The sequence below is a fragment of the Delphinus delphis genome, chromosome 3, assembly GCF_949987515.2.
Source record: "Delphinus delphis chromosome 3, mDelDel1.2, whole genome shotgun sequence".
NCBI classification, from domain to species: Eukaryota; Metazoa; Chordata; class Mammalia; order Artiodactyla; family Delphinidae; genus Delphinus; species Delphinus delphis.
In genome coordinates, this window is record NC_082685.1 from 130,022,912 (window position 1) to 130,095,000 (window position 72,089).

The window sequence follows — 72,089 nt, forward strand, 5'->3', positions numbered from 1 at the left end:
ATGAAACAAGGTTCTGCACTAAGAATAAATGTTGGGATAGAGTTGCTAGTTCAAGAAAAAGGGAAATAGTTAGGAAATAACATTGAGAAGGTAAACATGGCTGAAGGTCAAGGGAATTAAAGACACTAGTGAGAGTGCAGCTAAAATGGTTGATAAAAGGGTTCTCAGAGTTTAGGAAGATAAAAGAAGGTGTGGGAAAAAACTGATAAACTAGGAGAACAAAGATTGGAGGTCACACTGAGGACAAACTACAGACTCAGTGGGAGTAAGTAAGAGAGGTAGAGGGTAGGTGGCTGTGGGTAGAGAGGGAAACTCACAAGCCAAAATTTTGCAGATGGAGTAATTTCATCTGATGACTGGCTTCAAGGTGTGGCTACATCTGTGGGTTCCTGATATGAGTGAAGCTGAAGATGACTGAAAAAGAGAAGGATGAGAAATTGCGAGGTCAGCGTGCTGAGTTGTTATCATGGATGCTGAAATCATTAGGTTAATGCAGGACAGGAGGATAATTCAAGGCTGACACAGAGTTTCAGAAACACAACTGAGCACAGGCAAGGAAGTCAATGGCCATCCTGGTCAGGGTCAGATTTATGCAAATAGCAAGGCAGGCAGAGTTTGTCTTCAACATTTATCACCTTTGTTCTATAGCATTTTCCCCTAGCTTTGTTCATTTACACTTGAGTAACCTCAGTGTCCTCTTTTTGCCCTCTCACTGTACAGGTTCCCCCTCTGCTGCTGACACATCTAAAATCCCAAATAAGTCCCAAAGCACAAATGGAAAGTTCTCAATTGATATGTCACTTTTCCCCACTTATCTTTGCATTTTGATAGGGCGTGCTAATGACAAATCCTTATCCTGAAAGTGGTTGTTTCAGGACCAGTATCCTACAGAGGTATCTGGAGAGTCATCTAATTCCAGCCAAGGAGAGATGGGCTCTTGCTATCCTGAAAAATCTTTCTCCAATATTGATTCATTGGTTTTTTTATTTATTTTTGGCTGCGTTGGGTCTTCGTTGCTGCGTGCAGCCTTTCTCTAGTTGCAGTGAGCAGGGGCTACTCTTCATTGTGGTGCGCGGACTTCTCACTGGGTGGCTTCTCTTGTTGCAGAGCACAGGCTCTAGGTGCGCAGGCTTCAGTAGTTGTGGCAGGTATGCTCAGTAGTTGTGGCTTGTAGGCTCTAGAGCACAGGCTCAGTAGTTGTGGCGCACAGGCTTTGTTGTTCCACGGCATGTGGGATCTTCCCGGACCAGGGCTCGAACTCATGTCCCCTGCACTGGCAGGCAGATTCTTAACCACTGCACCACCAGCGAAGCCCTTGTTTCTTTGTTTTAACCTAGGACTTTAACCATTCTCCACAAAATGTGAGTTTCTTATGGGTTAGTGTTAGCCAATGCAAAGATATCCACAAAAGAACTAACTCAGTCCTTTGCTTTCCTGACCAGTGCATAAGGCAGGCTAGTGTGCTGTGTGATATTGTTCCCCTCTATCTTCTCCCTATGCCAGAGAAGAATCATCATTTTCAATATACACTGCAATACGAAAAGGTCGAGAAAGCACATTCAATAATGGTAACAGCTGACATTTATTGAGCACCTACTATGTGCCAAGCACTTCATGTATTTTAATTCATTTAACCCTCGAAGCAATCCTTTTAGGTTGGTACCATTATTCTCATTTGGTTGATGAAAAATCTGAGAAGACCTGCCCAAGATCATAGACATGGAAAGTAGCAGTACCAGGATTCAAACCCAGGCACTTTGGAAACAGAAGGTACATTTAACCTCTACACATTGTCCCTAAATAAATGTCCAATAGATCTAAATAAAACTTTTAATTTAACAACTTTATTTTTATTTTTCAAAGTATAGTTGATTTACAATATTGTGTTAGTTTCAGGTGTACAGCAAAGTGATTCAGCTATATGTATTTCAGATATTTTCATTTATAGGTTATTACAAAATACTGAGTATAGTTCCCTGTGCTATACAGTATGTCTTTGTTGGTTATCTATTGTATATACAGGTAGTAGTGTGTATATGTTAATCCCAAACTCCTAATTTATCTCCTCCCCAATTTAACTTTTTTTTTTTTTTGCGGTACGCGGGCCTCTCCCGTTGTGGAGCACAGGCTCCGGACGCGCAGGCTCAGCGGCCATGGCTCACGGGCCCAGCCGCTCCGCGGCATGTGGGATCTTCCCGGACCGGGGCACGAACCCGTGTCCCCTGCATCGGCAGGAGGACTCTCAACCACAAGGGACTCTCAACCACAAGGGGCCACAAGGGAAGCCCCAATTTAACATTTTATAAGTTTGTTTTAAACACCTCCATAAATGGCAGAGCTACAATACAATCCAGTCACTCTCTACAGGTTAGATAACAGGATGACAGGGAGCAGCAAGAGTGGAACACAGTGGAGCTTTGTCTCTCCTGCAGCGCCAACCCCAAGTTTGCCTGGGACTCCCTTAGCACTAGGCACGTAGCAGGCCCACTTTTCTGTGCCTTTTAAAAATTATCTGATCAACTAAGAGATGATAATTTGGTCTGTGCTTTACTCTATCTGAATCCCAAATATAATGAAGAACCTTAAAATTGTTAACTTATGGCTATAATTTGTTCAGGTCCATTACATTCTTCCACAAAAGGTTCTGGCCTTGGGCGTGCTTCTACACACACACACACACACACACACACACACACACACGCTTATCTTCTAAGCTTCTCATCTTGCTTCGGAAAAAAACTGAATCAAAGTGAGCCTGAAGGTCCATTTTCCGGACCACGAGCGGGGAAGAAGGGGTTTTAACGAAATTGGTTTTTACTCCGTATTTTTGTCACAGATTGGGAGGTACAAACCGCAAGAAAAACTAGTTTCTTGGCATGTCACCAACTCTGGGGTTCATTGATCAATCACACCCAAACTCATTTACTAACTTAAATATATATATCGTGGCAAGGTTCGTTTACATAAAACTTGGACCGAAGCCGCCACAATCTGCGGTAATCTCGTGTGGAGTCATGGCCACCGAGCCCTTCACTTTCCCTCAGGAGCTCCCACGCCTCCCCGGTCCCCAAGGACACCCGGCTGTCCCTCGCGGCTCTGAGTACCCTGGGGAAGGCCTCGAAGGGAGGCCGAAGAGGCCACGTTAAGAAGGGAGGACGGCAGGCGCGGGCAGCACCCGGACTTCAGTTCACGACCCCGTTATTCCACGGAAAAATGGAACATTCTGCTCCTTCCGCCAGCAGAGGGGAGGTGGGGAGAATCCTTCGATCTCATCTGGTAGAGACGACGCGGACGCAGCAACCCGAATCCGGGACGCCGGGAACCGCGTTACGGGAATCGCAGCCGCTCGGAGGGCCTCCCCGTCGCCTTCGGGCAGCCGCTGAGCCAATGCCGGCGCGCGTCGGGTCTCGCGGGCGCCAATCAGCTTACAGATCCCAAGTCCGGGGGCGGGGCGTTACGGAGCGCCGCGGGGCGGGGTCAGGGGGCGCGTCGCCCCGCCGCGGGAGGAGGGCCGCGTGCCGCGTCTGCGGGAAGGAGCCGGGAGTGACCCGAGGACGGGGCGAGGAGCCTACGGGCCCGCGGAGCCCCGTTGGGAACGCACGGACGCAGCTGAGCTGGGGCCCGCGGCTGCCGGCCGAAGGGCCCGGCCCAGCCTGGCGCCGAGGGGGACGTGCACTGTGGACACGCGGAGAAGCGAGTCACCGCGGCCTTTAGGTGAGGAGGGGCCGTGGTCGAGTTGAAGGGCCGTGTAGCGGGAGGGGGAGGGCTGCGTCGGGGCGGCCAGGGGACCTGGCACTCGAGGGGGCCACCCTTCTCCGGGAGAGGGGCGCCCCGACAGCGCGCGCCCCAAACTTCTTGTTATCCCAGCCTGGAAATTCCCACATTCCTTCCTCTCCCTGTTCCCACACCTCCGAATTTGATCTCCACAACTTTATCACGGAGATTTAAGTACAAGCCTCACTTCCAACACCACACACACACACACACACACACACACACACACGCACGCCCTTCTGAACCATACCCCTTTTTGGTTACCAAATTCCCACTTTTTCCCCAGTCCTCTTTCCATCTCCCCTTAAATTCCACTAGTCCCGCACTTGACCCTTCATTTTCAACTCGGAGGTGAATTTTCTTTCCCCAAAGCCATCTTTTCATACTTAAATGGTAACGTTTCAACGTTGCTGAAAGTTACACCATACTTATATAATTTCCAAGCTAATGTCTCTTTTCTTCTTTTGATCGCTTACATGGCCTGGCCCTAATGAACCCCGCATACCACTGTATCGTAAAGGCGCCGAATTCTGTCTTTTTAAATTCTCTCACCCGCTCCCCCAAGTTTAAAGATGATTCCAAGTAGCAAGGTTCTGTTTTTCAGTATTTTTTCAAACTGAAAAAAATATCACAGCTTAAAAATAAGACCTGCCACTTTTGTTCTTTTCTTTTTTTCTTCAGAAGGAAACCCATTTCGGTTTAATTTGTGTAGTATTGGGCATTTCAGCGATTATACTGCTTTAAAATAATTATTTGTTAGAATGCCAGGATGAATATTCTAAAAGATTGTAGTGTTTGGTTTAGTCAGTGCTGTAAACAAACCCTTTAGACTGTGTGACTGCCAGCTTCAAGTTGGAACAACTCTTAATTTGAAATTACTCAGATCATCGTATGAGCTATTCGCCATTATCATAATTTCTTAAATTCATGTTAATTCCTATTTGGAAGTATTTTTTAACTGTAAGCTGGAATACTGCAATGTTAGAACCAACTTGCTATTAAGTTAAATAGTGCTTTCCAAATATTTCTCTTTGGGGACAATTTTGAACACTTGTTTTTAATCACAAGTGGAAGAAAAATTTACAGGATGGAGAAAGTGTCAGAAAGGGAGGATGAATTTTGTAGTACAACTTTTCTTTCATCCCAATTCCATATTATTGACAACACTTGTTTAATTTTCTCATAGGTAATTTAGAATATTATAAATACACAGCTAATTTAATACATTTTCTTAGGTAATGAAAAATGTGTTCAGTTATTTACGAATTGCCGTGTTTTCAGTTTATTTAAAATTTTTTCAAGGGAATTTGCATTTCAGTTAGCGTTAGGGTGGATGTCGATTATCATATACCTGTAGGTGTTACAATACCCACTTTATAGAGAAGGAAATTGAAGCTCAGGGTCCCTGTGAAACCTAGATCTATGTAATTGCAAATCCTGTGCTCGCAATCAGTCACTGTGTCATGTTAACACATTTCTCATAGAGGATCCACTGCTACAATTTGGTTTGGGAACTTAAGAACTCCCCAAAACTCTTCTGTAGGGAGGGTTTTTTTCTCCCAGAAGCTATTTCAGAACAGCTTATTTTAATGGGAGTCAGAATTCCCTGGCGCTAATACATTTGCAGCTTGGCTCTTAGAGAAGCATGGAATGTTCTCACAGTCTTCTCCATTTCTTTGATTGCAGAGACATTTTGATCAGAGTTGAAGTTTCTACTGAGCTTTATTATTTTACATAACAAATACTAAGCACTTAGTACTTGCTGTAGGAACGGACAAAGATGCATGAGTCGTCCTTAGGACCTTCAAAGAGTTTACAGAAATTGGGTAGACATTTTGTGAAAAATGACAAGGATGCAAGGCAGTTTTCATTATATGCAGAGTGATACAGAAGATGCTATAGGTATTTAAATTAGGGAGTAACCATTTAAGAGTTGAAAGGATGAAAGGATTTAACAGAGGTCAGCCTTGAAACCTGGGTAAGATTTGGATAAAGGGAAAAATGAAAGGAGCCCATTCCAATAGAGGTATATGTGGAAAGGGTCATAAATAATCAAGGTATAGTAATTATAATAGTCAATATATGTATAATGCTTATTTTCTGTCAGTCACTGTTTTGAACACTCTGCTTATATTAATTCATTTAATCTTCATAACCTTATGAAGTAGATCTTACTATTCTCCTTTTATAAAGAAGGAAACCCAGGCATAGAGAGCTTAATTAACTCTCCCAGTGCCACACGGCTATTAAGTGGTAGATCCAGAATTTATACCTAGACAGCCTGGCTTCAGAATCTGAGCTCCTAAGGATGGTAAATATACTACCTCTTCATATAGTATACTTGAGTGACAGTTAACTAGAATAATATGGCCATTCCAGAAAGTCTTTTAAAACCCACTCTTAATTGTCCACTATGTGCTTCAGAGTATGTTAGATTCTCAGGATATCAAAACATATAAACAAAAATTACAATACAGTGTTATGAATCCTGTTAGGGAACTGTATACAAGTGCATTGGGAGCAAAGATGTTTGTGGGAGTTAGGGGGAATTCCACAGAAGAGATGATGTTTCATCTGAGATATAGACAGTGCAGAACAGTTTGGAGAAAGACATTCTAGAGCCAAGGAATAGCATTTGTAGAAGCCCAAACTCTGAAATAGTAAAGTGTGTTAGAGAAAGTCTAGTGGTTTGCTGTGACTTGAGCTTAAAGTCTGTAGGGGTAGCTGGTAGGGCATGATAAAAGGTAAGACCAAATTGTGTATGGCATGGTGAAGTCAAGTAAAATGAAGAGCTTAAATATTTGCTTTGCATTTGGGAAACTACAAAAATAATTTCAGCATGATCTGAGTAGAAACCAGATTGCTCGCTGTTTTCTCTAGAGCTTGAGGGCAAAATCTGAGTAGAGGGTTTTGGTTTTTTTTAGAATAGACTTAAATATTGAAGAAGATAGATTGGGCAGGCACACTGAAACCAAATTTTTAGGTTCTTAAATAGCTGAAATATTTGGCATTATTATTCACCCTTTTTAAAAAGCTTTTGAGGAAAAGAGTGACAAGTTTAAAGTATGCTTAGAGAGATTTCATCCATCAATAATAATGTTCAGAATGATTTGGAGGGAAAAAAGAGACTAGAAGCAGTTATAAGTATTGAGGTGAGCAGTGCCTAAATTAGGTTGGTCATGGTGGAGGGTAGAAAAGAAAAAACAAGTGGGAAGGATCATGAAGGAAGACTGAATAAGATTTGTAACTGAGAAAAGCTAGAATGTAATGGATAGGCAAGAGACAATGATGGACCCCATCGTGGTAGGAAATTCAAGAAGGGTGAGTGTTTTTAGATGGGGGGAAAAAAAGCACTGTGATTTTTTTTTTTTAAGTGCATGCATTTATGTATTTATGTGGGCATGAGTATGTGTATGTATATGTGTACGTTGTTTTTAGACCTGTTAAACTTATTTGAGTCAGAGACAGAATATCCAAGATGATGATACATAACTGAAATTAGAAGAAAGATCTCAGTCAGAATATTTGAAATTATTTTGTGTGAAGGTAATAGTTGAAGTCATACATGTTTGAAGAAGTTGGTATTTTAAAAGAATAGTAGACGCCACATACTTTTGGGTACATTCATAGCCAGAAGATAAAACCTAGCAGAGAATTCAGTAAAGTAAATAAAGGAAAGAATATAACCACATGATATGGTTACATAGAAACCAAGAGATATGAGAAATTCAGAAAGCAGAGGTGGTCAACAATGTGAAATGCTTCAGAAATGCTTGTGATATTGTCACAATGGCTACAATCTCTTTTTTATTCTATCTAGTATATCTTAGTGAGATTTAATGAGAAGTGTTAGCCAATTGACATGAGTAAGAAAGCTACATCTCTTGAAACGTGGCTATAGTATAGATTATTGTTTTAAAGCTGAATGTATACGTATCCATAGCAAGAGCTTCATTCCTTTCAGCACAATAAATCTGTTGCCCTGTTAAAATTTGAATATTCAGCCTCCAAATTTTCATTTGCTCTTGATCCAAATTAATCAGTTTCACCCTTTGCTCTAAGGTAGATTAGTTTTATCATTACTTCTGAATAATGCATTTCATTACTGGTCTTCTGCACAATCTGTTTTTGTTTGGATGTTCTGTTGTATGTGTTCCCCTACGCACTCCCCCTAACACAAAGTGTTTCAGACAGCACAGCTCTGGTTTGTAGACTGGCATGCTCTGAGATTTTGCCATTGGTAATCTACAGTTATAAAGTCAAAGATGGTGTATAGTTCACGTGTATGCTACTCTCTCTGTCCAGAAAACCTTTACTCTTATTTCATGATGGGCTGTCCTGGACCCTGTCTGAATTGGGTATTCTTTTTACTCCTGTAGCACCCTGTACATATTCCACCTCTCTAAACTGAACTTCTTAAGGGCAAGAACTGTTTATTTGGCTTAAACTTTATTTGTAATGTTTTATTTCTTAAGCTATGGTGAGAACATGGATGGTCATCCAAGTACTCTTTAAACCTTTTCATAGATCTCAGACAGTCAAAGATAATTTGTAAAAGACCTGCTCTAACTATAAGGTCATAAGCATACTCTGTATTTTCTTCTAGTAGTCCTACAATTGTACTTTTACATTTATGTCCTTAATCAGTCTGGAGTGTATGTATCTGTGATGAAGTAGGGCTCTTTATTTTTTTGCTTGTGAAGACAGTTGTCGCAATACTATTTATTAAATAGTCCTTTATTTCCCCAGTGATACCAGTAGCTTTTTTTTCCATAAGATATTAAATTCTTATATATACTTGGGTCTGTTTCTGCACTTTTTGTTTTGTACTTGATTTAATTTTCTATTCCTATGCCAATGCCATGTTTTAATTACTATAACTTGATAGTATATCTTAATAGATGGTACACCAAGTATTCTGTTTTTTCTTTTTGAAAATTGGCTTTGGGCCATTTTCTAATATTTTATGTGAAATTTTAAATTGGTTTGTAAAGTAAACCACTTTGCAATTTAGATTAAAATTGTATTGCATTGATATATAAATTTGTGAAGAACTGATATCTCTCCCTCTCTCTCCCTCTCTCCCTCTCTCCCTCTCTCTCTCCCTCTCTCTCTCTCTCTCTCTCTCTCTCTCTCTATATATATATATATATATTTGTTCCATGATATTTAAGTCTTACTAATGAACTTTTTAGTAAAGTTTTATAGTTTTCTCCATAAACTATTTGCATTGTTCTGATTTAATTGTTTTTCCTATATATAGTTTAGTTTTTGATGCTATTGTCAATAGGATTTTTTTCTATTACATTTTCTAACTGGTTATTGCCGAGAGAGGGGTTTTTTGGTGATCTTTTGTTCAGCTGTTATGTTAAACTCTCAGTGGTTCTAATAGTTTGTTATTTGATTCTTTTTGTTTTCATATCATCTACAAGTTTTTCTTTTTCCATTTTTGTATCTTGTTTTTTGTTTATTATATTTTTGTTTAAGCCTTCTAGAACAATGTTGAATAAGTGATGACATCAAGCATCTTGTTTGAATCCTGACCTTAATAGGAATGCCTCTAATTTTTATCTTTAAATATGATGTTTACTATAGGTTTCTGATAAAGTACTGTGGCAGCAACACCAAGAGCTGCACTGATAACAGCTGTTAGCATTTACTGAGTATGTAGTATGCAGCAGATGTATACTACACTGCACTAGGTGTATACTGACTTATTTAATCTTTTTTTTTTAACATCTTTGTTGGAGTATAATTGCTTTACAATGGTGTGTTAGTTTCTGCTTTATAACAAAGTGAATCAGCTATACATATACATATATCCCCATATCTCCTCCCTCTTGTGTCTCCCTCCCACCCTCCCTATCCCACCCCTCTAGGTGGTCACAAAGCACCGAGCTGATCTCCCTATGCTATGTGGCTGCTTCCCACTAGCTATCTGTTTTACATTTGGTAGTGTATATATGTCCATGCCACTCTCTCGCTTTGTCCCAGCTTACCCTCTCCCCTCCCCTGACTTTTTTTTTTTTGCGGTGCACGGGCTTCTCACTGTTGTGGCCTCTCCCGTGGCGGAGCACAGGCTCCAGATGTGCAGGCTCAGTGGCCATGGCTCACGGGCCCAGCCACTCCGCGGCATGTGGGATCTTCCCAGACTGGGGCTCGAACCCGTGTCCCGTGCATCGGCAGGCGGACTCTCAACCACTGCGCCACCAGGGAAGCCCCCCTCTGCCTTATTTAATCTTGACAGAAGTCCTACAAAAGTAGGTCGTGGGGTTATCCTTATTTTACAGATAAGGAAAATGAAAATTAGGGATATTAAATAACTTGCCTAAGATGTTTTACAAAAAATAGAGGAGCTGGGATTGAATACAGGCAGTCTGATTACAGAGTCCATCCTCTTATCTACTTCATGAATATAAAGATGGTCTCTTTCAGTCTAGTTTTCTAATACTTTGTTGTTATTTAAAAATTGTAGCTGAACAGTTGTTGAATATTATCAGATGCTTTTCAAGCATCTAGTGGAATGATTGTGTTATTTTTGTCTTTAATCTATTAGAAAATATAGTGGATAACATTGGTATCTTTTCTCATGTTGAACCATACTTCTATTTTTAGGCAAAATACTTGTTAGTATTTATGGCTTTTTTTTTCTTTTAAATACATTGCTAGAACAAATTTGCAAATGCTTTATTTAGGTTTTTTCACACCAATTCATAATAGTTTGACAATAGTTTTCTTGTGTAATCCTTGTTTGATTTGTTATCCAAATGACTCTGCAACTTCTGGCCGAAACGGGGAAACAAGGATAAGGTTTACCCTCATGTCTGAAACAACCATAAAACAGAAAAAATACATAAAACAGTGATAATCAAGACACTGGACACTGGATGATGAAAGGCAATGATCTTGTGAGATGGGAAACAAATGAGGTAGATCCTATGATTGAACTAGCGTACTACCTTGAGAGAGTTTCCAAACCATGTCAGAGGTTGGGGAAATCTAGGCTAAGCTCAGTGGATACTCTTTGAAGAGTACTGGAGAATACTGGAGAGAATACTGGAGAATCTTGAAACTCTTGAAACAACAGAATTCTTGAAAGCTTCAGAGTCCCCTTCAGTTATTTAGCTGAGTGCATGCATATAAAGAAACTACCGAGACTTCCCTGGCAGTCTAGTGATTGAGACTCCACACTTCCACTGCATCAGGTGTGGGTTCGATCCCTGTTCAGGGAACTAAGATCCCACATGCTATGAGGCGCAGCCAAAACAAAGCAAACAAAAAAACAACAACAAAAAAGAAACTGCTGAGAAAGAAGCTCATGAAAGGATTAGAGGTAACAGTGCTTAATGATTCCACAGGGTTAGTTAGGAATTGTGCCTGTCCTCACCAGCCAGATTGGAAACCATCTTGATTCATGAGACATTGGATAGAGTACACAGAAGGGTCTTGTGTCAGTAGTAGGGAATAATTAGTCCCAGAATAAGCACTGCTCCAATCCCACCCAACTTATCTTTAAAAGCAAGACCTGAAAGGATCAGATTGTTTTCAAGTAAGTTAACTTTGTCCTGGAACAGGACAGGATTCTGTGTTCAAGAATCTTTAATAGGAATACAGAAGTATCCAACACGCAACAAGGTAAAATTCACAGTGTCTGACATTTAATCAAAAATTACCAGGTATGCAAAGAAGCATGAAAATATATGTATTAGAGAAAATTCAGTTAATCAAAACTAACCGAAAGCTGACACATATTATAATTATCAAAGACACTAAAGCAGTTGCCATAACTGTGTTCTATATGTTCAAAAAGTAGAGTTATGGAAGATATGAAAAAGACCCAAATTAAACTGTGCTAGGTATGATTTTAGATACTAGAAATATAGCAAGGAGCAAAACATACAAAATTTCCTACTTCATCTGCTCACATTCTATTTTGGGGACACCAACAGTGTATTAGTTTCCTAGGGCTGCTATAACAGAGTACCACAAACTTAAAACAAATTTATTCTTTTAAGTTTCTGGAGACCAAAAGTCCTTCTGAGACTCTGGATAGAATCCTTTGCCTCTTCATAACTTCTGGTAGTAGCTGATAGTCCTTGACATACCTTGGCTTACAGCTGCATCATTCTAATCTCTGCCTCTGTTGTCACATGGCATTCTTGCTGTGTATTTCTGTCTCATAGCAGACACCAGTCATATAGTAGTAGGGCCCCACCCTACTCCAGTATGACATCTTTTTCTTTTTTTTTTTTAATAAATTTATTTATTTATTTATTTTTGGCTGCATTGGGTCTTTGTTGCTGTGCGCGGGCTTTCTCTAGTTGTTGTGAGCAGGGGTACTCTTCGTTGTGGTGCATGGGCTTCTCATTGGGGTGGCTTTTCTTGTTGTGGAGCATGGGCTCTACACGCGGGCTTCAGTAGTTGTGGCTTGTGGGCTCAGTAGTTGTGGAGCGCAGGCTCAGCAGTTGTGGCACACAGCCTTAGTTGCTCCACGGCATGTGGGATCTTCCCAGACCAGGGCTCAAACCCGTGTCCCCTGCATTGATAGGTGGATTCTTAACCACTGTGCCACCAGGGAAGCCCCCCAGTATGACATCTTAACATCTGATTACATCTGTAACAGATTTATTTCCAAACAGGATCACATTTTGAGGTACTGGGGGTTAGGACTTCAACATATCTTTTGCGGGGACACAACTCAACCCATAACAGACTATAAGCAAAATAAGTTAATTAAATAGTATTTTAGAACAGGGATTGGCAAACAATGGTCTGCAGACTAAATCCAGCATGCATTCCCTTTTTATAAATAAAGTTTTATTGGAACTCAGCCATGCCAGTTTGTTTACATACTGTCACTGACTGCTTTTGCACTCCAAAAACAGAGTTTACTAGTTAGTTGCCACAGAGACCTGAAGGCCCACAAAGCCTAAAATATTTATTATCTGGCCCTTTACAAGAAATGTTTGCCAGCCTATTTTAGAAGGTTAAGTGCTAGTGAGAAAAAACAGGAAAGGGAGGATATGCAATATAGGCTAGTCAGAAAAGACTTGTATGAGAAGGTGAATTTGAGCAAAGACTACAAGGAATTTATCTTTATGTACTGACTTAGAAAGATGTCCAATACGTAGTGTTAAGGGAAAAAAAGTTACAGAACATTTTTGTGATCCCATTTTTGTAGACTGATAAAGTATATATTTATACAATATAAAGTTATACACATAGAAACTTTTGTAAGATTATACACCAAATTGTTCACAGTTACCTTGATGGGATTATAGGGGATTTTCACGTGACATATTGTCAATTCCTGTTCATTTGAAAGTTTTAAAATAATTATGTATTTTCTTTGCATTTAAAAATATCCTTGTTATAGATTAAATTTCTTATATGTTATTAAATTATATCAAAGGTTTAACGTGTGTGAAACAATAGTGGGGGATTCAATTCCTTATCTGAGTTTGAAGTTATCTTGTTACATTTCAAAGAGGAATGACCTCTCCTTATGCTAGAATTTAACCTAATACTGAGCAGATTTTAAAGTGAATTTTTACGTCTGTGTGCATATAATAATTTGGCAGTTGAGGAGTCAGTAGCCTTAACTTACTGCTAGTGTAAGACAAAAGGTATGATTTTGTGTAAGATTTGCTTTAACTGCTTTTGTCAGATTCAACAAAATGTTCCTTTCACATGTCTGTGACATACATGGATATCAAGGAGGTTTGGATTAAGCATGAGGGAGCCAATAATGTTTCCAAGCACGTAGCAAAACTACACTAGGATACTTGAATACTCTTATACAAGTGTTTATGGGAGTGCTTTATACTGAAACTCAGAAGATATCTAAAATGAGATGCTTTCTCAAAACCTGAAAGACCAGTAGGTGGCAGGAATTTAAGTACACATATAAAATATATTGTCAAAACCGTCTTTCTAAACAAGACTCTCCTCTCTACAGTGAGACCCAATGAAAAGAGTAAGAGTATGATATTTAGAAGCAGAAGACTTAGTTTCAAATCCCTGCTCTAGTTTCAGATCCCTGCTCTTTCACTTACTAATTTTGTGATTTGGGTAAGTACCTTACCCTGTCTGAATTTTTGTTTTTTCTTTTGTAAAGTTCCAATAATTAATCCCTGCCTTTCCAAACCCAAGAATGTACAATTCCAAGAGTGAACCCTAAAGTAAGCTAGAGATTTTAGGTGACTATAGAGTGTCAATGTAGGTTCATCCTTGGTGAAATGTACCATTCTGGTGAGAAGTGATGTTAATAATGCAAGAGGCTATATATGTGTGGGGACAGAGGGTCTGTGGGAAATCTCCTTACCTTCCTTTCAATTTTGTTGTAAACTTAAAACTACTGTAAAAAAAAAAAAAAAAAAACCTTTAAAAAAATAATAAAATAATGATCCCTACCCTATCCACCTGCTTCTCTAGGATATTAGGAGAATCAAGTGAAATAATTTACATGAAAGCAGTTTGTGTAATGTGAAATAGTATACAAGTATTAGTTATTATGAAGTCATGATCAGTACTAATGGAATAGAACAGAGTTGGATAACTTTTTAAATAATTAATTTGATAATCAGTTAATGTAGGCATGACTGACTTTTTGCGAATTTATCCATAATAACACTACTGTGTATGACATGATGTAAAAGGTACCATATTGAAATTTCCCCATCCTGATCCCTGCTCAGCTTATTTATTCAACAAATATTACTTTGCCTTCTATTTGGCAGTCGTAATTCATCTACTATTCTATAGTTATAGTAGTACTGTTTCTATAGTAATAAAGTTTATACTGACAGTCTTCCTCACATGCAGTGTAAATCTAAATTTATTATTCTTTTTCATTCTATCCTAATTTTTTATCAAATTAAAAGGGAAAAAACTCAAAAATCACAATCCATAGGAATAAAAATAATTTATAAAGGGTTAAACTATTAAATATTTATCAATTAAACTCCACTACTTTTTCTCCCACTTAAAACATCCATGGAAATTAAAGTAAGAATGAACAGCTATAAGGATAGCTTTGGATTTGTTCTAATTTTTTAGCTAAATCATCCATAAACTTTGTTACTTTAACATTAATAGTAGTGAATTATTTATGATGCACCTTAGGCCTCCTTTCAACACATTACCATATTGAAACCACCATAGTTGAGGAATTGCTGTTGTAGAACAACTGCTCAGTTCTTGAAAAAATCCTTTCCTGTATCTGTGGTTAGTGGTCATGTTTTGGCTTCATAGAACCTTGCAAAATAACATGCAAATTTCAAGGAAAATCAGTATATACAGTATGTGCTTATAATATATGCATAGAATATTCTGCAAGAGATGAGGAGAAAGGATAGTGCTAATAATAGAATTTTAAATTGATTATTTGCTGTCAACAGAATGAAAGGGGAAAAATAAGCAGAGTACTATCAATTCAATCAATTTTAAAACAAGATAAGCCCCCAAATGAAGTGGACTGTATTGCATATAATATTTTAGATAGTATCAATACTATTGTGTCTCCATCTCTTAGGTTTGGACTATGATATCAAGTTCCTTAATAGATGTTCCTTTATCACATTTCAATGACAATCCTTTAAAAATTAGGAAACATTACTTTCTAACTGTTAAAATGCGAAACCTACCTTTGCCTGTTTTCCTTTTACTTGTGTTTCATGGCACTGCTCACATAAATCTAATTGCTTTGAAGTAATCATAAATACTTTCATGGGACTTCTTGTTTCAGAGTTTTGTTATAAGACTATAGTACATAAATAGAAAGATTGCCAGTTTTCAGAACTATAAAGAAACCTCTCTACAGTGTGAACAAGGTACTTGGTAAGGTAGGTGGTCAGGATGACATGACCACATACCACTCTACCAACATGCTCAGATATTTCTCTGTTCTGTTGTTTTGATGAACAGTTGAATGATGTGGTAGATTTTTCGACTCTGGGACTATTTAAAGTTGGGAAGTAAGGAATAAAATAGGTGGAGGAAAATGCATCCTGCACCTTAGTTCTTTTATAGCTTTACCTGAGACAGTCTAAGCAATTCATTATCAAATTATTTTGTTATAGAGTGACTGTTACCTGGTTAGGGAGTATAAAAGTATTTATATTTTGTAAAATAATACTATGTTTCACGTGTAGTACTATGAAGCCCTCATCAAGAAGTTAGTAGTTTTATCTTGGAGAGATACACATTAAGTACTTTTTATTTAAATTATATTTATTTTCTATTTTCTAAGTACTGAAGCCACAGGGTACAACATTGGAAAAGGTATAAAGAGCACACTGTAGAATCTCCCTCCCACTCTAGTGTCTCAAACAGCCAGTATTTGAATTTTTATCCTTCTAGAGATGTTTTATGCACATATAAGGAAATGAGTATATGTTTTGCCTTTTTTGTTGTGTTTTTGCCCATAAATAACAAATACACTGTTGTGTACCGTAGCAATGTATTTTAGATATGATTCTATATCTGTACATTTTTTTAATGACTACGTGTATACTGTGTTTGGATATGCCATAATTTACCTAGTCCCTTATTCATGAACATTTAGGTTGCTTCAGCCTTTTACTATTAAAAAGAATGCTGTAGGGCTTCCCTGGTGGCGCAGTGGTTGAGAGTCCGCCTGCCGATGCAGGGGACACGGGTTCGTGCCCCGGTCCGGGAAGATCCCACATGCCGCGGAGCGGCTGGGCCCGTGAGCCATGGCCGCTGAGCCTGCGCGTCCGGAGCCTGTGCTCCGCAACGGGAGAGGCCACAACAGTGAGAGGCCCACATACCGCAAAAGAAAAAAAAAAAAGAATGCTGTAGTGAATAACCTTGTACATGTGTTGTTTTGCTCATATTCATAGGATAACATACTAGAAGTAGAATCATTAGATTCAAACGTACATGTACTTTAATTTTGACTGATAGTGCAAAATTGGCCATACACCTTGTCTGGGTAGGGTTTTTGTTTTTAATTGAGGTCTCATTTACAAACAATAAAATTCATAGTTTTAGGTGTACAATTTGATGGGAAGGTTATGCCAGTTTATAACTGGCAGTGTATGAGAATGCCTTTATGTCATATTCTCATAACACTGTTGGTAACTTTTTAGTTTTTATATTTTTGCCAGTATTCAAGGTGAGAATGATATTGCAGTAGTTTTGTTTGTTTTATTATTTTTACTAACTACGACTTACATACAATAAAGTTCACAAATCATAAGTGTACGGCTCATGTTCAGTATCCCAGAATGCTCCCTTCTGTCCTCCCACCACCTTCCCTCCAAAAGAGAACCACTGTTCTGACCTATCCCCATAGATTAAGTTAGCCTGTTTTTGAACTTCATATAATTGTCAGTGTCAATGCTGAGGCTTATCATGTGCTTTTAACTTGGTAAAGAACTGCCACATTGTTTTCCAAAGTGTATCATCTTGCATTCCTATCTGGGTTGTTTTAATTTGTATCTCACTATGAGTGAGGTTGAAAGTATCATTTCATATGTTTGAGTTACTTGTATTTCCTTCTCTATAAACTGCCTGTTCAGCTCATCTTGCCTGTTTTCTTCTAAAAAGGCAAGATGAGGTGTTGGAATTTTTTTAGTGATTTGTAGGCATTCTTCATATGTCAGGAGATATTTTTGGTCAGGCTATGAATTACAAAAACTCTTTCCCCCATTTTGTCGATTATCTTTTGAAGTTGCTAATGCTGGGTTTTGCCATGTAGAATTTTGTCTCTCTGAAGCTCTCAGTCTCACAGAGTATTTACTAATAGTGCAAGACTTCATAATACGGAAACAGAATTGCTCTTTTAATTAACCTTAAAGTATAAATTGTTTCCCAGTAATATTTTATGTAGCCATAACTTTAGTGGGAATAAAGAAAAATATTCTGAAGACTTCAACTTGTTTTCTGCATTCTCATAAGAATTTTACCACTTTTTAGAAAACAGCTATACAGTGGAAACAAAAGAGCTTTAGAAATTGTGTCTGAATTTATTATGTGTAGTAAGAGTAAAAATATTTAAAATAATATTACATGTGTCTTTTACAGAAATATCTATGCAAGATGTTGACATTGCAAACTTGGATAGTGCAAGCCTTGTTTATTTTCCTCACCACTGAATCTGTAGGTAAGGTTCATGAAATATCCTACCTCCCAACCCCACAAATTAGGTTTGTGTATTTTTGTATAATTATATAACTAAGCTCATGTTGAATAATTAATTATGCTTATATATTTATTCTTTCTAGGATCATTATTGAGAGAATGATGTTGTCTTAAAAATGAATTTAAGAAGTAAAAAATACTCTTGATAAATTATAATTTGTATAATTTGAGTTGAAACACTCAATTACTCAGTAATCTTAAATCCTGTTTAGCTATACTAACAGTAACTTTAATGTAGAGAAGGAAAAAAAGGGTTTATTTTGTTTGTTTTTATAAATAAAGAAATAGGAAATTTGTTAACTTTTAGCACTTCACTCCAAAGGTGTCACTGAGCAGCAGTGTGATTGTGATAACAGAAAAAAGAGGTCACCTAGAGCAATACTGCTCATACTAGACCACAGCCTGTCTGAGAACTGGTTGTTTTTGGTTCACAATGAGATGAGTACAGAAATTAAGAATAAATGTTTAGAAACTCTTTTAACAATTTGCCATAGCCGTGACATCCAAGCATGTGATCAGTGGACTTGTCCCATTGAACATTAATATAAAACAAAAGTATAAGTTTGTGAAAGATTGGGAGAAGAAAACCTAAACTGATCCTTCACCACAGATAGTTTGAGAAGCACTGCTCTAAGTCAAACCCTCTTCAAGTTCAAGAATGCAGCCTCTTTTTAAACAGTTGAAATGATACAAACCTTATGTTGAAATTTTTCCTTATTTAAGTCTTTCCTTAGTCTTGAACCCAAATTTTCTTCCTTGTAACTTTTTCTCATTAATCCTAGAAATCCTTCTATAGTAGGCCCACATTCCTTTCCCATGTTCAACTCTTCAAGTATTGAAGGACTGCTTTCCTGTGTCTGTAACCCCTCTCTTCCCCAAACTAAATTTACCTAATTATTCTTCTATAGGACTTGGCTTCCAATCTATATGTGCTGATTACCCTCCTGACTCTTCTCTTAGTTTCCCATATCACATTTAAAATATAATACCATCCCACCTCTCCTACTTACCAACTATGAAACTTTAGCCATTCACTTAATCTGTGTCTCAGTTTCCTGATCTGTAAGATGGGGATAATAATGGTCCCTAACTCCTAGGGTTATTGTGAGAATTAAATGAGTTAATTAATACACAGAAGGCATTTGAGCAGTGCCTGGCCCACAGTAAGAATTATAAAAAGGATAGTAATAATGTATTATTATTTTATATATTTATTATTTTATTATTATTATTGAATAAAATGCACTTAAGAAAAAAATAAATGTATCAGAATTAGACATGGTCTGAATATAGTGATTTTATTACTTACTTTGATCTGAACATCATTTTTATTAAAGCAACATAGTTTTTTGCCCACTAAGATACACCATAGTTTCATGGTAAGCTACCTACCAGTCAGTGAAAATTCTCACATCTTTTTTTTTTTAACTTGATTTATTTTTGGCTGCATTGGGTGTTTGTCGCTGCACGCGGGCTTTCTCTAGTTGCAGCAAGCGGGGGCTACTCTTCGTTGCGGTGCGTGGGCTTCTCATTGCGGTGGCTTCTCTTGTTGCGGAGCACGGGCTCTAGGCACACAGGCTTCAGTAGCTGTGGCACACAGGCTCAGTAGCTGTGGCTCACAGGCTCTAGAGCACAGGCTCAGTAGTTGTGGTGCACGGGCTTAGTTGCTCCACAGCATGTGGGATCTTCCCGGACCAGGGCTCAAACCCGTGTCCCCTGCGTTGGCAGGCGGATTCTTAACCACTGCACCATCAGGGAAGCCCTCTCAGATCATTTTCACATGAGTTACCTTTTAAGCCATTTCTTCTTCATATATTTATTTCTTATCAACCTAATTAGGAGATAATTTTCTCTCTTGCAAAATCCATTAGCCTATCAGTCTAATCTTTCAACATAATTTTGAATCCTAATGTTATCATCCAAATTGTTGGCAATCCATTATAGTCTTGTCCCTTGCTGATTTGATAAATATGTGTGTGTGTCTCTCTCTCTGTCTCTCTCTCTGTTTTTCCCCAAGTTGTTGATAAAAATGTTGAAAATAACAGGACTACATTATCTATTACTGCCACACAGATTACTCTAAAACTTCATGCCTTAAAATGACATTACTTATTATTTCTCATGGTTTATGTGGGTCAGGAATACAGACAGGCACAGTCAGACTGATTCTTTGCTCTGATATCTGGGGCCTCAGCTAAAATATTCAAAGATTGGCGGCTGGAATCATCTGAAGGCTCATTTACTTATATGTCTGATATTGATGCTGGCTGTAGACTGAGGGCTTTGCTGGGGCGCTTGGCCAGAACACCACACGTGGTCTCCACGTGCCCTTGGCTTCCTTGCATGTGGCTGGGTTCCAAGGGCAAATGTCCCAAGAGGAAAAGAGAGCTAGTCAGAAGTTGTATTTTTTTGATGATCTAGCCTTGGAAGTCACTTAGCACACTCTGTTGGCTGGAGCAGGCATAAGCACCCTTACAGATCTGAGGACAGGAGGGGAATACAGACCCCATTCTTTGTAGAAGGAGTATCAGTCACTTTGTAAGCTGAGCATGTTCAATGGGATACATATATAGGTATGACCTTCGTTGGAAAATACAGTCTGCCCCAAGGACTGAGGGCAGGCACTTCAGCTTACTACTTAAGTCTCCCTCTCATTGACATTTTTAGTCAGTGATTTTTTTTATGTATGAGTAATTAACCAATTAAAAATCTATTAGTTTGAAGCTATGAAATTTCTGTTTTGTAGATCAAGAATAGCTAAATATCAGCCGTTTCATAATGTTCATTCTAATATCTGTTTTGTTTTTGTTTTTTTTATAAATTTATTTATTTTATTTTTGACCTCATTGGGTCTTCATTGCTGCGCGCGGGCTTTCTCTAGTTGCAGCGAGTGGGGGCTACTCTTCATTGCGGTGCATGGGCTTCTCATTGTGGTGGCTTCTCTTGTTGTGGAGCACGGGCTCTAAGGTGCACGGGCTTCAGTAGTTGTGGCGCATGGGCTCTAGAGCGCAGGCTTAGTAGTTGTGGCACATGGGCTTAGTTGCTCCACGACATGTGGGATCTTCCCGGACTAGGGCTCGAACCCGTGTCCCTTGCAGTGGCAGGCAGATTCTTAACCACTGCACCACCAGGAAAGCCCCTAATATCTGTTATAGTATATTCTAATCCACAGTTCTTCATCTTGTCTACATGAATATCCCAACTAACTTTATTAAATACCTTTATTTAAATTAAAATACTCTTTTTAAAATTTGATCTCAAGTAGCCTAGTAGTCCTATAAAAATGAGTTTAGTTTGGTATGGGGTGGTTTTAGTGAGCCTGTGTTTCACTTTGAAAACTGGAACATTTGCCCATTTCTAGTATTTCTCTTATTCCATGTGATTAAAAATTGTTATTTAGTCTCTGGTTATGTCTTAACGTTCTTTAGTACTCTGAAGTATATATTTCATAGGTACTGTTCCCTCTAAATATTATAGAGAAATTAAAACAGGAATGATTTTACCAAGGAATAAAGTAAGGTCAAGGGAGTTTTAAGGACTGGCTCAGTATCACAAGGTAACTTATTAGTATGCCACAGATAGAAATTTAGAGTAGTTTGTGCACTGGGACTTGCCATAGACATGTATAAATAATGGCAAGGTCATGTAAATAGGCCACATCACAGGTTTTGAAACAAAGAAATAAACATTCTGACTCTGGGCCTTATGGGTTTTATGAGAGATATGGAATAAGAAGATAATTGTTTAGCTTTTTAAAGTAGTTTTATCCTTTGTGCAGTCTAACTTGGGACCAAGTTGGGAATTGAAAGAATCTGCCTGGTACTTGAGGTTGACTCGGTAAAAGTATCTCAGTGTTCTTTATAAAATAAAGGGTTGAAGTAAATGATCTCCAAGGTTTTTCTCAGTTTCGTAATTCTCTGATTCTGTATGTCTTCTACCTTAACCGCTAGAACCAGTCACCTCTAAGAGACCCTTCCAGACCCCATCAATGTGACTAGATTACTTGTGTCTGGAGAGTAGTAGTAATGATGATAGGCTACCATTTATTGGAGGCCTGTTGAATATCAGGCATTGTAGTAGGTTCTTTACATAACTAATTTCTAATCTCAAAAATCTTTTCAAGATAGCCATTATTAGGGAGGGTGGGGGGGAGGGAGACGCAAGAGGGAAGAGATATGAGAACATATGTGTATGTATAACTGATTCACTTTGTTATAAAGCAGAAACTAACACGCCATTGTAAAGCAATTTACTCCAATAAAGATGTTAAAAATAAATAAATAAAAATAAATTTTAAAAAAAAGATAGCATTATTAACTTCATTTTCCAAGTGAAGAAATTGAAGCTCAGATAGAACTTCAAATCCCATTGGTAAATGGCATTCACCAGAGAAAGCTGCCTTAAGTTTCTAGACAGTGAGAACAGAGAAAGAGAATAGAATCATGCCAAATATTTTAGAATTTTATTTTGATCGTACTAGATAGCCATTAAATAATTTAAAATAGGGAAATGGCATATTCGTTTTTGAACAGTAACTCTGGCAGCTGTATGTAAGATAAACTAGAAGGAGATCAGACTGTGGTATAATATGATGGCCTAAGCACCAGAAGCCAAAATAGGGTTGATGAGAAGAGGTTGATATACATACTAAGAATACAGAAGACTCAGGGGAGGAGGCTAATTAGAGAGAGGGGACTAAAAGGTTATCCGGCCTAGATGGCTGGATGGGAGTGGTGTTGTTAGCAGAGGTAGAGAAATAAGAATAAGAAAGAATAAATTTGGAAGGGACTATGATGCATATAGCTTTAGACATGTTCATTTTAAAGTACTTACAGAATATCTCAGGTGGATGTCTTATAAGCCATTGAAAACTTAGGAAGTTAGAGCCAGAGACAGGGGTTTAGATGTCATCAACATGGAGTAGGTGATAGATGAAGCATATGGTTGTATTTTATTTTTTTATACAATTTAATTTTTTGTTTTTTAATATGAGATTTTATCCCATATACTTATTGTGAAAACCAATGTATTTGGCCATCTTATTCTAGTCTTTCTGTTTCTTACTGCTCCCTTGCTCTTTCCTTTTTGTCTGATTTTGATACATGAACAATGTAGACTATCTTTCCATGCCCCCATTCGCACCTCCAAAGGAATTCAGGACTGGTGAAGAGCAGAGACCACTGCCTGTCTTCTGGAGAGTCTAATTTAGACACTGGGTCTGAATCTAGAAACAGGATTGGGGGCAGAGCAAATATGAATCATGCTGCAGGCAAACTGTTTCCTAAACAAAGTTAAAATATTATAAAAAGGGCTGAAGATTGCATAGGTTTTTTTTTTTAAATCCAGCTCCATCTGCCATATAATTTGTATATTTCTTTACAAATTTAGACATTAAGTTCTGATCATATTAAATTTCACAGTGTTTCTTCTTTTTTTGTGTCTTTAGAGATATTTTAATGAAGATTGAGGAACTGCATTGATACAGAATATCATTTTGTACCAGAAAAGTTCAGTCCATTTTTATATTTTCTGTTATTGTTCCTTTTCAGGAGAACTTCTAGATCCATGTGGTCATATCCACCCTGAATCTTCAGTTGTACAACTTGGTTCTAATTTCACAGCAGTTTGTGTGCTAAAGGAAAAATGTATGGATTATTTTCATGTGAATGCTAATTACATTTTCTGGAAAACAAACCATGTTATTGTTCCTTTTGAACAATATACTGTCATAAACAGAACAGCATCTAGTGTCACATTTACAGATATATCTTTATTAAATATTCAACTCACTTGCAACATTCGCACATTTGGACAAATTGATCAGAATGTTTATGGAATCAGAATAATTTCAGGCCGTAAGTGTTTTACTTTTTTCTCATTTCAGACTTTGTCATGACTGTTGAATTACAACTTTAATGTCTGTTGTCTATTGGTCTTTATGAAATGCAGAAACTGTCAGCTCAGTGAGTTTTGGACTTTTTTTAATGAGCTTAGAAGTAGAACTGCATTTGCATTACAAATATACAAAAAACCTAAAGAGTAACACAAGTTTTATATTTTTCCTGAAAGCCAAGTATCTGTCAGTTTTCTGGAAAATTATTTTGACATTAGACACCCCCAAAAAATGTTGAATTGAAATCTGTGACTGTATTCATAGTAAGTTTCAATTTCCCTTAGTTGCTGAGAAAGTGCAGTGTAAAGCAACTACCTGAAGAAGGTGAATAAATACTGGAGAGAGTCCTTCTTCCATGTTGAGGCAAATAAGTAAACTTAGTATGATCCAAGAATGGATTACCAAATTTGTGGATCACCTAAAACTATAATTTTGGCATTTGCTTTTCCTGCAGCAGAGTTTGGGAAGGCAATAGGGAGAGAAATATAAATGAATCATTTTTGCTTCTATTTAATTGCCTCTTCCTAACATTCAAATATTATTTTAAAATACATTTAATGGAGAAGTCAGTTGATAATGTCCAGCTATAAATGAAAGTTGATTTTGTGTAGAAAATTAATTTGAAACATACCTATTGATGATAATTATGATAGAAAATGTATGTTACTATCTAAAAGATTTGAATTTAAATAGAAAAGAAATTAATTTTTTAATCACCAGTCTTTCATTATGTCCTTTTTTCTTGGGTTTGTTTTATTCTATCTAATTTAGGTTGTTTTAAATGTCTAGAGTAGTATATAAATTGCATGTTATTTGTGAATATAAAGCTTTTTGAAAATTTCTAATTTCTCCCTTTTAGTGCCTCCAGAAAAACCTAAAAATTTGAGTTGCATTGTGAACGAAGGAAAGAAAATGATGTGTCAGTGGGATCCTGGAAGGGAAACGCACCTGGAAACAAACTACACTTTAAAATCTGAATGGCAAGTTATTTTAAATTTGTTATGCATTGCATTTATTAAGTTAGCCTTTGGTGCTAGAATTTTTATTTTGTCAAGTAGTAATACTAAATGCAAAGTTTTAAACATTTTATTTAACTTTTTATTTTAGAATATCTGAAACATGAAAGTAGAAAGAATCGTGTAAGAAATCCTCATGTGCTCATCATCCACCTTCAATAATGATCCGCTCATGACCAGTCTTATTTTATATATACCCCACCCCAGATTGTTTTAAAGAAAATCTAGACACCATATTGTCATATCCATAAATATTTTAGTACATCTATCTAAAAGATAAGGACACTTTTTAAAAAAACATGATGACATACCTAAATGAAATTGAAAATACTTTCATATTGTCACATTTTTAATCAGTGTTCAGATTTTCCCGCTTGTCTCATAGCTATATGTATGTATTTTTACATTTGTTCAAGATGTAAATAGTCACCATATATTGCCAATTCATATGTTTTGTCTCTCTTAACCGTAGTTTCCACCTCTCTCTCTCTTCTTTCTCTGTGCAATTCAGTTATTAAAATAATGGTTACACATTATTTAATACATTCCTCTGTCCCTTTTTTTCCTAAAACTTGCCATTAGATCTAGAATCTTAATCAGATTTTCTTTTTCTTTTCAAAAATAATTCATAGGAGTATGTGTACTTCCATTAGGAACAACCACATAATGTTTGATTGATTTTCTTATGCTAAGTTTGAGCAATGGTTTCAGGTATTTTAAAATTCCCCATTAGTTTTTTTTCAAACATAAAGAAAAGTTGAAAGAATTTTACAGTGAACGTTTATACATACTCATTACCTAGATTCTACAATTAACATTTTACTATATTTGCTTTATCACATACCTATTTATCTGTGCATCTTTGTCTCCATCTACCAATCTTTTTTTAATGCATTTCAAAGTGAGTTACAGACGTTTATATACTTCACCCTTAATCACTTCAGCATTTACACCATTAATTAGATTAATTAACTAGATGTTTACAAAAACAGGAACGTTTTTGTTTTTAGGTGAAATTTATGTATCAGTATCTCTTGGGACTTCGCTGGCAGTCCAGTGGTTAGACTCCCGCTTCCACTGCAGGGGGCGCAGGTTCGATCCCTGGTCAGGGAACTAAGATCCTGCAAGCTGCATGGTGTGGCCAAAAAAGAAAAGAAGAAAATTTATTTTTCTTTCAAGATATACTTACATATCTTAAGTGTATTATTCAGTGAGTTTTGACTAGTGCATATACATCTGTGTAACTTAAACCCCTGTCAAGATATAGAACACTACTGTACTATTACACCCTCATGCCCCTTCCCGGTCAATCCCAACCACCACCCTATTTCACCACATTCCACAAGGCGACTACTTGTCTCATTTCTTCCCTATAGACTTTTGCCTGTTCCAGAATGTCATATAAATGGAATCATAAAGTATGTGCTCTTTTTGTGAAAGGATTAATGACTCAGCAGAATGGTTTTGGAATTTAACCATGTTGTTTCACATTAGTTTTTCACTTAAAGGTTTGAGCATTCATCAGTGATCATTATTTATATATGAGGTACAAAATAATGGTATTTTATCCTTTTCTTCTTTTTTTTTTTCACTCGAAATACTTAAAGAAAGCTTTTCTCCATCAACTATTGGTTACCCTGACGTACAGTTCATATAAGAGAAGCAAAATGGTGTTAATATTTTCCCTTTATTAACCAGTTTTATAAGTTAGTTCCCTACCATCCTCCAAAGGTAGATGTAAGGGGTTTTTCTCCTCATTATGGATTCATATTTAAACATATTTGATGTGTTTTAATCCATTACAGTTATTATTCTTCTTAAACTTAAATCGCCCCATCTTTGGTTAGTGGGAACTTTTCACATTGGCTCATCCTTTTGACACAGCTTCATTAGTCTTTGATAGCTTCCTGATTTCTGAAGTGACATGATGTTCCAGGTTCATCTTAATATCAACCATTTCCTAAGTAGTCATGGTTCCAGTTAGTGTGAAGTACTATTTAGAGATTACAGTCTGGGTGTTGGGAATCTCATTGCTACTGGGTTGTTGTTTCTAGGGTTTCTCAGTGGAAAGAACTAAGAATGTTTTTAAGATAAAATACATCATGAATTCATACTGGTATTTCCAATTTAAAATCCAGACTATAGGTTTTTACTTAATTCATCTATCTAACATCTATATCGCCTTTCTTCTATGCTGAAAACCTTAGTTCCCAGCAACACCAACATAATTATTCATTTGCTTTATTCCACAGTAAACAAAACAGCTACAGAGTAACAATTCCAGTATTAGCACCAACAATGTGATTACTAAAAAGAATTTTAAAGTTGTTTTTCTCTCACTAAGGACATAATTAAGTTACTCTTTTAGAGTTACTTGGAATAGTTCCTTTCTGTGTGTTACACCACCAACTCAATACAAGAATTCATATGTTTCATTTTGCTTTCCGTTTTTAAGAATTTTCTTCATTGTGTAAAATAATAAATTAACCCACACAAACTTCTAAGACAAGATATGTTCACAGAGGTCTCTGTTCCCTGTGTCCTTTACCTTATTTCTTCCCTCCCTCTAGAGCAGGGGTCCCCAACCCCCAGGCCACGGACCAGGTCTGTGGCCTGTTAGGAGCCGGGCTGCACAGCAGGAGGTGAGCCGCAGGCAAGCGAGCGAATCTTCATGTGTATTTACAGCTGCTCCCCTCCCCTCGCATTACCGCCTGAGCTCTACCTCCTGTCAGATGAGCAGCAGAATTAGATTCTCATAGGAGCGCAAATCCTACTATGAACTGCACATGTGAGGGATCTAGGTTGCGAGCTCCTTATGAGAATCTAACGCCTGATGATCTGAGGTGGAGCTGAGGCAGTGATGCTAGCGCTGGGGAGCGGCTGCAAACACAGATTATCATCAGCAGAGAGGTTTGACTGCACAGAGACCATAATAAATCAACTGCTTGCAGACTCACATCAAAACCCTATCAGTGAGTGGCAAGTGAAAACAAGCTCAGGGCTCCAGTTGTATAATTATTTCATTATATATTATTGTAATAATAATAGAAATAAAGTGCACAATAAATGTAATGTGCTTGAGTCATCCTGAAACCACCACCCCACCACCCCCGGTTTGTGGAAAAATTGCCTTCCGCGAAACTGGTCCCTGGTGCCAAAAAGGTTGGGGACCACTGCTCTAGAAGTTGCCTGTTTTGGTTTAGTTTTGATTTATCCTTCTGTTTTAAAAAATAGCAAGTATATATATAAATATTCTTAATTGATACATAATTTAAACATGTGAATAAATATAGCCACATCACTTGAAATTTTCTATGGTGATAGAAATCAGAAAGTGGTTTCCAGAGTTTGACTGGAAAGGGATTGAAGGAATTTTCTGGGGTGATAGAAATTCTTATCCCTACCCTATCACCTCCTAGCATACTGTGCTCTGAAAAAGCATACTGTGCTTAAAGAAAGACATTGCTGGTACAATAAAGATTTTGTTTCAGGAAAGGAAAGAAACAGTACTAATATCACAGGAAATGAATAATTTTTAGAGAAAGGTCAGTGGGGATAGAGCATAACATTCTCAATGTGATATTCTTGGAGTAAAATTTTGAAAATAATTTTGTGTTTTAAGATACAGGTCAAACTCAGTTTTAAAGAAAAACAGGTGAACTTTTAACAAATTTTGATTTTAGTGTTCAACAGTTTATTCTAAACTTATTGGAATTAACTTTTTTATTCTAAGCTATAATAATTAACTTTTTTATTCTAAGCTATAATAATCTGGGTCTCATCAAACTCTTTTCAAGTAACCTTTTTCACTCTAATTTTTTCAAATCTATTTTTAATGACTGATTCTACCATTTTTGTATTTAGGGCAACAGAGAAGTTTGATGATTGTAAAGCAAAACGTGACACCCGCACCTCATGTACTGTTGATTATTCTCCTGTGTATTTTGTCAACATTGAAGTCTGGGTAGAAGCAGAGAATGCTCTTGGGAAGGTTACCTCAGATCATATCAATTTTGATCCTGTAGATAAAGGTAGTTATAAACCTAAATTTGAGAATTTATTAGAATATACAGTGGTTTATAAATTAGTTTTAAGTTTAATTAATGTAGAAACAAGCATTTATTTTATTATCTTAGTGACTTTTACAAATTCACTTTATCAACAGCATTAAAAAAAATTTGGAAAAAGAAAAATATCCATAATCCAACCACACTCACAGCTGTTTTCACTTTGACTGTTATCTTCTGGTATTTGTCCAACTATCAAACATTTTATAGCATTGTAATCATAATATACATGTTCTATTTTTATTCTTTTTTAAAATTTCATATATCATAAATACTTAACTGTCTTTTAATATCTGAACCTGAAAGATTAACACACGTAATAAACTGACAAGGAAAAAAACTAGAGTTTCTTTAGGAGCCTTTCCTTTCCATTAATATAGTATGGCATAGCATTGCTTTTAGAGAAATTATTTCATTTGGTGAGAATAAAAGAATACTGTGAAATAAAATCTAAAGAGTATATTTGCCTTTGTATAAGAAGTTATAATCTATTGGATCTATTTTAATTTTTTAGTGAAGCCCAATCCACCACATAATTTATCAGTCAGCAACTCAGAGGAACTGTCTAGTATTTTAAAATTGACATGGATCAACTCAAGTATTAAGAGTTTTATAAGACTGAAATATAACATTCAATATAGGACCAGAGATGCCTCAACTTGGAACCAGGTAAATTGAAAGTTACTGTTTATTCAAATAGTCTTTCTTGCAACCCACTAACCTAAAAATCCCAATCATTTTCTGAATGTCTTAAGTTTCTGGTTATGTGAAGTATTTTGCTTGACACTTCTTCTAGATCTGTATCTCAAGCAAGGACCAACAGGAAGACATCCAGATAGAAAATACAATTTTGCTCAGTACAGTAGCTTTTAAGTGAAATATGGAAGTGATGCAGGATGTTAGGGAATAGCATTTTTGACAAGAGGTGAAAGGACCACAAATAACAGGAAGTAGATTAAGTAGAGGAGTAAAAATGAAGAGATTATGCAGATAAGGTAGAGCAGGAGTTAGCAAATGACATCTGCAGGCCAAATTCAGCTGTCATCTGTTTTTGTAAATAAAGTTTTCTTGGAACACAGCCACACACGTTTGTTTACATATTGTCTCTGACAGTTTTTGTGCTACATAGAAAGAGTTGAGTAGTTGCAACAGAGACCATCTGGCCCACAGCCTAAAATGTTTACAATCTAGCCCTTTATAGAAAGTTTGCCAGCCCATGAGGAAGGGATTGTAAGACTGAAAAGGAAAAGGACAGTGTACCCAAAGATGATGATATCAGCAAAAGAAGTACTTGGAACTTTTCAAAAGGCTATCATCATAGCATTGAGCTCCCCATACTATTCTTTGTTGTAACTCCATTTATCACTAACAAAATGCTTTTGCTTTGTTTCTCTGGTTGCAATAATGAGCTTAGAAGGGAATTGAGCCCATGACCTTCCTACTGCTGTCCTCCATTCCACTTATCTAAAGGGCTCAGAATACAATCAGAAAAAGCAACAAACCAAAATGGATTAATGCTTCATGTTGTACATGAGGATTGTACAGAGAGGATACATACCAGAAGTTCTTCAAAATATTTTTTAATATCATAGAATCTTAATTCATTGGTACAAAAAAGACTCGACACCTATTTGGTATTCAGTTTTGAAATCTCAGAGCAGAGTGGTAGAAAGAACCTGTTACTTATCTGTCTTTATTTCCTGAAAACCAAGTTTATCTACAAAGATAGCTTTTGTTTTTCTTAATTGGGCTGGATATCTTCCTTTTGCCTATCTAGATCTACACTGTACCCTTCTCCACCCTACTCTTTGTCTTGAGATGCTGACCTGTATGGACTTTATCTGTTGGTTCTCTCTAGTTTCCTAGTGAGTTCCTAGCTAATGGGAGGAGGGGTCCTGGCAAGAGAGAGGAGAGAGAGAAGTGAGATCAGCATATTTATTTTCCCTGCTTCCTCCCTGGAGCTTTCCTGTCTCAACCTGAGGTCACTGCTCCTCTCAAGTTAACCCTTTGTGACCCTGTTCTTCCAGGTTCTGGTACCACCCCTCATCCCTTTGGGTCTAAAGGTGGTAGCACCTAGAAGCCCCAGAGTACTGCCTATACTATCTAAGGTTTCCCTACACTCTGCCCATACTTCCTATAGTAAACCCTCCTTGAATTAAATTCTAATTGGAATTTCCATCTTTTTCCTGCTGAGACCCTGAGTGTTATAAGAGCATAGAAGAAAGAGAGAAAGAAAAGAAAGGATGAAAGGATTAGTAATAGATGTTTCTGTATTTCCCAAACCTATTAACTTTACTGATTTTGACTGCTTATTCACTTGCATTTATTTCTCTCCAGAGCTTGAGTCAAATTAGTCTTCTTTCATTAGTTGTTAGTCTTATTTCATTAATTAGCTTTTAAAATCTTAGGCAGTTTAGAAGACCTATAATAAATACCTTTGGGGTTTTTTTTTGGTCAATTTGCTTTGTTTTCAGATTCCTCCTGAAGATACAGCATCTACCCGATCTTCATTCACTGTCCAGGACCTTAAACCTTTTACAGAGTATGTGTTTAGGATTCGTTGTATGAAGGAAGATGGTAAAGGGTTTTGGAGTGACTGGAGTGAAGAAGCGAGTGGGATCACATATGAAGATAGTAAGTAAATAAGTATATGAAGAAAAAAGCATTGGAATTCTGACTATAAATTATGTCTGGTTTTAATAATACAGATCTCATTGCTTCTTATTTTGTGATCATTTTATTCAAACTGATATTTTACACTTCTTAAAGGATATCAAGTATAAAATCTAATATGCATTATTGATAGTACAAATCTTTTTGATACCTAATTAAAGAAAATTATGGAATAGTGTCTTAGATACCACGAGAAAACCATTAACGGTTTGTAAATCCAGAACATTTTATTAAAGGAGAGTAGTCCAGAAATATCTCTAACTAGAGAATCATATCCTGAATCATTAAAATCACCATCTAGCAAAATGTGTTTTAGACCCTCACTATCAAAAAGATATTTGTACTATTGTTTTTATTTATTTTTTCTTTTTTATCAGTACTTAATAAGCCTCTGGAAAAGCATCCTGGCATTTTGGTTGGTTGATTTATTTTCATTTTCCCTTTTTTTCTCATGATAATACAGTGTATATTATTATAGAATCCAAAAGGCATAAAAAGATACACAATGTAAAATCAAATTCCTTCCCCAAAGCAGCTAATGTTAATAATTTCTTCTGTAGCCATCAAGAAATAATCCTATGGCATAGTATTTTTTTTTGTTTTTTGGGGGTTTTTTTGGAACATTTTCCTATCATGGTCACCCTCTTTAGGTGTCAGTGGCAGCAGCCATGGCTTTAAAACCTTCCCTACCACCTGTATCCCTTCACTTCCATGGAGCTCTTCCAGAGGTTTCATGAGAGTTACATGAATTGAGAATGTCAAAGGCAGAAAAGTAAAGTACCCCTTCTCCACCAAGAATTTTCTCTCATTTTGATAAATGCCAGGAAAGAAAGTAATCCTACTATTGCTTGTTTGGGAATCCTCGATCAGATCCCTTTGTCTTGGTCAGGAATTCTTTTCTTTTTTTTTAAATTAATTAATTAATTAATTTATTTTGGGCTGTGTTGGGTCTTCATTTCTGTGCGAGGGCTTTCTCTAGTTGTGGCAAGCGGGGGCCACTCTTCATCGCAGTGCACGGGCCTCTCAGTGTCGCGGCCTCTTTTGTTGCGGAACACAGGCTCTGGACTCGCAGGCTCAGTAATTGTGGTTCACGGGCCCAGCTGCCCCGCGGCATGTGGGATCTTCCCAGACCAGGGATCAAACCCATGTCCCCTGCATTAGCAGGCAGATTCTCAACCACTGCACCACCAGGGAAGCCGCAGTCAGGAATTCTTAAGCTGATATTCTTGGGGCCTTTAAAAGTACTTGGGTCAGTTTGGGGGAGTTCTTGAACTACTTCAAAATGTTGGCAAAATATTGTGGTTAGTACTTGTGTGAATTTTCTGGAGCGATGGTACATAACCTTGTCAAATCAAAGAGATATTTGGTGTCCAAAAAGTTATGAACCATTGGATTATGCTTTTCTTCAAATTAGTGAAAGAAGCTCCTAGGTCCTCTTTATGTTAGGAACCATTTCCAGCCCATAAAATTTCCTTTATAACTTAATGTTCTTTATTCTTTTGGGGCTCTGCACTGTACTCATGTATATATCTATTTGAACTCCCTGTACCAGCAGCTTTTTCCCCAGCCTTCCTGGTCTGCCTTTCCTCTTTTCTCTGTTTTGTCACCTGTAGTTATCTCTTCATGATCAGCACATCACGGCTTAGATTTTATTCAGATCCTTTTTTATTCTGTTGAATACCATATTTTGCAATTATATTTATAAAAATTTTGAATTTTTAAAACCTAATTATCAGCATTTGATGTTTTGTAAAGTGCTTTTTCACATGGTTGGTGATTATTACAACAATCCTGTGAATTCATTTTTATAATATCCCATTACATTGACTCATCCCAACATAAGGTAGTAAACTTATACTACATTTAACTCCATTTATTTTAATTTGTCTTCTGTTCTTAAATGTATGCATTTAGGGGTTTTAAGCATGTATTTAAATATGATTTTTCAGTTTGATTTTTAGCAATAAGAAATAGTGATACATCTTTGGTTATTGCTTAGGATATATTTGTACCTTTAAAATTTTAAGATTACAAAAGAGTTTCAATGTACTCTAAATCATCAAGCTATCACCCTGACTAAAGGAAGACCCAGGCATATCATGCTGGGATGGGAAAAGGCTGGTATAAAGAAAGAGTTAGAGACACCATATGATTGGAGGGCAAGAATATTAAAAACAAAGTAAGAGAATAATTTCTAGGACTTTATTTTACTGTTATAATAAAAAGTTTATGTCATTTCTTTAGGACCATCCAAGGCACCAAGCTTCTGGTATAAGATAGAGCCATCTCATACTCATGGCTGTAGATCTGTACAACTCATATGGAAGGTAAAAAAAAATTGCCTATTTATATTCTTCTATTTCATATAATATATTTTATATGGTGTTATGAGTGGAGCTTAATTTTTGATATCTATTTGATAACTATAATAAATAGAAACACAAAGCTTTATATATACTATTAAAAAGTCAGGTTCCTAAACTACAGGTGATACCTCATATATATTTCAGTGTAGTTCCGTGAAAGTTATGTGAGAAGAGGGGCCTTGTTGTTGTTTTTTTATAAATTTATTTATTTATTTTTGGTTGCGTTGGGTCTTTGTTGCTGTGCACAGGCTTTTCTCTAGTTGTGGTGAGCAGGGGCTGCTCTTTGTTGTGGTGCGTGGGCTTTTCATTGCGGTGGCTTCTCTTGTTGCAGGACACAGGCTCCAGGTGCGCGGGCTTCAGTAGTTGTGGCACGTGGGCTCAGTAGTTGTAGCTCATGGGCTTAGTTGCTCCGCAACATGTGGGATCTTTCCTGGATAAGGGCTCGAACCCGTGTCCCCTGCATTGGCAGGCGGATTCTTAACCACTGCACCACCAGGGAAGTCCTAGCGGCCTTGATTTTACCAAACTTTTCTCAGTGCCTCATAGAAAATAATTAATCAATGTTTTGGGTAATCAAAGTGTATGCTGGTAATAGGAAATAAAGTTGTTGTGCACTCCATAAATGTTCATGAGTGGATCATACTAAAGTAAGGTAGAAAGAAAAATACTCAAGACATAAAATAATTTAGGCCAACATAGCCACAGTGCAGAATTGTGTAGAGAACAAAAGGCTAAGAGAATGGTGCTTTCCCTCGTAGTTGACGTCATGCTTTTTTTTTTTTTTTTTGCGTTATGCGGGCCTCTCACTGTTGTGGCCTCTCCTGTTGCGGAGCACAGGCTCCGCAGCCATGGCTCAGGGGCCCAGCCGCTCTGCGGCACGTGGGATCCTCCCGGACCGGGGCACGAACCTGCGTCCCCTGCATCGGCAGGCGGACTCCCAACCACTGCGCCACCAGGGAACCCCCGTCATGCTTTTTGAAGTCAGTCTTCATTCAGTGTATAGTAGTTTTACTTCAGTAGTGAGTTCAAAGTAAGGTTGCCAGTCCCTTCCAATTAAATATTTAGAGATTTGACATAATAGCAGAATTTGTGAACATGAAGAAAAACTGATTAACTTTATTCAAGATTTATGAAACACATTTTTAAAATAAATTATTTTATTACAGACATTGCCTCCTTTTGAAGCCAATGGAAAAATCTTGGATTATGAAGTGACTCTCACAAGATGGAAATCACGTTTACAAAAGTACACAGTTAACGACACAAAACTGACAGTAAACCTCACAAATGATCGCTACATAGCAACTCTGACAGCAAGAAATCTGGTTGGCAAATCAGATGCATCTGTTTTAACTATCCCTGCCTGGGGCTTTCAAGGTTTGTGTCCCTTAGATGGAGCCTGACTTATGAATGGGAAAGGGTAGTTAGGTATGGACAGGGCTCCTGTAAAAAAATTGTAAAGTATTCTAAGACTGTCTCTTCAGCATCAACAGTGATCATATTTTTAGAAGTCAGTCAGCAGCCAAACCTGGTCGATCATTTTGTGGCTCACTTAAACTTTGCAGTGAGCTACTTAATTCATTTAAGCATTTTCTGATTATCTTTTTTAAAATATATTTTTAATGTTTTAGGAACTTTATATGTATATGACTTAAATATATTGTTTTTCTATAGCTTTATCTGTAGCTTTCAAAGAAAAAAACATTACAACTTACGTACACAAAACACTTGAAGAACTTTGGGAAAGGAAGAATTTAAGTTCCAAAATAAATCGACTATTTACTTTACATGTAAATTATAATAAAGTGCTTTTATTCATGTAAATACATGTTAATATTATATGCTACAAAAACGTGATAGCAAGATCACATGGTTATGGAAAAGAATGTAAAATATTGGAATATCAAATTTTTAAATGTTCATTTATCATATCAGTATTCAAACTTTGTTTTAAAGCTACTCACCCCATAACGGATCTTAAAGCATTTCCCAAAGACAATGTGCTTTGGGTAGAATGGACTGCTCCAGATGAATCTGTAAACAGATATATACTTGAGTGGTGTGTGTTATCAGATAAATCGCCCTGTATCCCAGACTGGCAACAAGAAGATGGTACTGTACATCGCACCTATTTAAGAGGTATACCTGGCTACAAACATTTAAGTTGCTGTCCTTTTTCTAGCTCTTCAGACAAATTTTTCTTTCACATATTCTTTTCTGCTTTGTGGTCCATTGAAAAGATACCCAGTTTATCATAGTTGCTAGTTACGTCTTGTGTACTAGATTTGTGACTTTCAGCAAGCCACACTTAACCTCTCTAAACTGCAGCCTGTTTATGGACTAAGTGGGGTTAATACTATCTTCTTGTAATATTCCACTGTTGTTTTGATCATCAAAGGAATGTTCACAAAACTAAAGTAAGATAAATACAAGATAATTCAACCTCTGTTGCTAATAGTATCTCTGTACCTTATTAAATTCCCTCATCCTTTAATGAGAAAATATTTTCCCTGAGCATCTAGATGGCTTATTAACTTCTTATAGCTGTTGAAGAAGCGAAGCAGAACTAGAACTTAGATTTCCTTGTCTTTTAAACTGCAAGTACTAATGAAGGACAGAAAGTAATGTATTATAGAGCTCCAAAATGGGTTGCTCTCATTTTGTAAGATTCTACTTATCAAGTGATACAACAACTTTAAAGAGAAAACAAAGCATTCAGTTTGTATGTGTGTAAAGAAGGAAAACCATTAGAATACAGCTTCAAATAATATGATTAATCAGAGAAAACATGTTAACAAAGATATACCATATATCTTTATATATAGCCATAAACTTAATGAGCTTTATTCATAATATAGGCTGTTTGGCCCTCATTAACCTATTATTTAATATATAGTTTTACTAATCCTGGTTGTCTAGTTTATCAACCTTATCCAAATAAAAGCAAGGTGGAGCTAGAGAGGAGATAGATTGATAATAACTGGACAATAGGAACTTGTACTATAGCATAGCATAGGCTCTGGAGACCTTCAGGTTTTGCAGGTATCCCCACATAGCTCAGTAGGCCTGATAAAACATCACTGTATTACAGCAGAATATAAAAATACTGTCTTCTTGATAGTATTGAATCATCAAGAAAATTACTCTTTAAGAAATCGAAAAAGCGTATGTCACTTCATGCATAATAGTTAAGGAAATGTAATTCTTATTGAAAGTATAAACTTTAGTATAACAAAAAGAAACTTTTTGCTGTTGCGTGCTGAAGGGATAGATAGATTGCTTTGTTAATCTGGAGAGATTATAAATAAAGGAAACGTTTAAGATAATTTTTTCTTTTAAAATTATGTTACTTTCTGGGAGAAGTAACACTAATTCTTTTTTTCCCAGTCACCTGACAAACCACAGCCATTAGCGCTTTCCCTAGCTCTGATTAGTGACATCTTGCACTTAGGCAGTTCTCAGAGAAGTAGGTAAAATGTACAAAAATTGCCAAACTCTAAGGAAGACCCAGGATAATTTGAGATCAGTGTTTTATAAATCCTGAATATAAATGCAATCATTACTTTTATTGACAGTATAAATATTTTTTATTCACTGTATTGGCAATAAAAGTAACCTTTTATTTTCAAACAGTTTTATTCTGTTAAGCTTGAATCCAGTAAACAAAAGGCAATGCTTACTTTAAAAGTTGCAGTTTTAAAAAAAGGAAAGTTCAGTGGTAATAATTTCATAATGTATGCAAACGTCAAATCATTATTTAGTATACCTGAAATATGTTGTTCATCAACTATATTTCAATTTTTAAAAATGAATAAAAATAAAAGAAAGTTCAGTGGTCATGAAATTATAATGTAAAAGTAAGTAATGGAATTAATTAGGTTTTTTTCACTATAGGGAAAAAAATGCTTAATCCACTATTCTTACTTTAGGAAACCTAGCAGAGAGCAAATGTTATTTGATAACAGTCACTCCAGTGTATGCTGATGGACCAGGACTCCCCGAGTCTATAAAGGCATACCTTAAACAAGCTCGTAAGTCCAGACCTATTTTCTTTGAAAAATGTTGTTTTTTAACTAACAAAGACATTTTATCCCTTTTAAATAAGGATATGTCTTACTATGTTCAAATAATTTCATGATAATGAAATTTTACGAAGTCTTAATGATTTACTAAATTCTAATGATTTTCATTTGGTAAATACCCTATTCTGTTTCAGCACCTTCCAAAGGACCTACTGTCCGGACAAAAAAAGTGGGGAAAAATGAAGCTGTCTTAGAGTGGGACCAACTTCCTGTTGATGTTCAGAATGGATTTATCAGAAATTATACTATATTTTATAGAACCATCATTGGAAATGAAACTGGTAATAAAACTATATCAGCTATTAAGAATCAGGTGTTTTTTCTTAAGCTTTTAAATACTAATTTGTCTCACCTTCTTGTGTTATACATCTTAGTATAGCATATTATCCTCAGAAAAGAGATACCTGAGAATATGCTTTATGGTTGCTTTCATGGTCCTATTAAAGAAACATTGTTTTCTAGTAAAATATGTTTTAAGACACTCACAATGTCAAATATAGGCCAAACCAAGCAAGAGTAGTTGAATAAAGCACACTTATTGATTTCTTCCAGCTGTGAATGTGGATTCTTCACACACAGAATATACGCTGTCCTCTTTGACTAGTGACACTTTGTATATGGTACGAATGGCAGCATATACAGATGAAGGTGGAAAGGATGGTCCAGAATTCACTTTTACTACACCAAAGTTTGGTAAGAAATAATGATGTTTGATCTTTCTTCTTTTCTTTTTTCTTTTTAAAATTTAATCAGACTAAAAATGGGCTTAGTTTATATGCTAAAATTTTGTTTAAAGTGCATCTTTGGATTCATATAAATGAAGTGTTCATAAATTATGATTTTTATATTGTTGTTTATCTGGTTTTGGTTATTTCTTTACAGAAAATTTTTTCCTTACTTTTTTGTTGTTTCTTTAATTGTCTCTGACTGATTTCACTTGTACTCTGTAAATCCCAAAAGAATCGTGTATCTTTCTAAATGAGTTTACTTTTTCACTGGCAAAACTTGGATGTGGTCTCTTTCTTCACTTGTTCTTCCTCTTACGGGCAGGTTGCTGTAAAGACTAGTCCACCCTTGAAGTCTCATTTCCATACCTCCAGCTCAGTCTTTAACCTGCTCAAACCAGGCTTCCAACCCACCACTCCACTGAAACCTCTCTAGTGTCACTCACAGAAGACCCCTTACTTGTCCTATCCAATGCATGCTTTTTAGTCATCTTTTTTTTCCTACGCTTCCCAGCATTTGACCCTGTTGGCCTGTTCATCCTTGAAACTGTCTCTTCCCTTCGTTTGTTTTTCTAACAGCACTCTCCTGAGTCTTCTCCCTGTCTGGTAATTTCTTCTTGGTCTCTTTTAAATGCTCTGTATTCTCCAGAGCACTGTTCTTGGCACTGTTTTCTGATTTGCCTATTCAAATTCCCTGCCTATGACTTCAGCCATCCTCTCTTCCCTTCTCAAATACATTTTTCCTTCTTTGTTCCATGCCACAACCCTTTGCCAAAGCCAGAAATTTAGGTGCAATTGTAGTAAGTTTCTTCATATCTTTTTCACTTACATAAACCAAGTATCAGGTCCAGTAGATCATGCCTTCTAATTACTGCTTGTGCATGTGCTTTCATAATCTCTTTCTTTGACCCTAAACTTCTTGTCATTTTCCCCACCTTTTTGTCTTTTCCCAGTATGTGGCCCTATACCTTTTCTTGTTTTGGCTATTCCTGTAGCCTCCCTAAAGCAGACTTAAACTGCATTCTTTCCTGTATCTACTACATTTTGAATCATTATAGAAATTACCTTATTTTATTGTAATTGTATTTGTAACACCCACACCCAAGCACCAAGATCTGTGAGTGATAAATAATAAGCTGTTTATCATATAAATAAATAAATCATTCAACCATATTCCTCATTGGTTGAATGATTGCTGAGAGAGCAAATAAGTAGATAAGTGACTACATAAGATGGATATTAAAAGATCCTGAGCTTTGCTGTGATGGCCAATAATAAATATAGGCTATGGGATAAGATTTGTGGTGACATGTTTTGTAGAATATATATGTAACAAATACAGGTTTCCCCCACCATCCAAAAGTAGAGCATTCCTATGAAACCTTTCATAAGCCAAAGTGGTATAGAGCAAAGAGTATTCCCCACTTTTGGAAAGTTCACATTATGCCACTTCACTTTCACAAAAGACCTATGTTAGTACGCTAACAAGCTTTTTTCATAAATTTATTTCTGTTAGCAAAAACAGACATTAATGTAATTTATGAAAAAAGCTTGTACTATACTGATGTAGGTCTTTCCTGAAAGTGAAGTGGCATAATGTGAACTTTCCAAAAGTGGGGGGATACCTGTAATATTTGAAATAAAACTTTGTGCCATGATCTTTAAAAAATAGTAATAATAAACTTTAAAAATATTATCCTGATTATAAAAATAGTGTTCATTATAAGGAATTTAGACTATACAGTAAAATACAAAGAGGAAGAAAAATCACTCCTGATCCCTCATCCAAAATAATCTCAACATATTTATATATCCTTCTAGTCTTTTCTGTGCATACATTTTTTTCCAAAAACGAAATCATACTTATTACTTCATCATCTGCTTTTTCCTCTGGCCTATCTATTGTTGTATGGATTCATTATGGCTACTTCACATGGCATGGAATTTGCTCCCAAGGACCATATAGCTTAGTTGAAGAAATATGGTACAAGTAAACAAAACAGAGAGACATTTGAGCCATGTAGATAGTAAATAGAGCAGAAATTTAAAGATATCTGAAGTGGGGAGTTTTACCTTTGAAGATTTTGTGGGGAAGACAATACTTGAGCCTTGAAGTTAAGATGTGGACAGATAGGAAGAAGAAGGCATCTTAGTTCAGCATGAGCAAAGGCCCAAGGCATGAAAACATAGTAAGCAGAAGTTCAGCACCAATAAAGGAGAGGATCTTCCTGAATTTGATTTGGCATATGTATGAGAACCTTAGCATTCAGGAATTAATATTTTCCAACCTATAGTTTATTCCTGAGACTTTATCTGATTTCTTGGTTCCTATCATGCTTTGTAGGAGGTAAAGTTACTTACAAAGGGATGCGTGTGGTGGAAAGATAAGACTAAGTGAATACTGTATTACTGTAGTACTACTTTCATACTACTTTTTCCTCTAAAAGACTAGTTACAGGGGGCTGGAGGAGTTAACCAGAAACAACCATAGGTAAATCATTAAAAAAATCTCTAGGGCTTCCCTGGTGGCGCAGTGGTTGGGAGTCCGCCTGCCGATGCAGGGGACACGGGTTTGCGCCCCGGTCCGGGAAGATCCCACATGCCGCGGAGCGGCTGGGCCCGTGAGCCATGGCCGCTGAGCCTGCGCGTCCGGAGCCTGTGCTCCGCAACGGGAGAGGCCCGCATACCGCAAAAAAAAAAAAAAAAAAAAATCTCTAATATAAATTGTCCCAATTAGTGATTCATTTGATTAATAAGTCCTCTTTTATTTTTTTATACATCTTTATTGCAGTATAATTGCTTCACAATACTGTGTTAGTTTCTGTTGCACAACAAAACGAATCAGCCACATGCATATACTTGTCCCCATATCCCCTCCCTCTTGAGCCTCCCTCCCCTCCTCCCTATCCCACCCCTCTAGGTCATTGCAGAGCACTGAGCTGATCTCCCTGTGCTATGCGGCTGCTTCCCACCAGCCAACTATTTTACGTTCAGTAGTGTATATATGTCGATGCTACTCTCACTTCACCCCAGCTTCGCCCTCCCACCCCATGTCCTCAAATCCACTTTCTATGTCTACCTCTTTATTCCTGCTGTGCAACTAGGTTTATCAGTACCATTTTTTTTTTAAGATTCCATATATATGCATTGGCATACAGTATTTGTTTTTCTCTTTCTGACTTATTTCACTCTGTATGACAGCCTCTAGGTCCATCCACCTCACTACAAATAACTCAGTTTCATTTCTTTTTATGGCTGAGTAATATTCCATTGTATATATGTGCCACATCTTCTTTATCCATTCATCTGTCAGTGGACATTTAGGTTGGTTCCATGTCCTGGCTATTGTAAATAGTGCTGCAGTGAACATTGTGGTACATGTCTCTTTTTCAATTACAGTTTTCTCAGGGTATATGTCCAGTAGTGGGATTGCTGGGTCATATGGTAGTTCTATTTTTAGTTTTTTAAGGAACCCCCATACTGTTTTCCATATTGGTTGTATCAATTTACATTCCCACCAACAGTTCAGGAGGGTTCCCTTTTCACCACACCCTGTCCAGCATTTACTGTTTCTAGATTTTTGATAATGGCCATTCTGACCGGCGTGAGGTGACCCCTTATTGTATTTTTGATTGCAGATAGGGATTCATGTGGTATTTAGGAATCTCAGGCTTGCTGCGTTTTAGATATTATTCCTACTTCTGCCACTCCTTGTGCCTGTTAAGATTCTCCTAAAATTCTTAGCCCTATGTTAGATTTATCATCTTTTTGAAAATAGTAAATAACTATTAAAAATTTTGCCTGAATTTCACATTTTTATTCCTTATAGAAGATTACATTTATAGTGCAATTATTGAGATTGTTTAAAGCTTTTCCAGGGACTTCCCTGGTGGCGCAGTGGTTAAGAATCCACCTGCCAATGCAGGGGACACAGGTTCGATCCCTGGTCCAGGAAGATCCCACATGCCGCGGAGCAGCGAAGCCCGTGCGCCACAACTACTGAGCCTGCGCTCTAGAGCCCGTGTGCCACAACTACTGAAGCCCGCATGCCTAGAGCCCGTGCTCTGCAACAGGAGAAGGCACCACAATGAGAAGCCTGCGCACCACAACAAAGAGCAGCCCCCGCTCACAGCAGCTAGAGAAAGCCAGCACGCAACAACAAAGACCCATCGCAGCCAAAAATTAATTAATTTTAAAAAAGAAAAAACTTTTCCAATTCTACCCATTAGTTCTAGAATTCAGAGATAAGCTTTTGCTAAGATTCTGCTGAGTGCAGACCGAAATAAAATAAATAGGTTTGAAAGCTCTTACCAGGTAGATAGATTATCTATCCAATAAACTGAACTAATCAATTTATTCCCCCAGCCAACATATATTTTATGCATACTATGTGGTCAGGTTACTGTGTAAGGTGTAAGTAGCTAGGATATGATTTACCAAGGGGGAAGGGAGGGGGGAGAGAAACACCTTTAAGTTTGAAAAGGTTGTAAAAAAATATTAGGATGGCATTTCATCTTTTCAACAGTAATCTGGTTGGGAAGTTGCATAATTTCTCTTTAGCATATGTGTCAACAGTTATTTTCTTTCTTTCCCCTTTCTTTTTCTTTAGCTCAAGGAGAAATTGAAGCTATTGTTGTACCTGTTTGCTTAGCATTCCTATTGACAACCCTTTTGGGAGTATTATTCTGCTTTAATAAGCGAGACCTGTAAGTACCCATATTCATAATTTTGCCTTTTCCCCCACTTTTATTGATCTATAATTTACATGCAGTGAAATTCATCCATCTTAAGTGTACAGTTTAATGAATTTTTGTAACTGTATATAGATGTATAACTACCACCACACTCAAGATAGAGAACATTTCCATCACTCTAAAAAGTTTCTTCATTCTGCTTTGTACTGTGTCCTCTCCCTCAGCCCCTGGCCGCAGCAATCACTGATCTACTTTCTCTGGTTGCAGTTTTACCTTTTCTGGGATTTCACATATATGGAATCAAACAACATGTAATTTTTTGTGTTTGATGTCTTTCACTTGACATATTTTTGAGATTCATCCATGTTGCATAAATTAGTATTTTTCTTTTTATTGCTGAATAGTATTCTATAGTATAGAGATATCAAAATTTGTTTACCTGTACACCTATTATGAAAGTTTAGGTTGTTTCTTTGATTTTTGGCTGTGATGAATAGCTAAAATATGTATGTGTTGTTATGAACATTCACATACAGATCTTTGTGTGACGATATATTATCATTTATCTTGAGTAAATACTTAGTAGTGAGATTGCTGGGTCATACAGTAAGTGCATATTTAACTTTATAAGAAGCTGTCAAACTGTTTTCCAAAGTGTTTGTACCATCTTGTATTCCCAAGAGCAATGTGAGCGTTCCATTTGTTCCATATCATCCTCAATTCTTGGTACTGACAAGGTTTTTAATTTTAGCTATTCTTTCTCATGGGTTTGTAGTGCTATCTCATTGTGGTTGTAACTTCTGTTTCCATGATAACTAGTAATAGATCTTTTCATGTGCTACCTATACATCTTCTTTTGTGGTGTGTCTTTTGAAATCTTTTGCCCATTTTTAAATTGGGTGATTTGTCTTGTAAATATTGAGGTTTAAGAGTTCTTTATATATCTGGTTACAAACTTTTTGTCAAATATATGTTTTGCAAATTCTGAACTGTGGCTTGCCTTTTTATTCTCTTAACTGTGACTTTAGAAAAGCAAAAGTTTAATTTTGATCAAGTCCATTTTATCAGGGTTTTTTTTTTTAATGGTTCTTGCTTTTTATGTCCTGTTTAAGAAATCTTTGCCTAACCCAGTGTCACAAATATGTTCTCCTATATTTTCCTCTAGAAGTTTAATCATTTTAGCTCTGTGCTGTGATCTATTTAGAATAAATTTTTGTGCATGTTGTGAAGTCAGGGTCAAAGTTTTTTTCCATAGATATCTAGTCATTCCCAGCATCATTTATTGAAAAGGCTATCTTTTCCTATTGAATTATCTTGCCAAAATCAATTATCCATATAAGTCTGGATCTGTTTGTGGACTCTCAATCCTGTTCCATTGTTCTATATGTCTATTCATCCTGATAACACGTGGTCTTGATTTATTATAGCTCTATAGTAAGTTTTGAGACCAGGTGGTAGAATTCCTCCAATATTTTTTTCAAAATTATTTTTGCTAGGTTCTTTGCCTTTTCATATAAATTTTAATATCAGCTTATAAATTTCCTTTAAAAATCTGTTAGAATTTTTATTGGAATTTTATTGAATCTGTCCATCAGTTTAGGGTAAAAGGCAATCTGAACATGAGTTCACATGTTCATGAGTCAAATAAATCTTTCAGTACGTGAATGTGGTATATCTCTACACTTATCTTGGTTCCTTTTGCAATGTTTTGTAGTTTTCAGGCCTTGCACATCTTATGTTAAATTTATTCCTTCCTAAGTGTTTTTTTTCCTATGTGCTATTATAAATAGAATTTCAAATTTTTTACTTTCTAATTGTTCATTGCTAGTATATTGAAAAGTGCAATTGATCTTGTAAATATATTGGTCTTGTATACTGAGATCTTCATAAATTAATTTAGTCACTTTTTGGATTTTCAACATGCACAGTCATGCTGCCTGCAAGTAAAGATTCCAGTCTTTATACTTTTAGTTCTTTTCATCATTGTACTGGCTAAGACCTTCAGTACTATGTTGAATAGAAGTAAGAGCCAACATCTTTCCATTATTCCCAATCTTAGGTGAAAAAACGTTCAGTCTACACCATTGCATGTTATATTAGCTGTAAGTTGAGGAAGTTCTTATATTTATGTTTTGCTAAGAGTTTTTGTCATGAATGGATATTGAATTTTGTCAAATGCTTTTTCTGCATCTGTTGAGATGAGCTTATGATTTTTCTCCTTTCATAAATATGAATTTTATTCATTGATTTTCAGGTGTTATACCTTGCATCCCTTGGATTTTGCTAGATTCGGTGTGTTAATTTTTGCATTTTTATGTTCATGAGTGATAATTGGTTTGTCCTTTTTGTGGTGTCATTGTGTAGTTTTAGACTCAGGGTAATACTAATTATCTCATAAAATGAATGGCCTCAGGACATATTACCTCTATTTTCTGGGAGAGTGTGTAGGGTTGGTATTATTTCCTCTTTAAATGTTTGATAGAATTCACAAATGAAGCCATCTGGGCCTGCTGTTTTCTTTGTGGGGAGGTTTTTAATTAAAAATTGAATTTCTTACAAGTATAGGGCTATTGAAGTTTTCTTTTTCAATCTGTTTTGGTAATTGGTGTCTTACAAGGGATTCATCCATTTTTTCTTTTTGGTTGGTCAGTTCATTTAGGTTGTTAACGTTATTGCTTTTTATATTATGTCCAGATTTCATAGTTGTTCCTGCAGGACAGTCTGTTAGGATCTTATTACTCATCTTTATTTGAACTTATTCTCAAGATGACTCATTTCCTGTGTACCTGTGTACACTATGGACCTCTAATGTTGGGCTAGGGACTGTATTAAGGTAAACATATTTAAATAGATTTTTTATGATGGGGGATATCCTGAATTTATTGTTAGCCTTTTCTTCCTTGTGAAAAATCAAATTTATCTTGTACCAATGTGAAAATTGAACATTTTTGGGGTTTTGTTTTGGGGAGAGAAGGTATACCACAATTTTTTGTGACCCTGGCTAAAGTTTTTAAGTGTTATTGTTGTTGTTTGTTTGTTTTAATTTATTTATTTTATTTATTTTTGGCTGCATTGGGTCTTCGTTCCTGCGCACAGGCTTTCTCTAGTTGCGAGCAGGGGCTACTCTTCGTTGCAATGCATGGACTTCTCATTGTGGTGGCTTCTCTTGTTGTGGAGCATGGGCTCTAGGCGCACAGACTTCAGTCGTTGTGGCACACGGGCTCAGTAGTTGTGGCTCGTGGGCTCTAGAGCACAGGCTCGGTGGTTGTGGCACACCGACTTAGTTGTTCCACAGCATGTGGGATCTTCTCAGACCAGGGCTCGAACCCGTGTCCCCTGCATTGGCAGGCAGATTCATAACCGCTGCACCACCAGGGAAGCCCTTTAAGTGGTTTTTATTGCAGGATTTAATTTCAGAGATTTTTAAAAATTGAATACTGATTACCAGCTTTAGTCTTATAAACAAACAGTTTTTCTTTAAGGATAAAGATCCTTATGCATTTTCAACAGTATTTCTTTTTCTATTGGTTACAAGAAAAATAATGTTTTTGTTAGCTTTGGGATACAGTAGGTATTTTTTGTTTATTTAATTGGTTTGATTCTTAAGATTCTTGGATAATAATGTTTAGAAATAGGGACTATTCATTGTTTATTACATGTGGGTCTACATATGCGATATTTCTTTTCTCTCCAGAATTAAAAAACACATCTGGCCTAATGTTCCAGATCCTTCAAAGAGTCATATTGCCCAGTGGTCACCTCACACACCTCCAAGGGTAAGATAAAATATTTCTGACTTACTTGTAATACACAAGCATATTAGGATATATTGTAGAGTTCAAGCAAAAGATAATCAGACTGAATCGAAAAGTAGATGAAAATAGTACATAAATGAGAATTTTAGTCAAAATTTAAAATACTACTTATGTATTCTAGGAGTTTATTATCACCATAGCATATTTGTCCTTATATTCCCAATTCTATTTAGTATACATTAAAAATATTTGATTGAACTTGTAAGTTGAAAACCTATGTTTTAATGCTGCTGTGTGATAACTCTGTTGTAAGGCAAGCATTTTAGATTATATATTAAAATAAAATTTTAAATCTACCATTTTAACATGATTAAATGGCTTCTGGAAACCTACAGTAAATTCCTTGAACGTCCCTAAAGGGGGAATGATTTGTACTTATTATCTTCTGACAGTCCTTTAATTTTAGATTAGCAGATTGACATGTATATCCTATGAAACTTCAGTCATTTGAGTTTGATTTAATGTTTTCCTCATTTTTCTATCCAATTAATCCTAGGCTGCCCAGACTAGGCATGAAATATGAAATTTTATTTCTAGACCTTTAAGTTTATCAAAATGTAACACCAACAATATTGACTTAGAATTCTGAGGAAATACAGTCTAATTCATACTTTTTAGAATCATTTCACAATATCCGTGATTCACGTGATTTAATTAGTGATATAGATTATCTCTGCACCATTAAAAGCTACTGAGGGGCTTCCCTGGTGGCGCAGTGGTTGAGAGTCCACCTGCCGATGCAGGGGACACGGGTTTGTGCCCTGGTCCAGGAAGATCCCACATGCCGCAGAGCGGCTAGGCCCATAAGCCATGGCCGCTGAGCCAACATGTCCGGAGCCTGTGCTCCGCAACGAGAGAGGCCACGACAGTGAGAGGCCCACATAACGCAAAAAAAAAAAAAAAAAAAAAAAAAAAAAAAAAAAAAAGCTACTGAGAAGTTTCAGAGATTCATTACTCTGTGGCTTTAACTAATATGTCATATGTAATTATTTCAGAGTTTCTAAATGAACATGCACCATAGGTAATAATTCATTTTCTCTCTTTCTTAGCATTTTAATTCAAAAGATCAAATGTATCCAGATGGCAATTTCACTGATGTAAGTGTTGTGGAAATAGAAGCAAATGACAAAAAGCCTTTCCCAGAAGATCTAAAATCATTGGACCTATTCAAGAAGGAAAAAATTAATACTGAAGGACACAGCAGTGGTATTGGAGGGTCTTCATGCATGTCATCTTCTAGGCCAAGCATTTCTAGCAGTGATGAAAATGAATCTGCACAGAACACTTCGAGTACTGTCCAGTATTCCACTGTGGTACATAGTGGCTACAGACACCAGGTGCCATCGGTCCAAGTCTTCTCAAGATCCGAGTCCACCCAGCCCTTGTTAGATTCTGAAGAACGGCCAGAAGATCTACAGCTGGTAGATAATGTAGATGGCAGTGACAGCATTTTGCCCAGGCAACAGTATTTCAAACAGAACTGCAGTCAACATGAAACCAGTCCAGATATTTCGCATTTTGAAAGGTCAAAGCAAGTTTCATCAGTCAATGAAGGAGATTTTGTTAGACTTAAACAGCAACAGATTTCAGATCATATTTCACAGCCCTATGGATCTGGGCAGATGAAAATGTTTCAGGAAGTTCCTGCAGCAGATGCTTTTGGTCCAGGCATCGAAGGACAAGTAGAGAGATTTGAAACAGTTGGGATGGAGGCTACAATTGATGAAGGAATGCCTAAAAGTTACTTACCACAGACTGTAAGACGAGGTGGCTACATGCCTCAGTGACGGACTAACTCCTGTTACAACTTTGGAAGTACCTGTAAAGTAAAGCTAAAAGTATTTTATCTGTGATTTCAGATCTTCACTCACTGAAGATGATCATTTGCCCTTAAGGACAAGAAGGTACTGTCCTCCCATGTGGGCTGTTTCCATTCCAGAATATCTGGGATTTGACTTAAAGCACTACATAAACTGACTTCATCCTCCAAATAGCTGAATGACTTTGTGCTGTTTCAGGATGTTTGCACTGAAGAAAAACAAAGCTTGTCTGAAATTTATAAAGTGAAACTTTTGGTTTTGCTATCTAGAAAACAGAGGGTATTTAAATTAAAAGCAGTGGTAAACTTAGTGAGCACAGCTATACTGATTTTAACGAGAATAGTCATCAAATATCAAATCTTGGGGAGAATTAGCATAAAAATTGGGGGAGCAAGATCTAGACCCTCTACTTCAAGTGACAACATAATTTAAAAAGAGTCCAGATGGTACAACTAATATGAGCCCAGGTTTTGTTGTCTGACCAAAAAAAAAAAAAAATTGGGCTCATTTATAATCATACCAACATATAAAATATTAGTTCTCGTCCATTGGTAATGATGCTGCCAGTTACTGGAGAAAAGGAATTCTGGAGTTTTAACTTGGCAAACTAAAAATATTAATTTTTTAATATTAGACAGTTAAGTAAATTTTCAAACATTTGCTTTCTATCACTATTGACAACCTCCGAAGATCCATTTCACAAACTCAGCAGAGGGTCCAGATAAGAGCTAGGAATGAATGTGACGAACTATCTTAAACATTTAAAAAATCCTTTGCCATTTATAAAGGCTTAAATTGTTAACACTTTTCTGTACATGTATATAAACATTATTGACCCTTCTTGTTAAGACGTCAGAGAATTTGGTTGATGAGGCACTTTATACAGTATGTCTTCACCTTAAAATGTGTTTTGATTTAATATGCTTTGTTTTTTAAGTAGGCCAAGACTGAGTTTTTTCTTTCTTTCTAGTAGGTGTTTGAAGCAGACTAATAAGTTAGAAGACTTGGGCAATACTCACCAAAACAAACAAAGCACCACCCCAAAAATGTACATATTGATCTTAGGAAATCTCGCAGTTAGCAAATATCCTTATTGTAGAGGCACTTAATGAAGAGAGAGTATTTTAATGTCTGCCTGTTCTGAGGTAGGTGGAACTTAGTTCTACATGATGATTTAGGAATATTTTAAACCTTTTCCCACATGTTCTGTTCTTCAGGGGAAAAGTGAGTTGGGCTTCCAGAGTTTAGCACTAAACTCACTTTCGCATTTATGTTATTCCCTACCCACCACGTTTGACGAGGAGGCAGGGGCTAAAAACTAGGAGCTGAGTAAGTAAGAAGAAATTGTCATGTGGTTGACTACTGCTGTCAAGTAAGTTTGTGTTGTTTTTCTGTCATATTTAATTTACAGAAACCAAGCCAACTTAAAATAGTTTGTAGAGGTTACTGAAGAATAAAAGGCTGAGAAAAATTAGTACACATTTACAGTTGAGATGTAATTCGACTCATTACTGTCTCAATATTGTTCGCATTAGACTTGCTGTTATGCTTTATCCCTTGTATTCTTGCCTGATACTTTTCAGAGTTCTTTCTCATATATGGTCTTTGCGAGACAGAGCAGATGCTTTATTCTGATATATCCTGTTCTACTTTAGGCAAAACCAACATGAGATTGGTAGAATGTCAGAATCAGTAGTAGATGAGGAAAATTAGGCACAGACAGGTCAGGTTGGAACAGAGAGACCCCAAACTCACACACACTACACACTACAAGGTAATAAGCATTACCACCGTTTAAGTTGGTTATCAAAGGCTGGTCCAAATCAGGACAGGATTTATCTTGCTAAATGTCAACAAATTTATATCTATTACATTTTTCATTTCCTCAAAATAAGTAGTCATGTTGTTATAACCATGTTTAGCTCTAACCTTCCTCCTAACAAATAGCAGTGTTGTGGAGAACATTTTAGTGTGGAGATTGTACATGGGAGGTGGGCAGTTATAAAATGTGAACTCATGATCTCTGGGAATCAGAACAAATAGTTATTTAAGAAAGGACATCATATAAGCAAATTTGTATGTTGAAACTTGTGTAGAACATGGTGCAGTGAGTGAATGCCCCCCCAGCCACAAAAGCACTTTAGGCATATTAAATGGATATAGTTACTGTGCAAAAATTCATTCAGGAAATAAATATATTTATGTAATATACATCTTTGCCCCCAAAAAGAAAAGCAATCATGAAACTTAAGTACAAAATTACTTTCATAAGGCATGTCTTAGAATAATCTGTCTTGATATATGTAAATTATATTTTAGGTAGGCCCAGAAACAAATCCAGTTAATTTATGTGAAAATTAGACTATGTTTAAGATAGTGGATAAACTACTCATTAAATATATAGTATCCAAAAATTTGATGCAGTTGCCCTCTTGTAAGACTAAAAAAATAATAAGCATATGTTACATGTGTTGTTATTGTAATTTGATTGTTACTGGTGTCTTTGGTATCCTACCCTCATCCTTCATAAAGGCATGAGGCTAAATAACTGTTGGAAAACTATCAGACTTCAAACCCACTAAAATCTAAAAGTTTAATTCTTTTTTAACATGGATCATTCAGCACTAGGGAACATACCCAACATGTGACCAGAAGCAAGGGAAAAAGCAGAATCATTCACATGTTTTGTGTTCACATCTGTTCTGTGCCTAGTTGTTTGTTTAATTTCAACCTTTTTCTTTGATAAGAGATTTTTTTTTACACACGAAGTCATCCAAGACCCTAGCTTATTGTGAAGTTAAGGGTTAATGAAGTGGAAATATACTTTTAAAACATATATTTATGAAAAGTCAAATTTAAAGTGGAACATCTAAAATAGCACTATAAATAGAAATCAAATTTAAAAGATGTCTTTTTTCTACTCACGTAGTTTAGTTAAAATCATGACATAAATTTAGAAATAGAATAACTATATAGTAGAATTCCCTAAAATATTTCTGTTAACTGGCATGTACTGACCAACTATAAATTAAGTAGGAGAACTCTTCCTAGTCTATTCCGTTATATTCCACACCAACCTCCTCCTCTCTTTGGTGTTAGGAACAAATTTCTATACCATACATTTCTGTTTCAGTAGTTTTTTTGTTGAAATGGGTAAAGTGTCAAAATAATAAGCTACATAAAACTTAAAGTTCAATTGTTTAAAAATATTGGGATAGCTTTCTGTTGGAGGTCATGTTAGATTCTATTGCCCAGGTAAGATTACTTTAAAAATTTCTTTGCACTTTTGTAAATTAAAAGAATATGAAGCCATAAAATGGCAAGATATTTAGGTTTAAGAAATTTTAAACTAGCAAACTTACAGCCTAATTCTATAAACTGGTCCTTGGTAGCCGTTCCTTTTCAGATTATTTATAAACAGAATTTAGATGTATGTCAAAACAAAACTTTCCAAAGCTAAATGTAGTATCTTTTGGGTTAATCTATTTTTTTTCATTGTATATACTACTTGTATGTGTATTCCCACGATATTCTAATATACATTGCATTAAAAATAAAAAGGCAGCTCTGGATGAGCTCTTTTGTTACCTATTTCTAAATTTTTTAATAAGGCTTTTTGTAGTCAGTTCCTTAAAACGGGTTAAACTTCATTACACAGTTCTTTAAAGTTGATAGATCATGATGAAAATGAATTTAAGGCCAACGGTGATAGATGTTACAGACCTTTTATCCCTTAAACATAAGCTTTGAGAATGATAACTACATGCTTCAGATGCTGTTACATGAATATCAAAATGTGATGTGTCAGAAATAAAGGGATAGTTTAAAGGTGGATATTTGAAAATTCTTTAGTCTTAGTCTCTCTCTCTCTATATATATATATATTGAATAGTATACTCTAAAAATAAGTGTGCAATTTGCTAGTACTACAGTACAGTGAGTAGCATTAGGTATGTCTCCTATTTATACCCTATGTCCCATTTAATTGTAAGTGCAGTCCTTTTAAGTTCACTTGCTCTTCTACCCCGACCTAATCTAACTTCATATAGAAGGCTTGTCTAGAAAGACTATTGTATGTATTTTCACTTTTGCACAGTGAATTGCATGTGCAACTTGTAACCACAGCTATTGTTTTTATGTTGATATAACTCTAAATGTTCTCTTATATATCAGCTCGCATCCTTTAAGTAAATTTAATAAATTCTTAACTCAGTTTTTTTCTGGGTGTGGTCACTACCAGATGTCATTAAACATAATGTTTAAGGTAACAGGATTTATCATTACTGGTGTTGGGCCTTTGTGTAAACTAGGTGCTTTTTGAGGGTTCTGTGGCTTTTTAAATGCTCATTTAGCATAATGGATAGGGTTTAGAAGAAAATCAATACCCTATCTCGGCCTTAATAAATACAGACTTGGAGGTGGCAAATTCATTTACCATTTTTCTGGATTTACTGAGATGATTTCTGGAATCCCAGCATCTTACCTCCCAATGGATATTTTTTAACTGGGTTGCCAGGGGACCAACCAAGTACAGAGGTGCTGTGCCCACACTCTACTAGAGTCTTGTCACAGTGAGGCGCGAAGCGGGTTGACCCATAGCATCCCACTGCTGCCCCCTGAGGTTGCTGAGTAGTAGTGTATGAAAGTAACAGCTCCACCTGGAAGGAAATCCGAACTACTAGATTTGTGTCTTCACACTGTGCTTTTATCTTAAATATGCAGTAAATGAAAAATCCACAAACACACAAGTTAACTTCATCCCTTCACATATATACTAAAGGTTGTAGAAATAGCATCTTGGCTTTGGGCTATGTGTTTGTTTAAAGTCTTTGGCTGTGGCTCTTAGAGGCTCAGCCTGACTTCTTTGTGGTACCTCTTGTCTTACGCTAATTTATATTATGGATCCAATCCATCCTACTGCAAAAAGATTACAGAGTTCCCTCGGCATTCAGTTTCCCTAGCCCAGAGACACAGAAACAATTTTAACTTCTGGTTTAAACTTTTTTCTTTTTAAATTAATATAAAACATTCCTTCCATGCTTTCAAAATATAAACAAGAGGACAACAAACTGTGCTCTTACATAGATGTTTAAGTCTAGTTAAACATGCTCTGGTTACTTAATAGAGTACAGAAGAGGAGGAGAAAAAGAGACCTGAGGTGGAAAGAGAAGGAAGTGTGGAGAAGCAGAGGGAAGCAGGTAGTGAGTGACCCCAGGTCAACAGCCCATGCCCCCATTGCTGCTCCTTTAGGTTGGCTGCTGGCCAACCTAGAAAGACCTTCAAAAGGCTACTTGGTTCCTCAACAGCTTAAAACAGTTCTATCTACTCTGAGGGAGAAAAACCTACCTTTAAATTCAAAGTTCAAAATTTTTTAGATTATAGTTATTTTTTCCCAATTGCTAAAGGTTTCAAACATGGGAAGGCATAGCTTAGTTTTAGAAATCTCTGGACATTCAAAACCCAATTCTTTTACATTTATCCCTTGTGACTCTGGTTTTGTCGTTTTACATGTCAGAAAAGTATAACTAGAATTGTCTTTTCTCATTCTTGAACATTTTTTAAAAAACATTAAATGGTTTTTATTTATACATTTATGCATTTGTTGAAATTAGAATCCTTCCAGGATAATGTGGTGAGATACATAGTGGGAATCCTCACACACAAAAATAAAAGGGGAAAAAGAAGACAACTCAGATCAAGCATTTCTCGCTCCGGCTACCTCATCAGCTAGGGCTGTGGATGGTCCTTTTGATAGAGTGGCCAGATTAACCAAGCGGTCAAGTGATTTATTCCCCAGAGCACTGCTTCAAACACTGAATGAGATCCCACCCCTTGACTCAGTCCAGGCTTCCTTTGCTAGAAGAATCTTTTTTTTTTAGCATCTTTATTGGAGTATAATTGCTTTACATTGTTGCGTTAGTTTCTGCTTCCTAACAGTGAAATCAGCTATACGTATACAGATATCCCCATATCCCCTCCCCCTTGCGTCTCCCTCCCACCCTCCCTATCCCACCCCTCTAGGTGGTCACAAAGCACCGAGCTGATCTCCCTGTGCTATGCGGCTGCTTCCCACTAGCTATCTATTTTACATTTGGTAGTGTATATATGTCAGTGCCACTCTCTCTGCTAGAAGAATCTTAACGGTTAAAGATAAAACTCATAAGTACACACCTGGATCCTGTCCTTATAGGAAATTGTTTTCCCTACAGTTTTGGCTGAAGTCAGAAAAAGCCTGTTGACTAGTGGTAGCTTTTAAATGAATTAATGTCAACTTCTCTGGAACTGGTTCTGTACGCTTCCAGAAAGGGGATCATGGTTTTAAATGAATGGCCTGAAAGAGAATATTTAAGTAAAAAGGTACTCTAAGGCACTGAGATTCTGACCACAGAAAGAACTCTGCAGGAACATTTAAAGAATGAAATAGCAGGGACTCCCCTGGTGGCTCAGTGGATAAGACTCCACACTCCCTGGTCAGGGAAGCAGATCCCACATGCATGCCGCAACTAAGAGTTTGCGTGCCACAACTAAGGAGCCCAAGTGCTGCAACTAAGGAGCCTGGGACCCGCAACTAAGGATCCCGCCTGCCACAACAAAGGCCCACGTGCTGCAACTAAGGAGCCCGCTTGCCGCAACTAAGACCTGGTGCAACCAAATAATTAAAATGAAAGAAACCCCCCAAAAACAGGAATGAAAAGGCAGCCACTCTTCACTATAGGTCAAAGTCAGTGTGGATTTTGCCCAATGTTCAATCTAGACTTAGAAACACCTGAGTTACCAGCAGGCATCAGAGCCCAGGAAAGGACCTCTGAGAACATCTAAGTTCCACGTTCAGAACTGTGACTAGAAATTGTTGGCTGCTCACGTTGCTGCGGCGAGGGGCCCTTCCTTGCCCAAGACATTTCTGATCACCTACTGGGGGCCATGCTGGTGCAGGGTGTATACAGGTTAACAAATGGACACCATCTATGGAATGTTCACTTGGGGTCATTAAATCCTTGAAAAACTCTTAAGAGGTAGATACCAGAACCATTTAGACTCGTAGGCTCAGAAAAGTTGAACAACTCACTCAGGGTCTTATGGTTGACAGAGGGGAGAAGGGGCTCCAACTCCAGCCTGACTGCAAAGCCTATATTCTCTGCCATGTATACCAACTGTACCCAACCACTCTTAGCAAAACCCTGGATGGTGGGCATGCTGGAAGGCCAGCTCGTACAGGAATGCACTTCTGTTTCCCAGACGTTGCTAACTTCTTTCTGAGTTTCTGTCCCCCTCCTCGTCCTTTCCTCCCTACCCCAGGACCTCACGGTCACCCCCTCCCCGACGGACCACTTCAAAGCATCCTAACTGGGCCTTGAGCCCAGAGTACAGTTCCTTAATCAGGATCTCTCCCCTTATGCCCTCATCTGAGTTAGCTCTGAAGCCTGCCTTCCCTCCCCACAGCACATGCATTTATAGGAACACCTAAAAGAGAGGTAAAGATGTCACACTTTCCTGAGCAGAATGCATGCTGACACAACTCCTACAGTCTCATTATTTGGGGGCAGGGATGGGGGGGAACCTCTAACGGTGGGATCTGGCGACTGCAGCCGGTGACCAAAGGATCTGGGGGCAGGGCATCTTTCCTGAGTGCTCAGATCACCTGTCCCAGGTGGTTCTGCCACAGACTTCCCGGGTCTGCTGCCGACCGCAGGGACCCACTTCCAGCCTGTCCACCTCTGGGGCCTTCCCTTTAACATGGTTTCCAGCAGCTCCTGCCCATCTCCTGCTGCTCCACTAGGGGGTAGCATTGGCAGCATGAAGGGCCTGCGGAGGTCCTGCTACTCTGACCAAACTGCCAGCATTTGCTTTTCAGGCTCCATCTTCTTTCCTGGTCCTGCTGGGCCTCTCTTTCCAGCCTCATATAGCCCCCTCTCCAGGTACACACTCCCTCGTTTCCGGAATATACTGTGTTTCTTCCTACCTCCCAGCCCATGCATATGATTTCCTCTCCTAAAATGTTCTCCTGCCCCCAGTCTGTAGCTCAGCTGAAAAATTCTTACCTACTCACCAGTAATAGCCTCAAACAGATCCTCCTGGGTAAGACCTTCCATTCTCCTCCTCTTTCCTTCCCTGCAGAGTTAAGGGCCTTCTGTGTCCTGAGACCAGGCTAATGGCCAGTGTTTGTCTCTCTCTGACTTAGGAGCCGAACCCCCTGGAGGCAGGGCCCCTGTCTTATTCAACTCTGAGTCCCTGGCACCTAGCACAGTGTTTGGTATTTACAGGTGCTTCATAAATCTTGTTTATAGAAAGAGCTGGATGGATGAAGAGACAGAACAGACTTTTTAATTTGTTATTGAAACTTTTCTTTTTTTAATTTTTAGCATGTGTCTCAGATTTCATTTTACCCAGAGTTGCATAGTGCCATGGCAAGTTAGGAATCCGCCCTCTCTTCACCTCCAACATGAAAGCATCTCCTGATTGCCATCCCCAGCACACTTCCACCCCCACCAAGGGCAAAACGTTTTTAAAGCAACACATATACTTGGTGAGTCAAAAAACAAAAATTCAAGGACTTCCCTGGTGGCGCAGTGGTTAAGAATCTTCCTGCCAGTGCAGGGGACACGGGTTTGAGCCCTGGTTCGGGAAGATCCCACATGCCGCAGAGCAACTAATCCCGTGTGCTGCAACTACTGAGCCTGTGCTCTAGAGCCCACAAGCCACAACTACTGGGCCCGTGTGATGCAACTACTTAAGCCCGCATGCCTAGAGCCCATGCTCCACAACAAGAGAAGCCACTGCAGTGAGAAGCGCGTGCACCACAACGAAGAGTAGCCCTCCTGCTCACAGCAGCTGGAGAAAGCCTGTGTGCAGCAACGAAGACCCAACGCAGCGAAAAATAAATAAATAATTATTATTTTTTTTTAATTTCAAGAAAAAATTAAAGCCAGTATGGATCCTTACAAACTAGCTTATTCAATCTTATCATCCTGCAGACAAGGAAAATGATGAATGAGTGAACTTTCCAACACCTCAAGAGGAAAAAACTCAATCAGGAGGGTTCTAATAGAAAAAGAGGACAGCCCTGCCCTCAGAAGTCATTGTCTGGAAAAAAAGATGAAATAAACAGGCTTAGGATCAGGCGTATCCTTAAAAAAGAACACATCAGGGCTTCCCTGGTGGCACAGTGGTTGAGAGTCTGCCTGCCGATGCAGCGGACACGGGTTCGTGCCCTGGTCCGGGAAGATCCCACATGCCACAGAGCGGCTAGGCCCGTGAGCCATGGCCGCTGAGCCTGCGCGTCCGGAGCCTGTGCTCCGCAATGGGAGAGGCCACAACAGTGAGACGCCCGCGAACCATAAAAAAAAAAAAAAAAAGAACACATCAGAAAAGTCAAATAAATCCAAGCCATGCACCAGGCTCTGAGTTATCTCCAGACTAAACGATGAGACAGCCCCAAATGTAGAGTTATACCCCAATTTCTAATGAGAAGATCCTAAAGAAAAAAATGTGGACACCTTGAATGTTTAAATTTCAGAGATGTTGATTAAATAGTCAGATCTCTAACTACAGTCCATATTTTAAGTCAGACTATATAGAATATACGAATATAGACAATTGTTTTTTTCACTCATACCTTATGAAATAATTCTATCCAAATCTTTGTATGCTCTTGGACAGCAAGACCTTTCCTTGTCATCACAAGCTCCCCTTTTTGAATCATCAGCATCTTTCCAGAGCTCAGCCCATCTAGTTTGAGACACAGCATGATGAAGCTGCCAATGGAAACAGCATTCCAAGCCCTAAGTACCACTTGTGTAATATTAACACAGTTTCCCCCAATTATCTTAGAAATGCCTATGTATCATCTCTAATGTAACCTCTTATCATTTTGTTTTTTAAAGGAGTCTTTTAAAAGTTTGTTTACAATGAAATCTAACACATTAAAAATTGAGATCTTACTTCAGGAGTTACTTATTGCTAAATCTTTGGGGTTTGCCTTTGGTTCCTTTTATGGAAATTCTCCTGGTGATCTCCACATGCTTTCCAAACTAGTGTGAATTTTGATGAATGGGTTTTTCCTAAACAGAACTTATTTTCAAAGTAATTGAGAGAGAACCTGTAAAATGAGAAACCTGATAAGAAATTTACTACTGGGGGATTCTTCCTTTCCTAGGAAATGATTTTACGGGAAACACTCATTTTCTATTCAGGCAAAAAGCTGTATTCATCAGGCATGCCTTCCTGGAAGAAAATAATTTTCTGTGGAATTTTGAACAAGTAATGGGCATGAACTGGTGAAAAGGAGAGGGACTAGTGTGTGCAAACTGTTCTCATATTAATGTTGCCTTGGTTTTGGGGATCAGATTGAACTATAATTCTTTTTGTGATGTATGATTTAAATTGCAGAATTGGGCAAAATAATTTTTGTTAACCTCTCTGAGCAACATCCAGATATTACCTGCCCTGCTTCCAGCCCTTGGCCGAAAGTAATCAAGGATCCCAGTTGTCACATCTCCATTTTTCTCAGCATGGCCACAGTCAGGTTGATCTACAACCCGCAGTCAAGTACTAGGGGGAGGGAATCCCAAGACAGATATAGAAATGCCCAAGATGACATCTAATCAAAAATCTCTGACCTCGGGGCTTCCCTGGTGGCGCAGTGGTTAAGAATCCACCTGCCAATGCAGGGGACATGGGTTCGAGCCGTGGTCCAGGAAGATTCCCACATGCCGTGGAACAACTAAGCCCATGTGCCACAACTACTGAGCCTGTGCTCTAGAGCCCGCGAGCCACAACTACTGAAGCCCATGTGCCTAGAGCCCGTGCTCTGCAACAAGAGAAGCCACTGCAATGAGAAGCCCGCTCACCGCAACGAAGAGTAGCCCCCACTCTCCACAACTAGAGAAAGCCAGCGCCCAGCAACGAAGACCCAACACAGCCAAAAGTAAATAATTAATTAAAAAAAAATTTCTGACCTAAATTAAGGAAAGTTCAATAGAAACATCCAATCATCACATTTTTACTGAATTTGAGGCAGCATGGAGCAGATTTCTCTCTTCTCCAATAGAATCATGGAAAGCAAGCCATTCCCATTTCCAAACAAGGAGGGCTTGTGCAAACAGTCCTGCAGGTGTCAGATTCTCTCCTGATCCCATGAAAAATGAAGTGTCATGACTCCATGATGTCAGAGACCTCCCCAGGGCCTCCCATAGCACAGAGCGGATAGTAAGAAATAAAGTGAGTGGGACAGACAGGAGCTTGGTGACAGGGCTGATGCTCAGATGAGGCCAGCGAGGTGCCCAGGGCACAGAGCCAAAGGAGACATTCAGTGCACATGCTCAACCCTGGGGGTGAACTCCACCCTGCTTGGTGACCAGGTAGCCAGCTGGGAGCCAGGTTTCCTGTCATCATATGAGGTTGCAAGTTGTCCAGGTTCTCCAACTGGGCAAGTGGGATGACTGAGAAGATTATTCTAGCACTTGAGTGAGGAATGGACAAGAGAGGGTAAAGCCTGGAATGAGAAACTGTTAAGAAGAGTTTCTCTGATGCTGGTGAAAACTGAAGGGGGCTTAGACTTGGAGGAAAACAGGAAGACAAAAGTAGCTCACAAGACATTTAAGATGCCACATAGCCAGTCAGGAAAGAGAGAAAGGAGATATATCTGGATAAATGAGCCAAGGAGGCAAAGGAAAAGCTACCCTACTTTTGACGCTGTCTCCAAAGAGAGACATCCTGCAGACGCTTAGGGAAGCCTGAGGTCCTAGGTGCTTGTCATAAGACACCAGGTTCCATCCTCCCTCTTTAGGACTGGCAGATTTCTGTCCTGGGGAGGCCAATTTGTTGGTTTCAGGGGCCCATGTTCACGCCATGTCTCTGGCTGTACCTATGAGCTGGGGAGGGTGGGTCCAACAGCAAGGGAGGACTTCCAAGGTATGACTAGACAGGGAACGTCACAGGGGTGTCTCCAGGCAACTGCTAATGGCAAAGAGCTGAGAAATACCTCATTTCCACTTTCAAGACAATTGTAGTCAATACCACTGCCCAATCAATAAAGGAAGCCTTTATCCCTCCTTCCTATATTCCAGTGCCAACTACCTAAACTCCCCAGGACACTGCCCTGTGACTTCAGGCCTCATCTGAGGTTCTGTCTGTGAAGAGCATCGAGCACGATGGCACTGATAGGGGGTAGGAAAATGTGAGACTTCTGCCCCAGACCCTCTCCAGGTTCTCAGTAAAGCCAGGTTTATACCCCATCCAAGTTCAACTCTTCCCAATTACACAGATAGACCCACAGAGAAATGAACAAACAATGCAAGGTTACCCATTAGAAAAAGCGTGGGCTTTGAGGGCGGACAAAACTGGCACAATTTCTGTGACCGTTATTTACCTCATCTGTAACAATAACAATAAGCATAACACCAACAAATTGGACAACCTACAAGAAACTGATAAATTTCTGGAAACATACAACCTACCAAGACTAAATCATGAAGAAACAGAAAATCTGAACAAACTGATTACTAGTAAGGTTACTGGCTCAGTAAACAAAAGCCACCCAACAAACAAAAGCCCAGGACAAGATGGCTGCACTGGTGAATTTTTTTTTTTTTTTTTTTTTTTGCCATACAAGGGCCTCTCACTGTTGTGGCCTCTCCCGTTGTGGAGCACAGGCTCTAGACGTGCAGGCTCAGCGGCCATGGCTCACGGGCCCAGCCGCTCTGCAGCATGTGGGAACTTCCTGGACCGGGGCACAAACCCATGTCCCCTGCATTGGCAGGTGGATTCTCAACCACTGCGCCACCAGGGAAGCCCTGCACTGGTGAATTTTATTAAACATTCAAAGAAGAATTAATACCAATTCTTCTGAAACTCTTCCAAAAAAATAGAAGAGAAGGGAATATTTCCAAACTCATTTTGCAAGGCCTGATACCAAAATAAGACAAGGACACAAGAAAATAATATTACAGGCCAATATCCCTGATAAACATAGATGCAAAAATCCTCAACAAAATATTAGCAAACCAAATCCAATAACACATAAAAAGGATCATACACCATGATCAAGTTGGATTCATTACAGGATGCAAGGATAGTTCAACATACATAAATCAATGTGATACACCACATTAATGAAATGAAGGATAAAAAATCATATGATTATTTCAATAGATGCAGAAAAAGCATTTGACAAAATTCAACATCCATTTATGATTAAAAACTCTCAACAAAGTAGGTATAGAGGGAAGGTACCTCAACATAATAAATGCCATACATCACGAGTCCACTGCTAACATTATATCCAACAGTGGAAAGCTGAAACTTTTCCTACAAGATCAGGAAAAAGACAAGGATGCCCACTCTTGAAGCTTTTATTCAACATAATATTGGAGTATTAGCCAGAGCAATTAGGCAAGAAAAAGAAAAAAAAGGCATCCAAGTTGGAAAAGAAGTAAAACTGTCACTATTTGCAGATGACATGGTATTATATGGAGAAAGCCCTAAAGACTCCACACACAGAAAAACTGTTAGAACTAATCAACAAATTCTGTAACGTTGCAGGATGCAAAATCAATATACAAAAAATCAGATGTGTTTCTATGCAGTAATAACACTATCAGAAAGAGAAATTAAGAACACAATTTCATTTAGAATTACATCAAAAAGAATAAAAAACCTAGAACATGGTTCCCCAGCTGCAGTGTCAGGGCAGCCTTTTGGCACTAGGAACTCTGGTCTGAAGGGCTAGTGCAAGGCCTCTGCATGCAGTCCCCTGTGAGCAACTGAAACTAGACGAAGCATGAAGGAAAAGAAGAAAAAGATGGGGAAAAAAAATACCAGAAGAGAGTGAGCAGCCTGCCCAAGGTCACACACAACTAATCAGAAAGAGAAAATTTCCAACCCAGATCTCCCCCCAATTTTTTAAAACATATATTTAATGAAATAAAATAGAAGGGAGTTAAATTTGAATAAAAGTTCAAGGTAAAGAGAGGAGCAAGGACAAGAACCCAGACTTGGACCCTCCTAGGCAGCCTTAGCAGTAGTATATTAGTATAATGTATCAAAACAGTTAACATTTGCCCTCCTCTCACAAAAACACCAAAATCACCACTAACTGCTGAACAACCATCGACAAAAAGACTGGAACCTACCAAAAAAGATATTCTACATCCAAAGACAAAGAAGGCATGATGAGATGGAAGGAGAGGAGCTTTTGCAATATAATTGAATCTCATACCCACCAGATGGGCAATCCACAAACTGGAAAATAATTACATTGCAGAGGTTCTCTCACAGGAGTGAGAGTTCTGAGCCCCACATCCAACTCCCCAGCCTGAAGGCCTGGCATCAGAAGGAGGAGCCCCCAGAGCATTTGGTTTTGAAGGCCAATGGGGCTTGAGTGCAGGACTGGGGGAAACAGAGACTCCGCTCTTGGAGGACACACAAGTTGTTCTATGCACTGGGACCCAGAGCAAAGCAATGACTCCATAGAAGCCTGGGCCAGACCTACCCACGGATCTTGGAGGGTCTCCTGGGGAGGTGGGGGTCAGCTGTGGTTCACTGTGGGAACAAGGACAGTGGTGATGGAGGTCCCAGGGAATAGTCATTGATGTGAGCTCTACCAGAGGTCGCCACTTTGGAACAGAGACCTGGCCCCACCCAACAGCCTGCAGGCTCCAGTGCAGGGACACTTCAGGCCAAACAACCAACAGGGTGGGAACACAGCCACGCCCATCAAAAGACAGGCTGCCTAAAGTGGTCCTGAGCGCACAGACAACTCCAAACACACCAGAGGGACAAGACCCAGCTCCATCCACCAGTGGATGGGCACCAGTCCCTCCCACCAAGAAGCTGAACAAGCTCCAGGACCAACCTCACTCACCAGGGGGGCAGACACCAGAAGCAAGAGGAACTATGATCCTGCAGCCTGCAGAATAGAGACCACAAACACAGAAAGATAGACAAAATGAGACAGCAGAGAAATATGATCCAGATGAAGAAACAAGGTAAAACCCCAGAAGAACAAATAAATGAAGGGGTGATAGGCAATCTACCAGAAAGAAAATTCAGAGTAATGATAGTAAAGATGATCCAAGATCTCAGAAAAAGAATGGAGGCACAGACCATGAAGATACAAGAAATGTTTAAGAAAGAGCTACAAGATTTAAAGAACAAAGAGGGATAAATAATAAAATAACTGAAATGAAAAATACACTAGAAGGTATCAGTAACAGAATTAATGAGGCAGAAGAATGAATAAGTGAGCTGGAAGACAGACTGGTGGAAATCATTGCCATGGAACAGAGAAAAGAGAAAAGAATGAATAGAAATGAGGACAATCTCAGAGACCTCCGGGGCAATATTAAATGCATCAACATTCACATTATAGGGGTGCCAGAAGGAGAAGAGAGAGAGAAAGAGACGAAAAAAATATTTGAAGAGATAATAGCAGAAAACTTCCCTAACATGGGAAAGGAATCACTCAAGTCCAGGAAATGCAGCGAGTCCCATACAGGATAAACCCAAGGAAGAACACGTCTAGACACATATTAATCAAACTGACAAAAATTAAAGACAAAGATAAATATTAAAAGCAACAAGGAAAAAGCAACAAATAACATACAAGGAAACCCCCATAAGGCTATCAGCTGATTTTTCAGCAGAAACTCTGCTGGCCAGAAGGGAGTGGCACAATATATTTAAAGTGATGAAAGGGAAAACCCTACAACCAAGAATACTCTACCTACCAAGGCTCTCATTCAGACTCGACAGAGAAATCGAAAACTTTACATACAAGCAAAATGTAAAAGAATTCAGCACCACCAAACCAGCTTTACAACAAATGCTAAAGGAACTCCTCTAGGCAGAAAAGGCCACAAGTAGAAACAAGAAAATTACAAATGGGAAAGCTCACCAGTAAAGGCAAACATACAGTTAAGGTAGGAAATCATCCACACGCAAGTACAATACCAAAGCCAGCAATAATGAGAAGAGGAGAGGACAAATGCAGGATATTGGAAATCTCTTTGAAATTAAGAGACCAGAAACTTTAAAACAATCTTGTATACATATAGACTGCTATATCAAAACCTCATGGTAACCACAAACCAAAAATCTACAATAGGTACATACACAAAAAAGAAAAATCAATCCAACACAATGCTAACGATAGCCACCAAATCACAGGAGAAGAGAACAAAAGAGGAAGAAAAAAGACCTACAAAAACAGATCCAAAATAATTAACAAAATGGCAATATGAACATACATATCAATAATTATCTTAAATGTAAACAGATTAAATGCTGCAACCAAAAGACATAGACTGGTTGAATGCATACAAAAACAAGACCCGTATGTATGCTGTCTACAAGAGACCCACTTCAGATCTAGGGATGCATACAGACTGAAAGTGAGGGGGTGGAAAAAGATATTCCATACAAATGGAAATCAGAAGAAAGCTGGAGTAGCAATACTCATATCAGACAAAATAGACTTTAAAATAAAGACTGTTACAAGAGACAAAGAAGGACACTACATAATGATCAAGGGATCAATCCAAGTAGAAAATATAACAATTGCAAATATATATGCACCCAACATAGGAGCTCCTCAACATATAAGGCAAATGCTAAGAATCATAAAAGGAGAAATCAACAGTAACACAATAATAGTGGGGGATTTTAACAGCCCACTTACACCAATGGACAGATCATCCAGACAGAAAATCAATAATAAGGAAACACAAGCTTTAAATGACACAATAGACAAGATAGACATTACTGATATTTATAGGACATTCCATCCGAAAGCAGAATACACTTTCTTCTCAAGTGCACATGGAACATTCTGCAGGATAGATCACATCTTGGGTCACACAAATCAAGCCTCAGTAAATTTAAGAAAATTGAAATCATATCAAGCATATTTTCTGACCACAATGCTATGAGATTAAAAATCAACTACAAGAAAAAACCTGTAAAAAACACAAACACGTGGAGGCTAAACAATATGTTACTAAACAACCAATGGGGGGGGGGGGCGGAGGGGAAGACGGCGGAAGAGTAAGACGCAGAGATCACCTTCCTCCCCACAGATACACCAGAAATACATCTACACGTGGAGCAACTCCTACAGAACACCTACTGAATGCTGGCAGAAGACCTCAGACCTCCCAAAAGGCAAGAAACTCCCCACGTACCTGGGTAGGGCAAAAGAAACAACAGAGACAAAAGAATAGGGACAGGACCTGCACCAGTGGGAGGAAGCTGTGAAGGAAGAAAGGTTTCCACACACTAGGAAGCCCCTTCACGGGCGGAGACTGCAAGTGGCGGAGGGGGGAGCTTCGAAGCCGCGGAGGAGAGCACAGCAACAGAGGTGCAGAGGGCAAAGCGGGGAGATTCCCGCACAGAGGATCGGTGCCGACCGGCACGCACCAGCCCGAGAGGCTTGTCTGGGCGGGCGGGGCTGCGAGCTGAGGTTCAGGCTTTGGTCGGAGCGCAGGGCGAGGACTGGGGTTGGCTGCGTGAACACAGCCTGAAGGGGTTAGTGCACCACGGCTAGCCAGGAGGGAGTCCAGGAAAAGTCTGGAGCTGCCGAAGAGGCAAGAGACTTTTTCTTCCCTCTTTGTTTCCTGGTGCAGGAGGAGAGATGATGAAGAACGCTGCTTAAAGGAGCTCCAGAGACGGGCGCGAGCCGTGGCTAAAAGCACAGACCCCAGAGACGGGCGCGAGCCGCGGATAAAAGCGCGGACCACAGAGACGGGCGGGAGAGGCTAAGCCTGCTGCTGCCGCCACCAAGGGGCCTGTGTGCGAGCACAGGTCAACTATCCACACCCCTCTGCCGGGGAGCCTGTGCAGCCCGCCACTGCCAGGGTCCCGGGATCCAGGGACAACTTCCCCGGGAGAACGCACGGCGGGCCTCAGGCTGGTGCAACGTCACGCTGGCCTCTGCCGCCACAGGTTCGCCCCGCACTCCGCGCCCCTCCCTCCCCCCGGCCTGAGTGAGCCAGAGCCCCCGAATCAGCGGCTCCTTTAACCCTGTCCTGTCTGGGCAAAAAACAGCGACCTACACGCAGGGACCTACACGCAGCGACCTACACTCCAGCGACCTACACGCAGAGGCGAGGCCAAATCCAAAGCTGAGCCCCGGGAGCTGTGAGAACAAAGAAGAGAAAAGGAAATCTCTCCCAGCAGCCTCAGGAGCAGCGGATTAAAGCTCCACAATCAACTTGATGTACCCTGCATCTGTGGAATACCTCAATAGACAACGAATCATCCCAAATTGAGGAGTTGGACTTTGAGAGCAAGATTTCTTATTCTTTCCCCTTTTCCTCTTTTTGTGAGGGTGTATGTGTATGCTTCTGTGTGAGATTATGTCTGTATAGCTTTGCTTCCACCATTTGTCCTAAGGTTCTATCTGTCCGTTTTTCTGTTGTTGTTTTTTTGTTTTGTTTTCTTAATAATTATTTTTTAATTTAATAAATGTATTATATTTTACTTTATTTTATTTTACTGTATCTTCTTTCTTTCTTTCTTTTTCCTTCCTTCCCTCTTTCCTTCCTTCCTCCCTCCCTCCTTTCTTTCTTTCCTTCTTTATTTCTTTCTTCCTTCCTTCCCTTCCTTCCTTCCCTCCTTTCTTTCTTTCTTTCCTCCTACTTCTACTAATTCTTTCTCTCTACTTTTTCTCCCTTTTATTCTGAGCCGTCTGGATGAAAGGCTCTTGGTGCCGCAGCCAGGAGTCAGTGCTGTGCCTCTGAGGTGGGAGAGCCAACTTCAGGACACAGCCCACAAGAGACCTCCCAGCTCCACATAATATCAAACGGCAAAAATCTCCCAGAGAGCTCAACACCAGCACCCAGCTTCACTCAACAACCAGCAAGCTACAGTGCTGAACACCCTATGCCAAACAACTAGCAAGACAGGAACACAACACTACCCATTAGCAGAGAGGCTGCCTAAAATCATAATAAGTCCACAGACACCCCAAAACACACCACCAGACGTGAACCTGCCCACCAGAGAGACAAGATCCAGCCTCATCCACCAGAACACAGGCACTAGTACCCTCCACCAGGAAGCCTACACAACCCATTGAACCAACCTTAGCCACTGGAGACATACACCAAAAACAATGGGAACTACGAACCTGCAGCCTGCAAAAAGGAGACCCCAAACACAGTAAGACAAGCAAAATGAGAAGACAGAAAAACACACAGCAGATGAAGGAGCAAGATAAAAACCCACCAGACCTAACAGATGAAGAGGAAATAGGCAGTCTACCTGAAAAAGAATTCAGAATAATGACAGTAAAGATGATCCAAAATCTTGGAAATAGAATAGACAAAATGCAAGAAACATTTAACAAGGACCTAGAAGAACTAAAAATGAAACAAACTATGATGAACAACACAATAAATGAAATGAAAAATACTCTAGATGGGATCAATAGCAGAATAACTGAGGCAGAACGGATAAGTGACCTGGAAGATAAAATAGTGGAAATAACTACTGCAGAGCAGAATAAAGAAAAAAGAATGAAGAGAACTGAGGACAGTCTCAGAGACCTCTGGGACAACATTAAACGCACCAATATTCGAATTATAGGGGTTCCAGAAGAAGAGAAAAAGAAAGGGACTGAGAAAATATTTGAAGAGATTATAGTTGAAAACTTCCCTAATATGGGAAAGGAAATAGTTAATCAAGTCCAGGAAGCACAGAGAGTCCCATACAGGATAAATCCAAGGAGAAATATTCCAAGACACATATTAATCAACCTGTCAAAAATTAAATACAAAGAAAACATATTAAAAGCAGCAAGGGAAAAACAACAAATAACACACAAGGGAATCCACATAAGGTTAACAGCTGATCTCTCAGCAGAAACTTTGCAAGCCAGAAGGGAGTGGCAGGACATACTGAAAGTGATGAAGGAGAAAAATCTGCAACCTAGATTATTCTACCCAGCAAGGATCTCATTCAGATTTGATGGAGAAATTAAAACCTTTACAGACAAGCAAAAGCTGAGAGAGTTCAGCACCACCAAACCAGCTTTACAACAAATGCCAAAGGAACTTCTCTAGGCAAGAAACACAAGGGAAGGAAAAGACCTATAATAACGAACCCAAAACAATTTAGGGAATGGGAACATACATATCGATAATTACCTTAAATGTAAATGGACTAAATGCTCCCACCAAAAGACACAGATTGGCTGAATGGATACAAAAATAAGACCCATATATATGCTGTCTACAAGAGACTCACTTCAGACCTAGAGACACATACAGACTGAAAGTAAGGGGATGGAAAAAGATATTCCATGCAAATGGAAACCAAAAGAAAGCTGGAGTAGCAATTCTCATATCAGACAAAATAGACTTTAAAATAGAGACTATTAGAAGAGACAAAGAAGGACATTACATAATGATCAAGGGATCGATCCAAGAAGAAGATATAACAATTGTAAATATTTATGCACCCAACATAGGAGCACCTCAATACATAAGGCAAATACTGACAGCCATAAAAGGGGAAATCGACAGTAACACATTCATAGTAGATGACTTTAACACCCCACTTTCACCAATGGACAGATCATCCAAAATGAAAATAAATAAGGAAACACAAGCTTTAAATGATACATTAAACAAGATGGACTTAATTGATATTTATAGGACACTCCATCCAAAAACAACAGAATACACATTTTTCTCAAGTGCTCATGGAACATTCTCCAGGATAGATCATATCTTGGGTCACAAATCAAGCCTTGGTAAATTTAAGAAAATTGAAATTGTATCAAGTATCTTTTCCGACCACAACACCATGAGACTAGGTATCAATTACAGGAAAAGATCTGTAAAAAATACAAACACATGGAGGCTAAACAATACACTACTTAATAACGAAGTGATCACTGAAGAAATCAAAGAGGAAATCAAAAAATACCTAGAAACAAATGACAATGGAGACACGATGACCCAAAACCTATGGGATGCAGCAAAAGCAGTTCTAAGAGGGAAGTTTACAGCAATACAAGCCCACCTTAAGAAACAGGAAACATCTTGAATAAACAACCTAACCTTGCACCTAAAGCAATTAGAGAAAGAAGAACAAAAAAACCCAAAGTTAGCAGAAGGAAAGAAATCATAACAATCAGATCAGAAATAAATGAAAAAGAAATGAAGGAAACAAGAGCAAAGATCAATAAAACTAAAAGCTGGTTCTTTGAGAAGATAAACAAAATAGATAAACCATTAGGCAGACTCATCAAGAAAAAAAGGAAGAAGACTCAAATCAATAGTATTAGAAATGAAAAAGGAGAAGTAACAACTGACACTGCAGAAATACAAAAGATCCTGAGAGATTACTACAAGCAACTCTATGCCAATAACATGGACAACCTGGAAGAAATGGACAAATTCTTAGAAATGCACAACCTGCCAAGACTGAATCAGGAAGAAATAGAAAATATGAACAGACCAATCACAAGCACTGAAATTGAAACTGTGATTAAAAATCTTCCAACAAGCAATAGCCCAGGACCAGATGGCTTCACAGGTGAATTCTATCAAACATTTAGAGAAGAGCTAACACCTATCCTTCTCAAACTCTTCCAAAATATAGCAGAGGGAGGAACACTCCCAAATTCATTCTACGAGGCCACCATCACCTTGATCCCAAAACCAGACAAGGAGGTCAAAAAGAAAGAAAACTACAGGCCAATATCACTGATGAACATAGATGCAAAAATCCTCAACAAAATTCTAGCAAACAGAATCCAATAGCACATTAAAAGGATCATACACCATGATCAAGTGGGGTTTATTCCAGAAATGCAAGGATTCTTCAATATATGCAAATCTATCAACGTGATACACCATATTAACAAACTGAAGAAGAAAAACCATATGATCATCTCAATAGATGCAGAGAAAGCTTTTGACAAAATTCAACACCCATTTATGATAAAAACCCTGCAGAAAGTAGGCATAGAGGGAACTTTCCTCAACATAATAAAGGCCATATATGACAAACCCACAGCTAACATCATCCTCAATGGTGAAAAACTGAAAGCATTTCCACTAAGATCAGGAACAAGACAAGGTTGCCTACTCTCACCACTTTTATTCAATATAGTTTTGGAAGTTTTAGCCACAGCAATCAGAGAAGAAAAGGAAATAAAAGGAATCTAAATGGGAAAAGAAGAAGTAAAACTGTCACTGTTTGCAGATGACATGATACTATACATAGAGAATCCTAAAGATGCTACCAGAAAACAACTAGAGCTAATCAATGAATCTGGTAAAGTAGCAGGATACAAAATTAATGCACAGAAATCTCTGGCATTCCTATACACTAATGATGAAAAATCTGAAAGTGAAATCAAGGAAACACTCCCATTTACCACTGCAACAAAAAGAATAAAATATCTAGGAATAAACCTACCTAAGGAGACAAAAGACCTGTATGCAGAAAATTATAAGACACTGATGAAAGAAATTAAAAATGATACAAATAGATGGAGAGATATACATATATATATGTTCTTGAATTGGAAGAATCAACAATGTGAAAATGACTCTCATGAAACAATTTAAAGATGATACAAAGAGATGGAGAAATATACATATATATATGTTCTTGGATTGGAAGAATCAACATTGTGAAAATGACTCCACTACCCAAAGCAATCTACAGATTCAATGCAATCCCTATCAAACTACCACTGGCATTTTTCACAGAACTAGAACAAAAAATTTCACAATTTGTATGGAAACACAAAAGACCCCGAATAGCCAAAGCAATCTTGAGAATGAAAAACGGAGTTGGATGAATCAGGCTCCCTGACTTCAGACTATACTACAAAGCTACAGTAATCAAGACAGTATGGTACTGGCACAAAAACAGGAAGATAGATCAATGGAACAGGATAGAAAACCCAGAGATAAACCCACGCACATATGGTCACCTTATCTTTGATAAAGGAGGCAGGAATGTACAGTGGAGAAAGGACAGCCT

At 38.1% G+C, this 72,089-nt stretch overlaps 1 protein-coding gene across 1 annotated transcript; it reads left to right on the forward strand.

Moving 5' to 3' along the window:
- Positions 1-3,509: 3,509 nt before the first annotated feature.
- On the forward strand, positions 3,510-53,304 carry IL6ST (interleukin 6 cytokine family signal transducer). Its single transcript, XM_060009476.1, has 16 exons — positions 3,510-3,714; positions 17,824-17,902; positions 23,490-23,795; positions 24,693-24,813; positions 28,714-28,880; positions 29,431-29,585; positions 31,391-31,550; positions 33,834-33,916; positions 35,122-35,332; positions 35,912-36,094; positions 37,885-37,986; positions 38,172-38,318; positions 38,590-38,730; positions 43,372-43,468; positions 47,151-47,232; positions 48,321-53,304. The coding sequence occupies exons 2-16, from the start codon at positions 17,839-17,841 to the stop codon at positions 49,056-49,058; spliced, it is 2,757 nt and encodes a 918-aa protein (XP_059865459.1). The 5' UTR covers positions 3,510-3,714; positions 17,824-17,838; the 3' UTR covers positions 49,059-53,304.
- Positions 53,305-72,089: the final 18,785 nt, after the last annotated feature.

Bases quoted from the DNA above. Each gene is read 5' to 3' on its own strand.
- IL6ST (XM_060009476.1), top strand. From the start codon at position 17,839: ATGTTGACATTGCAAACTTGGATAGTGCAAGCCTTGTTTATTTTCCTC. The intron at 29,586-31,390 runs GTAAATTGAAAG...CTTTGTTTTCAG, and splicing joins ATGCCTCAACTTGGAACCAG to ATTCCTCCTGAAGATACAGC. The intron at 38,731-43,371 runs GTAAGAAATAAT...CTTTTTCTTTAG, and splicing joins TTTTACTACACCAAAGTTTG to CTCAAGGAGAAATTGAAGCT.